General features: G+C 40.3%; 2 long non-coding RNA genes across 2 annotated transcripts; both read left to right on the top strand.

Annotated features, from left to right (window-relative positions):
- Positions 1-41,120: 41,120 nt before the first annotated feature.
- LOC120881953 lies at positions 41,121-52,998 on the top strand. The gene is made up of 3 exons (XR_005725365.1): positions 41,121-41,131; positions 41,566-41,569; positions 52,915-52,998. It is a non-coding gene; the product is annotated as an uncharacterized LOC120881953 (long non-coding RNA).
- A 100-nt stretch (positions 52,999-53,098) lies between these two features.
- LOC120881951 lies at positions 53,099-61,126 on the top strand. The gene is made up of 2 exons (XR_005725363.1): positions 53,099-53,293; positions 61,113-61,126. It is a non-coding gene; the product is annotated as an uncharacterized LOC120881951 (long non-coding RNA).
- The last annotated feature ends 10,963 nt before the right edge of the window (positions 61,127-72,089 follow it).

The raw sequence follows: 72,089 nt of genomic DNA, 5'->3' as shown, positions 1-72,089 counted from the left end.
GTTGGGGCATTCAACACATTTACATTTAAGGTAGTTATTGATAAGTATGATCCCATTGCCATTTACTTTATTGTTTTGGGTTCAGGTTTATACACTCTTTTTGTGTTTCCTGTCTAGAGAATATCCTTTAGCATTTGTTGGAGAGCTGGTTTGGTGGTGCTGAATTCTCTCAGCTTTTGCTTGTCTGTAAAGCTTTTGATTTCTCCTTCAGATTTGAATGAGATCCTTGCTGGGTACAGTAATCTGGGCTGTAGCTTATTTTCTTTCATCACTTTAAGTATGTCTTGCCATTCCCTCCTGGCCTGAAGCGTTTCTACTGAAAGATCTGCAGTTATCCTTATGGGAATCCCCTTGTGTGTTATCTGTTGTTTTTCCCTTGCTGCTTTTAATATTTGTTCTTTGTGTTTGATCTTTGTTAATTTGATTAATATGTGTCTGTGGGTGTTTCGCTTTGGGTTTATCCTGTTTGGAACTCTCTAGGTTTCTTGGATTTGGGTGATTACTTCCTTTCCCATTTTAGGGAAGTTTTCAACTATTATCTCCTCAAGTATTTTCTCATGGTCTCTCTTTTTGTCTTCTTCTTCTGGGAGCCCTATAATTCGAATGTTGGAGCGTTTCATATTGTCCTGGAGGTCTCTGAGATTGTCCTCATTTCTTTTAACTCGTTTTTCTTTTTTCCTCTCTGATTCATTTATTTCTACCATTCTATCTTCTAATTCACTAATCCTATCTTCTGCCTTCGATATTCTACTATTTGTTGCCTCCAGAGTGTTTCTGATCTCATTTATTGCATTATTCATTATATATTGACTCTTTTTTATTTCTTCTAGGTCCTTGTTAAACCTTTCTTGCATCTTCTCCATCCTTGTCTCCAGGCTATTTATCTGTGATTCCATTTTTATTTCAAGCTTTTGGATCATTTTCACTCTCATTATTCAGAATATTTTCTCAGGTAGATTCCCTATCTCTTCCTCTTTTGTTTGGTTTGGTGGGCATTTCTCCTGTTCCTTTACCTGCTGAGTATTCCTCTGTCTCTTCATCTTGGTTATATTGCTGCGTTTGGGGTGGCCTTTCTGTATTCTGGGAATTTGTGGAGTTCTCTTTATTGTGGAGCTTCCTCACTGTGGGTGGGGTTATATCAGTGGCTTGTCAAGGTTTCTTGGTTAGGGAAGCTTGTGTCAGAGTTCTGGTGGGTGGAGCTGGATTTCTTTTCTCTGGAGTGCAATGAAGTGTTCAGTAATGAGTTATGAGACGTCTATGGTTTTGGAGTAACTTGAGCTGCCTGTATATTGAAGCTCAGGGGTATGTTCCTGTGTTGCTGGAGAATTTGTGTGGTATGTCTTGCTCTGGAACTTGTTGGCCTTTGGGTTGTGCTTGGTTTCAGTGTAGGTATGGAGGCATTTGATGAGCTCCTATAGATTAATGTTCCCTGGATTCAGGAGCTCGCTAAGGTTCTCAGGATTTGGACTTAAGCCTCCTGCTTCTGGTTTTCAGTTTTATTTTTACAGTAGCCTCAAGACTTCTCCATCTATACAGCACCAATGATAAAACATCTAGGTTAGAGATGAAAAGTTTCTCCACATTGAGGGACACCCAGAGAGGTTAACTGAGTTACATGGAGAAGAGAAAAGGGAGGGGGTAGTTAGAAGTGACTGGAATGAGATGAGGTGGGATCAAAAGAGGAGAGAGCAAGCTAGCCAGTAATCACTTCCTTATGTGCGCTCCTCAGTCTGGACCACTCAGAGATGTTCACGGAGTTATACAGGGAAGAGGAGAGGGAGGAAGTAGACAGAGGTGGCCAGGAGGATAAAAGAGTGAAATGAAAAGGAGAGAGACAGATCCAGCCAGTAACCAGTTCCCTAAGTGTTCTCCATCGTCTGGAACAAACAGAGATTCACAGAGTTGGGTAGAGAAGAGAAGGGGGAAGGAGGAGACAGAGACAGCCTGGTGGAGAAAAAAGAGAGTCCAAAGGAGGAGAGAGTGGTCAAGCCAGTCATCGCGCTATCAGGTAACATTGGGTACTGAAGATTGGGTTCTTAAATGTATAAAATTGACAACAAATACCAAAAAGCAAAGATTAAAAATCTAGAGTAGAGTTTGGATTTTCAAAAATACAATATTAAAGAAAAGAAGAAGAACAAGAAGAAAAAAAAACAAAGTCAAGAGAATTATTAAAAAACAACAACAAAAACCACAAAAATATATAGGGTGTTTGCTTTAAAAATAGGGCTTTTTTTTAAAGTGATAGTAGGTTATAAAAATTAAAGTTAAAGGAGATATAGAGGACTTAAAAATTTTAAAAAGTTTTTAAAAAGGAGAAGAAAAAGAAAAGAAGAAAAAACAATCAAACAACAACATCAAAAAAAAAAGAGAGAATGGTCATAAAGATAGTAAAGATATATCTGGGACTTTCTCTGGTGTTGTGGGCAGTGTGGGGTCACTTCCAAGGCGGTTTCCTCTGTTTAGCTTCTTCTGTTTGCTGGTCTCTTCAGTGTCTGCTTTCTGCCCTGACACAAGGGGGTCGGTGGTGGACACTTTTTTTTTTTTTTTTTAGGCTCACTTGTTCAGTCGCGCTGTGGGGAGGGAGGGATGCTGCAAACTAATAACACTGGCAGGTGCTTGCAGTGTCTCAGCCACACTGGGCATGCCCCTGCACACAGCGCACACAGCTCAGGCTCTACGTTGTTCTGCCAGGAACCGTCTGAGGCCGGCCCTAGGCTACATGCACCTCCCTGGTCTAAGCCGCTCAGGCTCGGCTCTCAGGTAGCCCTCCTAGGTGCAGATTCGGTTAGGTCTGTGTTTTGTGCCCTTCCCAGGACCGAGTAGCTCAGGTGTTTGGCGAGCGCGGTCACTACGACTTATCACCTTTCCCTGCTGCTCAGTTTTCTGGGTGTACCGCTGGCACCCCTTGTCAGGCAGATGGTGACTATCCAGAACCCCAAGAAGTCTTAGTTAGCAAAAAAGCCTGCTTGCAGTTTGGTAGGTAAAGTCTCTCTGGGGCTGCAATTGCCCCCTTCCAGCCCTTATGGCTCTGGCTGCCTGTCACTGGAGGGGGATGGTCTGCAACTGGCTTATTTCTGTTCCATCCTTTGTTCTGTGCGTGGTCCTGGCAGTGTCTTATGTTAGAGCTTTTCGCATAGTAGCTATCCCACAGTCTGGTATGCTAGCCCAAGTTAGTTCACTCTGGTTACATTCGGGGCATTCCAGCCCGATTTTTAAAAAGCACTGCAGCCCGAGCCTCTGTGCCCAGCCCCCACTTGCTAGTGGCGGATTCAGGCGTCTGCACTGCTTCTCCACTGGGGGAGTTACCGTTGGGCTCGTAATCTGTTGGTTTTAATTATTTATTTATTTTTCTTCCCTGTTATGTTGCCATCTGTGCTTCCAAGGCTCACCACAGACTCGGCAGTGAGAGTGTCTCCTGGTGTTTGGAAACTTCTCTCTTTTTAAGACTTCCTTCCCGGGATGGGACTTCCTTCCCAGGATGGAGCTCCCTCCCTATCTCCTTTGTCTCTTTTCTCGTCATTTATATTTTTCCTACCTGTTTTTGAAGACAATGATCTGCTTTTCTGGATGCCTGATGTCCTCTGCCACCATTCAGAAGTTGTTTTGTAGAATTTACACAGCATTGAAATGTTCTTTTGATGAATTTGTGGGGGAGAAAGTGGTCTTCCCATCCTATTCCTCCGCTATCTTAGGACCGCCCTCAAAAAATATAATATATATTTTAAATTATGTTGTATATAATATAATTTTATATTATATTCCACATATATTATACATATATGTGGAACGATATGTATTATACATATATGTGGGACTATATGTAGCTTTCTTCTTTATTTTCCAAGTCTCATGTAAATGTTATCATATTTTCATAATTTAAAAAAGAAAAAAGAAATCTATCAGCCCTTGAAAAACTGTTGCCTTAATGAGCCATTTATAACATCATTATTTAATAGGGTTAATCAGCTCTTGAGTACTCTATAATATGGAAGAAAGAGAGCAGGTCCTGTTCTCAAGTAACCGTTGTCTCAGTTCAGTTCAGTCACTCAGTCGTGTCCGACTCTCAGCGACCCCATGAACTGCAGCACGCCAGGCCTCCCTGGCCATCACCAACTTCCAGAGTTCACCCAAACTCATGTCCATTGAGTTGGTGATGCCATCCAGCCATCTCATCCTCTGTCATCCCCTTCTCCTCCTGCCCCCGATCCTTCCCAGCATCAGAGTCTTTTCCAGTGAGTCAACTCTTTGCATGAGGTGGCCAAGGTATTGGAGTTTCAGCTTTAGCATCAGTCCTTCCAATGAACACCCAGGACTGATCTTCAGGATGGACTGGTTGGATCTCCTTGCAGTCCAAGGGACTCTCAAGAGTCTTCTCTAACACCACAGTTCAAATGCATCAATTCTTTGGCACTCAATTTTCTTCACAGTCCAGCTTTCACATCCATACATGACCACAGGAAAAACCACAGCTTTGACTAGATGGACCTTTGTTGGCAAAGTAGTGTCTCTGCTTTTCAATATACTACCTAGGTTGGTCATAATTTTCCTTCTTTTAAGCGTCTTTTAATTTCATGGCTGCAGTCACCATCTGCAGTGATTTTGAAGCCCCCCCAAAAATAAAGTGTGACACTGTTTCCCCATTTATTTCCCATGAAGTGATGGGACCAGATGCCATGATCTTCATTTTCTGAAGGTTGAGGTTTAAGCCAAGTTTTTCACTCTCCTCTTTCACTTTCATCAAGAGGCTCTTTAGTTCCTCTTCACTTTCTGCCATAAGGGTGGTGTCATCTGCATATCTGAGGTGATTGATATTTCCCTCGGCAATCTTGATTCCAGCTTGTGCTTCTTCCAGCCCAGCGTTTCTCATGATATACTCTGCATATAAGTTAAATAAGCAGGGTGACAATAGACAGCCTTGACGTACTCCTTTTCCTATTTAGAACCAGTCTGTTGTTCCATGTCCAGTTCTAACTGTTGCTTCCTGACCTGCATACAGATTTCTAAAGAGGCAGGTCAGGTGGTCTGGTATTCCCATCTCTTGAAGAATGTTCCACAGTTTATTGTGATCCACACAGTCAAAGGCTTTGGCATAGTCAATAAAGCAGAACAATTGTCTGGGTCAGTATAATATAGAAAGTATCTTTTAGAGTCATACAGGCTTAGTTTCAAATCCCATTTCACCACTTGGAGCTGTGTAGTCTTGAACAAGTAAGCCTCTTCCATCTTTAGTTTCCTAAACAGTAAAATGAGGACAATAATAGCTTCTACTGTTATAAGGTATACTCAAGATATAACTGATGAAGTAATGAATGAATACATTGAATTTAAATCATTTAAAAATATGCCTGGAACACAGCAGATGTTTGGCTTTTTGCTCCAAGATTAAAGTCCTATGATTAGTAAACGTCCTAAATATTCACTGAAAATGGTGGTCTGAAGGTTAAATGACTATCTTTGTATGCAAATAAGTTACTTTCAACTAGAAAGAACACAGGGTAGCAAGGTGAATTACCTGAGATTCATCATTCCTCCATTCATTAATTCATTCAATTAATCAAGAAATAACTATAAGCACCCATCCCATGCCAGGCCCTGTGCTACATTCCAGGGACATGGTAGAGAGTTAAAATTGACATGAACTTGCTCTTATGGCACTCACAATCTACCAGAAGACACAGACAGCTAATATATTATTATAATATATAATTATAATTATTGTGAAAGTTAATCAGTCGTGTCTGACTCTTTGTGACCCCATGGACTATACAGTCCATGGAATTCTCCAGGCCAGAATACTGGAGTGGGTAGCTGGTCCCTTCTTCGGGTGATCTTCCCAACCCAGGGATCCAACCCAGGTCTTCTGCTTGGCAGGCAGATTCTTTACCACTGAGCCACCTGGGAAGCCCCTATAATTATTATAGTAAAGAATAATAACAGCATATTAATAAGCAAGTCTTGGGTGACATGGGAGTGCAAAGAGGCTACTAACCCATTCTGAGTAGGGAGGCAGGCAAGAGGAAGTTCTTAGAGGACACAAAGTTGAAGTTAGAGCTTGAAGAACGTGAGTTCTTGGAGATTACCAAGTGAAAAGGATTGGGGGAACAGAGTGTGGAAAGCAGAGGGAATAGCATGTACACAGACATGAGGCAGAATTTTTAAAAAACCTGAAAATTTTCAAACTTATTGGAGGAAAGAATGCAAAGGAGTGGGAAGAGCTAAAGATAGTGACTCTCTACCATTCACAGCTAAGTAGCCCAGATTCAAGATGTTTGCTTTTTTTTTTTTAATTGAAGGATAATTGCTTTGCAATGTTGTTTTGGTCTTTGCCATACAACAGTGCAAATCAGCCATAACTATCGATATATCCAATGGGCTTCCCTGGTGGCTCAGTTGTCTGGTAAAGAATTTGCCTTCAAGGCAGGAGATCCAGGTTCGATCCCTGGATTGGGAAGATCCTCTGGAGAAGGGAAAGGCAACTCACACCAGTATTCTTGCCTGGAGAATTCTGTGGACAGAGGAGCCTAGTGGGCTACTGTCCGTGGGGTCACAAAGAGTCAGACACAACTGAGCCAATAACACTTTCACTTTCAGGGGCTTCCCTGGTGGCTCAGACAGTAATGAACCTGCCTGCAATGCAGGAGATCCAGGTTTGATCCCTGTATTAAGAAGATCTCCTAGAGAAGGCAACCCACTCCAGTATTCTTGCCTGGAGAATTCCGTAGACAGAAGATCCTGGTGGAATACAGTCCAAAGACTTGGACACAACTGAGCGACTGACACTTTCACTTTCTTTTAACCCAGTGTCCATTCCAACACTATTTACAATAGCCAGGACTTAGAAGCAACCTAGATGTTCATTGGCAGATGAAGAGGTAAAAAAAAAATGTGGTTCATATATACAAGTGTGTAGTGAAAGTGTTAGTCACTCAGTGTACTTGCCTCTGTCATATTAGGGAGACTCAAATGAAACATATGGCTGTGAATGCTTTTTTCTAAGGTACAAAGAGCTATGAAACAGGAAGACTGAGGATAACTCATGGGTTTAGACTCACTGCAAGCACAAATGAGTGATCAACAGGTGATAAGATGCCTAGTCCAATACTATTTTTCAGGTTTCTTTCTTTCTTTTTAAAAATGCTCCATGTAAGGGCCCTTGTAAAGAAAAAACATCTTACTTACTCTCAGGAGGATATGAACCCTGAGGTCTCATAGCAGTACTGGACTGCTTGTCCCTAAACCATCTGTACTGTTCTCCAGGCCTTCTCATAAGCAATGCAGGGCTGTTCATATGGCTAGTGGCTACCATTCTGGATAGCACCTATGTAGATCTCAGGAGGCCAGTAATTCAGAGATAAGAGCACCAGAGCACAGGTAGACCCAAAGCAAACCCTGATGCTAGGGTGGGAGCTGTTTGTTCTCTACTCTTTTTTTTTTTTTTTTTTACTTTAGAATACTGTATTGTTTTTGCCATACATCAACATGAATCTGCCACGGGTGTACATAAGTTCCCACTCCTGAACCCCCCTCCCACCTCCCTCCCCATACCATCCCTCTGGGTTATCCCAGTGTACCAGCCCCAAGCATCCTGTATCCTGCATCGAACCTAGACTGGTGATTCATTTCTTATATGATATTATACATGTTTCAATGCCATTCTCCCAAATCTTCCTGCCCTCTCCCTCTCCCTCTCCCACAGAGTCAAAAAGTCTTCTCTACATCTGCGTCTATTTTGCTGTCTCATATACAGGGTTATCGTTACCATCTTCTCTTTGACACCCACTCCTAAGGTATATGCAACCGAATACTACTCTGGTCCAAAGGAAATAATAGACTTGAAAGACATCAAAGCTAAGCCTAGGTTCTGACAATCCAGGTGGCCAATGAAGGCAACTTCTAGAGTAGCATTAGTGCAAGTCCATGGCATAATGATAAGAGGCAATAAAGTTTGTCTTTGTCACTCTCTACCTTTTGGGGAAACATTGAAGGCAAAGGAGGAGGGAGTGGCAGAGGATGAGATGGTTAGATAGGGTCACTGACTTAATGGACATGAATTTGAGCAAACCACAGGAGATAGTGAAAGACAGAGAAACCTGGTCCATGAGGTCGCAAAGAGTCAGACATGACTTAGCTACTAAATAACAACAACTCTCTATCTTCCTGGCATCCTGTGTGTTACCCCTGATCCCAACATTTTGTTTCCCATTATCATAGGACTTTGTTTCTAAATGACTGCCAACGTCTCCTTGATAAGATTTTAGGATATCCCCACTTTCATATTGGGTTATGCCACTGCTTATAACACCATTCTTCCCTTTGCCTTATGACTATCTAAATCCTTGGAGATGTTCCCATAACCTGCCATTCTACCAACACTGTGGGAGATGGGGAAAGAAAAGAAGAGCAACTAGTTTAGTTCCATGGGTCTGGAGGAGGTATGAACAAATTCTTAGCATTCCTTCATCTCCCCTAGCACATTCATCTCTTGTTCTTTTTCCATATATTTAGAATTTGTATTGGTAGCTCCACTTTAAATGGAAGAAGCTAAAACACAAAGAGGTGATGATTGATTGCATAAAGTCACAAGGCAAGTTGATGGCAGACCCTAGAACTAAACCCAGGTCTGTTGCCCCCAAGCCAACTAGAGTTTCTATCCAAGGAAATCTGCCTCTCCATCAGAAAATGACTTCTTCCTGTTGGAAGCCAATGAGTTAAAGAAATGCAGCAAGCTGCAAGTAGAGATCCACTCCGTAGGAGGCTGTTCCATGAACCTCTCTACCTCACCCCCAACCCCAAACACAACCACCAAATTTCAGGCCTGAAAAATGCATGCACTATCCAGGCTGGGGGAATAGGTATACAGAATCTGGCTCCCTCTTCTTCCCCTACAGATCTCTGGAGTTTGAGCCTTGGAAAAGCCACACTTTACAGGGAGGGTGCCGCCCCATGACAGCTGCAAGCAGGTTATTCCAGAGAATGTTGAGATGGCAGGAATATTTTCCAGTTGAAATCAACCCATTTCTCTTTGCATCTGAGTCTTGGGAACATTCATGATGAAAATCTAGACAGCATGACATTGTATGAACTCTGAAAGTCAGGCTGATGCTACTCTGGTTGGTGTTGCCTTTGGCTCGCACTGAGGGCCAAGTCAGACTCCCAGAAAGATCAGGCCAAAGCAAGTTCAGCCAAAGACCCTGTGGCATCCATATTTTAAAAACTGTCTACATTTAGTGGTGACCAGGTCTCTCAGACAGTGATTGGCTTTTTGTACTGTGCAAGGAAGATCTGGGGCTGTGAGCCTCACCACTTGCAGTAGGCCAGAGAAGAGGAGTCCCTTGGCCATACCTTTGTTGCAGCGACCCATGGTGAGGAGAGATAATGGCAGAAAGGAAACATGGCAGGCTGAAGACAAATGTAATACATTCTAACCCAGAGCACTATTGGCATCAAACTGAGGTGGATACAGGGCTATGAGCAGGTATAGCCATGGATTTTCCCACAAGGTCTTTCAGTATACTCAAAGGAGAGATTATGGTATTGAGGGAAGGGCTCACAACTGGAAATGAGAAATTTGTTTTCCTGACTTTCTGTTTCCTTCTATACCACAGCTTGGGCCCTGATTGACTTTTTAGGGTTTTTTACTAAAAGTGCTCATAAAAATGATCACCACAATCCCAACAGCACAAGTGGAAGCACAAAGTATTGCCTGGAAGGCAGAATAAGTGAGCTGTGCTACTTACTGGCTGCATGACAAGTTACTTCCCCTACTCGGGTCTTCAGTTTCATCCCATTAAACTATAAGTTGAATAAGTTCAGCCCACATCACAAGGCTTTATAAGAACCAAATGAGATAATGGGTATGAGTGAGCTTTGAAAGCTGTAAATTGTGAAACTTAGAGCTAGTATCTCTGAAGCTGACTGGGTGATGCAACTAGCACAGTAATATGTATAAGTACGGCTGCAACCCGGTGCACTAAGCATGGGCGGCTGTGACGTGGCGCACTAAGTGTGGCTGAGAGGAGTTACCCCACGTCCAAGGTCAGGGGCAGTGGCCAAGAGTGCCAGGAAGCAACAGCGCAGGAACGGCCAAGAGGAGCTACCCAAGTCTGAGGTCAGGGGTGGTGGCCGGGAGGAGCTAACCTGAGTCCGAGGTCAGGGGCAGTGGCCGAGAGGAGCTACCTTATGTCCAAGGCCAGGGGCGGCCAGGAGAAGCCACTTCATGCCCGAGGCCAGGGGCGGTGGCCCTGAGGAGCCATGCTGCGCCCGAGGCCAGCGCAGTGGCCAGGAGGAGCAACCCAAGGAGCAGTGGCTGCACAGGCATAGGAGGGCCTAGAGGAGCCATCCCATGTTGAAGGTCAGGAAGGGCAGCAGTAAGGAGATACCCCTCATCCAAGGTAAGGAGCAGCGGCTATGCTTTGCTGGTGCAGACATGAAGAGATACCCCATGCCCAAGGTAAAAGAAACCCAACTAAGATGGTAGGTGCTGCAAGAGGGCATCAGAGGGCAGACACACTGAAACCATACTCACAAAAAACTAGTCAATCTAATCACACTAGGACCACTGCTGCTGCTAAGTCGCTTCAGTCGTGTCCGACTGTGTGACCCCATAGATGGCAGCACACCAGGCTCCCCCGTCCCTGGGATTCTCCAGGCAAGAACACTGGAGTGGGTTGCCATTTCCTTCTCCAATGCATGAAAGTGAAAAGTGAAAGTGAAGTCCCTCAGCCGTGTCCGAATCTTAGCGACCCCATGGACTGCAGCCCACCAGGCTTCTCCGTCCATGGGATGTTCCAGGCAAGAGTACTGGAGTGGGGTGCCATTGCCTTCTCCTCACTAGGACCAGAGCCTTGTCTAACTCAGTAAAACCAAGCCATACCTGCAGGGCAACCCAAGACGGGCAGGTCATGGTGGAGAGGTCTGACAGAATGTGGTCCACTGGAGAAGGGAATGGCAAACTACTTCAGTATTCTTGCCTTCAGAACCCCATGAACACTATGAAAAGGCAAAATGATAGGATACTGAAAGAGGAACTCCCCAGGTCACTAGGTATCCAATATGCTACTGGAGATCAGTGGAGAAATAACTCCAGAAAGAAAGAAGGGATGGAGCCAAAGCAAAAACAATACCCAGCTGTAGATATGACTGGTGAGAGAAGCAAGGTCCAATGCTGTAAAGAGCAATATTGCATAGAAACCTGGAATGTCAGGTCCATGAATCAAGGCATATTGGAAGTGGTCAAACAAGAGATGGCAAGAGTGAACATAAACATTCTAGGAATCAGCAAACTAAAATGGACTGGAATGGGTGAATTTAATTCAGATGACTATTATATCTACTACTGTGGGCAGGAATCCCTCAGAAGAAGTGGAGTAGCCATCATGGTCAACAAAAGAGTCTGAAATGCAGTACTTGGATGCAATCTCAAAAACGACAGAATGATCTCTGTTCATCTCCAAGGCAAACCATTCAATATCACAGTTATCCAAGTCTCTGCCCCAAACAGTAATGCTGAAGAAGCTGAAGTTGAATGGTTCTATGAAGACCTACAAGACCTTTTAGAACTAACACCCAAAAAAGATGTCCTTTTCATTATAGGGGACTGGAATGAAAAAGTAGAAAGTCAAGCAACACCTGGAGTAACAGGCAAATTTGACCTTGGAATGCAGAATGAAGCAGGGCAAAGAGTAATAGAGTTTTGCCAAGAAAATGCACTGGTCATACCAAACATCCTCTTCCAACAATACAAGAGAAGACTCTACACATGGACATCACCAGATGGTCAACACCAAAATCAGACTGATTATATTCTTTGCAGCCAAAGATGGAGAAGCTCTATACAGTCAACAAAAACAAGTCCAGGAGCTGACTGTGGCTCAGATCATGAACTCCTTATTACCAAATTCAGACTCAAATTGAAGAGTGTAGGGGAAACTGCTAGACACTTCAGGTATGAACTAAATCAAATCCCTTATGATTATACAGTGGAAGTGAGAAATAGATTAAGGGCCTAGATCTGATAGATAGAGTGCCTGATGAACTATGGAATGAGGTTCATGACATTGTACAGGAGACAGGGATCAAGACCATCCCCATGGAAAACAAATGCAAAAAAGCAAACTGGCTATTTGGGGAGGCCTTACAAATAGCTGTGAAAAGAAGAGAGGTGAAAAGCAAAGGAGAAAAGGAAAGATATAAGCATCTGAAAGCAGAGTTCCAGAGAATAGCAAGAAACGATAAGAAAGCCTTCTTCAGCAATCAGTGCAAAGAAATAGAGGAAAAGAACAGAATGGGAAAGACTAGAGATCTCTTCAAGAAAATTAGAGATACCAAGGGAACATTTCATGCAAAGATGGGCTTGATAAAGGACAGAAATGGTCTGGACCTAACAGAAACAGAAGATATTAAGAAGAGGTGGCAAGAATACACAGAAGAACTTTACAAAAAAGATCTTCACGACCCAGAAAATCATGATGGTGTGATCATTAATCTAGAGCCAGACATCTTGGAATGTGAAGTCAAGTGGGCCTTAGAAAGCATCACTACGAACAAAACTAGTGGAGGTGATGGAATTCCAATTGAGCTATTTCAAATCCTGAAAGATGATGCTGTGAAAGTGCTGCACTCAATATACCAGCAAATTTGGAAAACTCAGCAGTGGCCACAGCACTGGAAAAAGTCAGTTTTCATTCCAATCCCAAAGAAAGGCAATGCCAAAGAATGCTCAAACTACCACACAACTACACTCATCTCACATGCTAGTAATGTTTAAAATTATCCAAGCCAGGTTTCAGCAATACGTGAACCATGAACTTCCTGATGTTCAAGCTGGTTTTAGAAAAGGCAGGGGAACCAGAGATCAAATTGCCAACATCTGCTGGATCATGGAAAAAGCAAGAGAGTTCCAGGAAAACAACTATTTCTGCTTTATTGACTATGCCAAAGCCTTTGACTGTGTGGATCACAATAAACTGTGGAACATTCTTCAAGAGATGGGAATACCAGACCACCTGACCTGCCTCTTGAGAAATCTGTATGCAGGCCAGGAAGTAACAGTTAGAACTGGACATGGAACAACAGACTTTTTCCAAATAGGAAAAGGAGTACATCTAAGCTATATATTGTCACCCTGCTTATTTAACTTATACGCAAAGTACATCATGAGAAATGCTGGACTGGAAGAAACACAAGCTGGAATCAGAATGCTGGGAGAAATATCAATCACATCAGATATGCAGATAACACCACCCTTATCGCAGAAAGTGAAGAGGAACTAAAGAGCCTCTTGATGAAAGTGAAAGAGGAGAGTGAAAAACTTGGCTTAAAGCTCAACATTCAGAAAACGAAGATCATGGCATCTGGTCCCATCACTTCATGGGAAATAGATGGGGAAACAGGGGAAACAGTGTCAGACTTTATTTTTTTTGGCTCCAAAATCACTGCCGATGGTGACTGCAGCCATGAAATTAAAAGATGCTTGCTCCTTGGAAGAAAAGTTGTGACCAACCTAGATAGCATATTCAAAAGCAGAGACATTACTTTGCCAACTAAGGTCCATCTAGTCAAGGCTATGGTTTTTGCAGTAGTCATGTATGGATGTGAGAGTTGGACTGTGAAGAAGGCTGAGTGCCGAGGAATTGATGGTTTTGAACTGTGGTGTTGGAGAAGACTCTTGAGAGTCCCTTGGACTGCAAGATCCAACCAGTCCATTCTAAAGGAGATCAGCCCTGGGACTTCTTTGGAAGGAATGATGCTAAAGCTGAAAGTCCAGTACTTTGGCCACCTCATGTGAAGAGTTGACTCATTGGAAAAGACTCTGATGCTGGGAGGGATTGGGGGCAGGAGGAGAAGGAGACGACAGAGGATGAGATGGCTGGATGGCGTCACTGACTAGATGGACATGAGTCTGAGTGAACTCCGGGAGTTGGTGATGGACAGGGAGGCCTGGCGTGCTGCGATTCATGGGGTCGCAAAGAGTTGGACACGACTGACTGAACTGAACTGAACTTCTCTCAGCTTACATCATTGTAAGAGAAATGAAAGAAAGCCTGAAGTATACCCTAAACTCTTGAACCCTGACTTATAATACATAGAAATCTGAGTGCAAAATGAAACCAGAGTGCAGAGAACAGCACTGAGCTTTAGTAAGGGCTGGTGTGGTGCAATTTAGGGAGGAGGTCTCCCCAGCATTATGTTCCACGACCAGGAAAGCTCAGCTCCTAAATATTCCCATTGCTAATGGCTGAAATACCAGAAGAAAATCCATGTTTTGCAGCACATTGTTTCTTCTGTTAAAAATAAAAATATACTGATGGAATGGGAAGGACAGTGGGTTTCTAGCCTACTTTGGGGACTACAAGTTGCATTGTTCCCCTCAAGTACTCTCCCACTGCAGTCCAGCAGGTACTGCTGTACCACATCATTTGAGTAATATCCCTAAATTGTAGGTTATGCCACACCACAGATCCGGAACCTTTACTGATATCCCATTAGCTATGGGAGAAAATTTAAGAAGCCTCAGCCTGGTATTCCAGGTTCTCCATAGCACTTCCCTAGCTCCCTCCAACTGTACTTCATACATATGCCTTCTAAACTCTGGATTTTGGGCAAACTGCTCCATTCCAGAAATTTCAGACCAAATACAGATTACAAGGGCAACACACTGGACTAGAAATTAAGAGAAATGGCTTCCAGTCCCATTAACTTTCTGAGTGATATTGTGTGTCATTTATTCAACCAGAATGTCTGAATTTTTGAATCACTTGGAAAGTGTGTTAAAATAAATTTGTTACTAAATTAACATATAAATGTTTGTGAGTGACTTAATTTTTATATTCTAGAATAGAGTTTAGGTCCTCCATATTACATTACCCATATTCACTGTTTTTTCAATATGTTTTCCAGAATGATAAGGAAATGCCTGGTGTTACATCCAGCACCTAGGGAATCACCTTGAATCCTGAATAAATATAAGGATCCTTCTAGTTCTAATGCTATAAGAAGCTGAGGCCACATGCTCCCCCCACCCCCTGCTTTGGTGTGCCTCACCTTCATGTTCATCCCTTATAAAGTCCCCCCACCTTTGTGGAAAGTGTTTAAATCTTCCCCATTCTTTAAGACCTCACTACTCATTATTCTAGTTCTCTCCAATGTCACAGCTCCCCAGAATGCAGTGAATTTCTCCCCCAGCTACACACACACTACCTCTATTACTGGCTGTGCCTATTCTCTGGCTCTTCAAAATAGTTGTCTTGTGACTTCATCTCTGTCAACCATCTGAAGCAGTTTGCCTTGTCTAATTTACCTACTCACACAGTGTATAAGCTCTTTAGGGCATCTCTGTCTTACAGGACTTGAGAGAAACTCCATAGGGGATGAGGTGTTGGGTAATAGAGTTCTGCCTTAGGGAATAAACTTGGCTGCTGAAGTATAAAGTCAACAGAAATATCACCCTTATCATCGTCACTACCATCATCCCTAAAAGGTATGGGGCACAGTTTAAAATGTATGTTTACATCCATTGTCTTACACAATTAGATAATCTAAGCTGGAATGTCTTTAGATGATTCCAGTCCAGTGGTTCTTGCCTGGAGGGATGGTGCTTGTTAAAACAAACATTTCTTGGCCCCACCCAGAGAGTGTCTGATTTTCTGGTCTTGGATGGAGCCTGAGAATTGGCATTTCTAACAAGTTCCCAGGTGATACAGCTGCTGCTCATCCAGGGATCACATTTCAAGAATCACTGACTTGGTCCAATCTCACCACTTCACAAATGAGGAAAATGAGGCCCACGGAAAAAAAGAGACTTGTCCAAGGTTACCTCACAGGTCGTTGACCAAGCTGTGGCTCCTGATTCTTAAGCCAGAATTCTTTCTTCATCACCACAGCTAAACCACCTTCCCTTTTTTCTCCTTCCCAAGAGTGCAGTGAAGATAAAATTAAATACTGTCTGGAAAAGTCCTTTGGGTTCTGCAAAGCTAAGATGCTCATAACCAGGTGGCAGCGTTATTGCTCTACAGAGACATCTGATCTCAATTAGGCCTCTCCTCCTCTCAGCCTGGACTTTGATATTTGGATGTTCCCCTTTGCCCCACACCCTCCCAGCTGTGTCTGCAACAAATAGCCAAACTTCTTGGCCCCAAGCCAACTTGGGCCACTATTACTAGCTCTGCCTTCCCCGAGGCTGTGTGCACATGGAAGGGCCCAGCTCAGGGAAGGGGATTGTAGGGGAGGGGAGCTGGTTTGCTTTAAGTAGGGCCCCAGATGGGCCTGAGGTTCAGGTTCCACCTGTGACCTACACCTTCCACCACCTTCTCCAGGTCCAACCAAGAACAGTCTGAAAATTACAAGGCAATCCACTCCAGTATTCTTGCCTGGAGAATCCCATGGACGGAGAAGCCTAGTAGGTTACAGTCCATGGGGTCGCAAAGAGTCAGACACGACTGAGCGACTTCACCTCACCTCACCTCACCTCACCTATATATATATAGGATATATATATATATCCTATTGGGGATGGAGGATAGTTTACAGTCTTACCATTGTACATCTGGTCACTGGGGCTCAGTGCTGCAGTCACATCATAGATTATCCAGGGGTTGTCAACCGTGGCCCACATGCTAAATTTTGTCTGTGGCTTGTTTTTGTAGTGTCCATGAGCTAAGAATGGCTTTTATATTTTAAATGGATTTGAAGAAGAAAGAAAAGGAGAAGAGGGAGGAGGAGGAAGGGGAGGGGAAATAGGAGATGGAGGGGAGAGGGAGGAAAAGAAAGGAGAAGGTAGAAGAGGAGAAGACAGACTGTAGTGGTTCACAAAGCCTAAAATACTATCTGACACTTTATCGAAAAAGTTCACTAACCTCTGAACCTTATACTAATGACAAGGGTACCTTCAAACTACAGAATGTCAGAATTTTCAATTCAACTAGGGCTTTGAGAACTCAGTCGAATATAAAACTACACTCCTTTGTGTTCTGGGATTCTAGAAGTGGCTCAAGAGATTCCTCTGAGGTGAACCTGAACCTTGACCCCCACTTGACCAACACTTCAATGAGAGAAATTATGTCAATTTCATTTGAAAAATGTTTCTCTGTTTTTTAAAATATTAAAAATCACTGGCAGAAAACAAAACCTTCACTTTATAGATGTGAAAACTGAAGACCGACCGGAGAAGGAAAGGATCATATTCAAGATCACATAATGACTTAGAGTCAGAGCTGGAAGAAAAATTTCAGGTGTGCAGACACTCTAGGTCAGTGATCTTTAGAGATTGTGCGTGCTCCATCCTTTCCATTGTGTCTGACTTTTGGCGACCACATGGTTGCCCTGAGGAGCCCTCCAGGCTACTGGAGTGAATCGTCATGCCCTCCTCCAGGGGATCTTCCTGAACCAGGGATCGAACCTGCATCTCTTGCATCTCTTGCATTGGCAAGTGGGTTCTTTACCACTAACGCCACTTGAGAAGCCCCTTTACATATCAACACCTCACAGATGAGAGAGAACATAACAGACTTCCTTGATGGTCCAGTGGTTAAGGATCTGCCTGCCAATGCAAGGGTCATAGATTTGATTCCTAGTCTGGAAAGATTCCACATGCCATGGGGAAACTAAGCCCATGCACCACAACACAGACCACACTCTAGAGCCCAGGAGCCACACTACTAAGCCCATGTGTTCCAACTACTGAAGAGCATGCATTGCAACTACTGAGCCCAAGAAGCCTAGAGCCCTTACTCCACTGCAAAAGAAGCCACCACCACAAGAAACCCCTGGACCGCAACTAGAGAGTAGCCCCTTCTCACCACAACTAGAGGAAGCCTGTGCACAGCAATGAAGACCTACAATGGCAGTCATCATTTGCATAGAATTTGTCATTTTACACAGTTCCTTCACATGCTTGTCACCTCAACAACACATGTTGAGAGTCCTTTGCCAATTCCATTACTAGAAATGATAAACCATTCTAGAACATCAGATCATCACATTTAGCCCTCTCATTATACAGGTGAGAAAACTGAGATCCAGAACATGTGGGTTACTTACCCAAGGTATACATTAAACCAGTGGCCTCACTCTTTCTATGGCACCACACTTAGAAATCAAATATTACCAATCTGGGGAAAATAAAAACTACTTCCTCCAAGAGGATTAGCTTCCACTGCTTCCCAGTTCCTTGATAAATGATGGGATGAGAACGTTCATGGAACTCTTTTTCTCTCTACATTTCTCTCCCTGGTTTATCTCATCAGTTCTGATGGCTTAAAATGTCACCTGTTTGCCAATGACTCCTAAATTATATCTCCAACCAAAAGTGTTTATCAAATTCCAGACTCATAAATCCATTTGCTTATTCAACATATCTACTCAGATGTCAAAATAGACCTCTTAAACTCAACATGTTCAGAACTAAACTCCTGATCTCCCCCATCTTCCAAAAAAAAAAAAAAGCAAAAGCAGATGCACGTGCTTCACCTACCAGAAAAAAGTACTAATGGCTTGGAGACCACTTGAAACAATCCAAAGAATAAAAGTACGGGGAAGTATTGTGATGAATGAGACATTACCTATACAATATAAGCCAAGTTCTTTTCCAAAAAGGAAGAAGCCTCAGTTTGTTTCCTTTTTCTACCAGAGCATTCTGGGAAAGCACAAAATCAATTAATCTTAAGCAACATGAAATTAAAAGCAAAAGCAAAAGTGGTTTGTGGGATATTCTGTTCCTTTGAGGGATAGTGGGAAAATAGAGGTAAACTAACCCAGTGATTGATAATTTCTGTTTATGACTAGAAGAGTGTAGTCATATGGAAACTAAAGGAGATGAGAGGAGAGACAGTGTGAATGGGAAGTGATTAGAAGAGAAGGGAAAAAGGATAACCAAGCCCTGAGCCCCATGCATCTTGGGGTTTAAGTCAAATGAAGTCTTCAAAACCCCCAAATGGGGTCTGAAGAGGTAAGTACACCATTCCCCACCCTCAAACTCTGGACTATCTCCCTTCACAATGGCCAGCTGCAAACAATCTGTACACATTGAAACTAAACTCTGTAACAGACGCCTGAGTTCTTGTTAGTTGATCAGTCATGTCCGACTCTTTACAACCCCATGAACTGTATAGCCTGCCAGGCTCCTCTGTCCATGGAATTCTCTAGGCAAGAATACTGGAGTAGATTGCCATTCCTTTCTCCATGGGATCTTCCTGACCCTGGGATTGAACCTGGGTCTCCCGTATTGCAGGCAGATTCTTTACTGTTTAAGCCACCAGGGAAACCCTTCACTGGACAGGACATAATCAGGTCAATGGGGCAGTATGGGCTGGTAGAAAGTATTGTATCTGGAGTCAGAAGACCTGGATCCAGGCCCATATCCTCATTAATTCCTATGAGAACTTCCCCTACTCCAACTTGGGCCTCATGTTTACCACATTAAAAATAAGAGAACTGCACTTGGATTATGTATCTGTTTTTAAGCCAGTGGGAAGTCTTCAGTGTCTCAGTCCCCACTACATTTTTTCATTCCTTTCATTCAGCTCCATTCAGATCCCTATACTCCACTCCAGCAAATACACACAAAAAAGTCAAGCTCCTGTAGAAATTACTGGCTCTGTGCTGCTCTAAATAAGACCTAGCTATAAAAATCTATTAGTTAACCATCATTCATGTTTAGACGAGGAAACTAAAGACTAAGGTCAAAAGAAGGAATATAGTTTTCCTAAAGTTATATAAGGAGTTAGTGGCAACAAACATTTCTGTCTGGTCTTGAAGGGGAACCAGCCTTGAGTGAACTGAGGCTGATGGGAGCTCTCAGAGGGGGAGATCAAAGGCACAACTGGGACATGCTAACACCACAAAGCAATCTAGTGGGAAGAGCCCTGTAATGAGAGTCCAGGAGTCCTTCTACCTCTAGTTCTACCTCTGCCACTAACTAGTTGTGTGTTAAAAGGTAACTAACCTTTCCCTTTTTTGTTTTTAGATTCCTCATCAGTAAAATAAATTAATTGAGCTAGACATTACCTAAGAACCTATACCCTACTGTTGATACTCTATAAGATATGATTCCTTGGCTCCAAGGAAGCTTATAGCAGGGTGCAAGGATAAGGCTGTGAGAAAAACTCTAGCTACCACTTCCAAGAAAAGGATCAGGGCCCCATAGACTCCTAGAAAACTTTTCTTACTTCTCACTGAAGTATATTTTCTTGGTGGGCTCTTTCTGAATGTTAGAGACCCAGCTTTAAGCATCATCTCATCTGTGAGACTTTCTTTCTGACTTTCTGGAACAGAACTGATCTCAGCTGTTTAGGGGCTAACCCTGTGCTTTGTTTTAATGCCTCCATTAGGGCATTAATTTTTCTTAATTAGCTTTTCATTTGTGAAAGGAATAAATGGCTACAAATATTGTAAAGAATGAGTGCTGGGGAACAGGAAATAAAAGTTGGAGTTAAATGTTAGAGGACCTTAAGAGCTAAGCAGAAGGGCCTGAACCAGATGAGACTACAAAAGTGAGCCAGGTATGAGTAGTTTTGTGCAAGGTATATAGTAAAACAGGTTTTCATAAGGTAAGAACATAGGTAAGAAGATGGGAATGATCCTGAAGTTCAAATGTCTGCCTATGTGCTAAGGGGGTGATAGAGATAGTAAGAACTGAGGTCTGACCTTGTGGGGCTCACAATAAACTCCTAGCCAATTTTGTAAGGCAAAAATCTTTCTTTGATGATAGATGGACCCAAGTAAAGTCTTCTAGACCATGACAAGTAGTTTCTAAAGGGTCTCTGGGTAGCTTCATATCAGACGATGAAGATCAGGTTCAGCAAGGAAGGAAGGGGTAGTAAACCCCTTCTGTAAACCCATCTTGCTTTGAGGCCATTTAGGAGGTAAGAGGGAATGAAAACAGCTGGGTTCAAGTCCCAAGCCAACACACCACCTGCAGCATTGTGATCTACCTCAGGAGTCAGCTCAGGGATGGCCCTTAAATACACACAACACCCCTGGCAGCCCTTAGTGCTTTCACACAGCAGGGGAAAATCAACCTTACCAGCAGCCTGAACAAAGGCCAAACAGCTAAGAGGCCCCTAAAGAGAATAGTCAGAAGGTATAAGAAGGTTCAGGGAGTGGCTGGGCACAGTGACCAGCAAAGATTTTGGACTCTTGTTTCAAAGTGGGCCTGCCTTGGTACTGCCAAACATGGCAGAAAAAGGCCTAACTTGGTTTTCATCTGACTTCAGAGAGGACAATAAGTGCCCACAAACAGCCTTCTATGAAAAGAATATCTGCTCCCTCTGGAAAATTATGGCCTTTAGCACATTCCCCAGAATGACATCAACCAAGGAACAGTGCCAAAAATGTGACTTTCACGTTTCTGCAGCAACAGATGATTTCCTCTCCCCACTTGGCTTTTTTTCTTATATGTATAAATAAAGGAGCCAGTCGATCGTTCAAAAAATATGAACATCTTAAGCACTTCCAGGCTTTGCAAGTAGTGATTATTAATAAAAGCAAGTGACCATGCCGCTTAGAAATGTTATTTCATATATCCCTTTTCTGGTTCCTTAAAGGAGATTTATATATGTGGTCATGCTGAACTGAAATACTATGAGTTGACATGATGACCACACCAAAACGAATTTTTTCCCCCCTACTTGATTTATATCAGCAACCTTGTACATGAATGTTCCATTTGGAACTTGAGAGTCTGCCCAAAGACTCTCAAGCCTGGAGACAAGGGAATGGAGGTCACCCAGCTCACAGTGGCTGAGGATAGAATCAACCAGGGCAAAAGAAGAGACACAGATGTAAAGAACAGACTTTTGGGGGAAGTGCAGAAGATGGCGGAGGAATAGGACAGGGAGACCACTTTCTCCCCCACAAAATCATTGAAATATCATTTCAGCACTGAGAAAATTCCACAAAACAACTTCTGAATGCTGGCAGAGGACACCAGGCACCCAGAAAGGCAGCCCATTCTCTTCAAAAGGAAGTAGGACAAAATGTAAAAGATATAAAGAGAGACAAAAGAGTTAGGGACAGACTTGTCCTGGGGAGGGAGTCATGAAGGAGAAGTTTCCAAACACCAGGAAACCCTCTCACAAGCAGCTCTGTGGGAAGTTTTGGAATCTTGGAAATCAACATAACTGGGAGGAATTAAAAAAAAAAAAAAAAAAAGAACCCACAGATTATGCACCTAGCCACGACTTCCAGTGGAGAGGTAGCCTGGACACTTCAGTCTGCGAGCAGCAAGCAGGGTTTGAACAGGGAGGTGCTGAATGCAGGCTTAGGGTGGGGACCGGGCCTGCATGCCCTGAGGACAATCTGAAGGAGCTAACCTGAGTTAGCAACACAGTTCAGTTCAGTCGCTCAGTCATGTCTGACTCTTTGTGACCCCATGAATCTCAGCACACCAGGCCTCCCTGTAAATCACCAACTCCCAGAGTTCACTCAGACTCACGTCCATCGAGTCAGTGATGCCATCCAGCCATCTCATCCTCTGTTGTCCCCTTCTCCTCCTGCCCTCAATCCCTCCCAGCATCAGAGTCTTTTCCAATGAGTCAGCTCTTCACATCAAGTGGCCAGAGTATTGGAGTTTCAGCTTCAGCATCAGTCCCTCCAATGAACACCCAGGACTGATCTCTTTCAGAATGGACTGGTTGGATCTCTTTGCAGTCCAAGGGACTCTCAAGAGTCTTCTCCAACACCACAGTTCAAAAGCATCAATTCTTCAGTGCTCAGCTTTCTTCACAGTCCAACTCTCACATCCATACATGACCATTGGAAAAATCATAGCCTTGACTAGACGGACCTTTGTTGGCAAAGTAATGTCTCTGCTTTTGAATATGCTATCTAGGTTGGTCATAACTTTCCTTCCAAGGAGTAAGCGTCTTTTAATTTCATGGCTGCAGTCACCATCGGCAGTGATTTTTGAGCCCAGGAAAATAAAGTCAGCCACTGTTTTCACTGTTTCCCCATCTATTTGCCATGAAGTGGTGGGACCCGATGCCATGATCTTCGTTTTCTAAATGTTGAGCTTTAAGCCAACCTTTTCACTCTCCTCTTTCACTTTCATCAAGAGGCTTTTTAGCTCCTCTTCACTTTCTGCCATAAGGGTGGTGTCATCTGCATATCTGAGGTTATTGATATTTCTCCCGGCAATCTTGATTCCAGCTTGTGTTTCTTCCAGCCCAGTGTTTCTCATGATGTGCTCTGCATAGAAGTTAAATTATCAGGGTGACGATATACAGCCTTGACATACTCCTTTCCCTATTTGGAACCAGTCTGTTGTTCCATATTCAGAAATGCAAATTAAGACCATCATGAGATATCACTATATATTTATCAGAATGGCTAAACTAAAAAATAATGATGACACCAAATGCTGGCAAGGATATAGAGAAACTGGATCATGTATTCAGTGCTGATGTGAATATAAAATAGTACAGTATGGAAAAATTTGATAGTTTCTTTTAAAACTAAATGTGCAAGTACCATACAACCTAGCAATTGCACTCTTGGTGTTTTATCCCAGAGAAATGAAAATTATATCCACAGAAAAACTCATAGCATTTTATTCCTAATCATAGCATCTTTGTTTATAATAGCTAACTGGAAGCAACCATAATACCTTTTAATAAGTGAGTGGTTAAATAAATTGTATTACATCCAAATCTTGGAATACTGTTCACCAATAAGAAGGAATAAGCTATTGACACATGTAACAACTCAGATGTGTTTCAAGAGTACTGTGCTAGATGGAAAAACAATTTTAAAAGAGTACATACTATATGAATCCATTTATATAATATTCTTGAAATGGCAAACTTTTAGAGTGGGAGAACAGATTAGTGATTGTCAAGGTTTAGGGACAGCAGGGAAAAGGGAGTATATGACTAAAAGGGTAACACAAGGGAGATCTTTGTGGTGATGGAACAGTTCTCTGTGTTGACTGGAATGGTGGTCATAGGAATCTACTATGACAAAATGACACAGAACTGTATATACACATTGTACCATGTCAATTTCTTGGTTTTGATGTTGTACTGTAGTTATGAAAGAAGTAATCATTAGGGGAAACTGGGTGAAGTGGTACACAGTGCCTCTCTGTACTATACCTCCAATTTCCTGTAAGCCTATAACTAGTTCAAAATGTACATTAGTGAAATGAAGTGAAAGTTGCTCAGTCGTGTCTGACTCTTTGCGACCCCATGGACTATACAGTCCATGGAGTTCTCTAGGCCAGAATACTTGAGTGGGTAGCCTTTACCTTCTCCAAGGGATCTTCCCAACTCACTGATTGAACCTAGGTCTCCCACATTGGTAAAAAAAAACCTAGGCAGATTCTTTACCAGCTAAGCCACAATATGTAAAATAGATGGCCAGTGCAAGTTCAATACATGAAACAAGGCACCCAAAGCCAGTGCTCTGGGACAACCCAGAGGGATAGGTTGGGGAGGGAGGTGGGTGGGGGTTTAAGAATGAGGGTAGGGACACATGTATACCTGTGGCCGATTCATGTTGACATATGGCAAAAGTCATCACAATTTTGTAAAGTAATTACCTTCCAATTAAAATAAATTAATTTGAATAAAAACAAAAAGCCAGTATCAAGGTAACCAAGAAACTTGAGATTATTAAACACTACACTACTTCCTGGCCACACCAGAAGATATTAGATATGTCATTATCTTAAAGTTAATGGAGGGTACTCATGTAAAAGGAGCATACTTATTCTTTGATGTCTAAAGGATAGAACTAGGACCAATAGCTAGAAGTATAAATGATAGATTTCAGCACAGAAAAACAAAGAACATTCTAACCTTCAGAACCATTTGTGCAGATGAAAGTTGAACAAAATTGCTTCTATCATGGAAATACTTGCAAACTCTCCTTAGCTTTTCCATAGTGGCTCTCCATCCCAGTGTTACTGTTTCACTGGATTCCTTAACCCCCTCTCTTTCCTCTACTACAACCAGCCTTCAAAATAGTACATCTGCCTCCAGTTTTTCCCCTATAATGTGTTATCTGTTTCCTACACTGCCACCAGAATGATCCTACTGAACACAAACCAGACCCATTTTCCTCCTTTACTTATAGCATTCCGATAGTTTTCTATTGCTCTGGTGGCTCAGATGGTAAAGAATCCACGTGCTATGCTGGAGACTGGGGTTCGATCCCTTCCCCTCCGGGGAACATCCCCTGGAGGAGGGCATGTCAACCCACTCTAGTATTCTTGCCTGGAGAATCCCCATGGACCAAGGAGCCTGGCAAGCTCCAGTCCATGGGGTTGCAAAGAGTAGAACATGATTGAGCAGCTAACCATAGCCTAAAAACTGAGGTTTGAACACCTTAAACTCACATGATCCTCAGTAACCTGGCCCCTGCCAACTTTTCTAGCATTCATCTCCCACTTTATCCTCCATGTATATACCCTCCAGACTATTCTTCTGGCATTCCTAGTACTTGTCAGCAATCATGCATACTTTTCTTCCTGTTCTCTCACCTGGAATACTTTCCCATCTCAATCCCTACCATCTCCTTTTCTCAGTCTCTTAAAATCCTGTTCATATTTTCACACTGAATTACTGATTTCTAATACTGCCTAATTTTATCTTCCTTCATTCAGATTTAATTAGTCCTTCACTATTATGCTGGCTATTTATTTATTTCTCTCAGCTTCAACCCCACTCTTCTATAAACTGATCTGTAATAGATTCTACAAACCACACTTCCTAGACACCCTTGCCAAATGATCTCTAGTTAGGCTGTGCCGATAGAAGGCAACTAGAGTGATACCTGGAAATAGAAATGAGGAAAAGGAACATCCTTCCCCTCTTTTCCATTTCCTATCAACACATCCAGCAGCTTCTCTCTGAACTGCCAGCACCCAGTCTCACTGTGTACCTTCAAAGCAGCAACTAAGTCATTTTCCCTTGACAATCAGAGTCAATTTCTCATCAATTAGGCTGCAACCTTTGGACCAAAACCCACTGAGCCACATCCCCATCAGGAGTCCTGGGACCCCTTAAGTTGCACTTACTCTTCAAAGGTCCAGTCTGCCATGTTTCTTTCTCAAAGATTCAAAAAACAGTTGTTCATAACTTCCCTCCATAGATCTTTTATTTCCCCAGCCCTAGTGACTTTGTGGTTATCATTCTCTGGATTCTCTGGTTTTCTCATTTTGTTCTTTCATATTTCCAACATCAGTATAACTAAGCATCTTTATGAATTCACTTTTTCTTAAAACACATAATATCTTCTGTTTTCCTAACTGGATCATACAGTTACCATAGTGATTTGCTTGCCTTTCCATTATAACACTCCTAACATCCTTGAGGTGAGGCTGTATATTGTCACCCTGCTTATTTAACTTATATGCAGAGTACATCATGAGAAACACTGGACTGGAAGAAACACAAGCTGGAATCAAGATTACCAGGAGAAATATCAATCACCTCAGATATGCAGATGACACCACCCTTATGGCAGAAAGTGAAGAGGAGCTAAAAAGCCTCTTGATGAAAGTGAAAGAGGAGAGTGAAGAAGTGGGCTTAAAGCTCAACATTCAGAAAACGAAGATCATGGCATCCAGTCCCATCACTTCATGGGAAATAGATGGGGAACCAGTGGAAACAGTGTCAGACTTTATTTTTTTTGGCTCCAAATCACTGCCGATGTTGACTTCAGCCATGAAATTAAAAGACACTTACTCCTTGGAAGAAAGGTTATGACCAACCTAGATAGTATATTCAAAAGCAGAGACATTACTTTGCCAACAAAGGTCCGTCTAGTCAAGGCTATGGTTTTTCCAGTAGTCATGTATGGATATGATAGTTGGACTGTGAAGAAAGCTGAGCACTGAAGAATTGATGCTTTTGAACTGTGGTGTTGGAGAAGACTCTTGAGAGTCCCTTGGACTGCAAGGAGATCCAACCAGTACATTCTGAAGGAGATCAGCCCTGGGATTTCTTTGGAAGGAATGATGCTAAAGCTGAAGCTCCAGCACTTTGGCCACCTCATGCAAAGAGTTGACTCATTGGAAAAGAGTCTGATGCTGGGAGGGGTTGGGGGCATGAGGAGAAGGGGACGACAGAGGATGAGATGGCTGGATGGCATCACTGACTCGATGGATGTGAGTCTGAGTGAACTCCGGGAGTTGGTGATGGACAGGGAGGCCTGGCGTGCTGCATTTCATGGGGTTGCAAAGAGTCAGACACGACTGAGCGACTGAACTGAACTGAACTGAACATCCTTGTATTGTGTATTTGTATCTCTCTCTTCCATACACAACATGTCATTGGGACCTATGTATTGAATTAGTGTGTGAATAAATTAATGAACAAATGGTATTTTGCAACTGTCTTTTCTAGAATAATCTATGTTAAGAAAAAATATTTTGGTCATAGATATAAAGAGAGAAGACATACTAAAGACAGAATGAAAGGACGAGTACAAATATTAATTCCCTAATATTGCTTTTTATGAAATGCAATATCACTTATCTTTAAGCCTATTGGCTATAGTTTTAATTCATAAGCAAAAAAAATTAGAGAAAGAAAGACATGGCTAATTTCTTGAAGGGCAAAAAAATATTCACAATATGGCCCACTGCATACCATACGGTAGCCAATAAATACTTAAGGATCTATTGTTGTTGTTTAGTCGCTAAGTTGGGTCCAATTCTTTGTGATCCCATGGACTGTAGCCATCAGGCTACTCTGTCCATGGGATTTCCCAAGCAAGAATACTGAAGTGGTTTGCCATTTCCTTCTCCAGGGGATACTCCTGGCCCAAGGATCAAACCTGAGTCTCCTGCATTGGCAGGTGGATTCTTTTCCACAGAATCACCAGGGAAGGCCACATAAAAGTCTACTGTGTACCTAACACTCTGCACTCGGGAAAATAAAATATAGAAATAGTAACTTTCCTTAAAGAGCTTATAATGTAGTTGGCTTGGTAGTCAACAGACATGGATTTGGCCAAATCACTTTTCTTCCTTGGATCTCAGTTTCTTCATCAATAACACAAAAGGGGGTGCACTAGGAACTCCATAAATAGCCCTACTAGCTGAAATACATTGTGGCTTTAACTTTCTATGCAGAGAAGAGGATGTGGGGTCCTTATTTAGTTTTGAAATGGGTATCCCAAGCAGTTTTAAACACAACAATAATCATACTCATTTTCTACTTCCAAACGAGGCAGAATCAGATACAAGTTGGAAACACAAGACAAAAATGAGTGTGTCAACAATCAAGCAGAGAGAGAAAGTCTCTATTTCCCTAGACAGTCATATAAGTGAGTGTCAAAACTTTCCATGGAGATGATACCCTGTTTGAGACCTGAAAACTTTTCATTATTCTCTCCTATCCTGAACATAATTTCACAGAAGAATCAGGCAAAACTTATGCCCTCTGTGAGCTACTTACTGAGCCATTTGATGATGTCTTAGTCACCCACTCCATCTGCAAGACAATTGGTTTCCCAGAAGCTGTCTCCTTCCTTCTTTACTATCTCACATATTGCCTGGGACAATTTTTTTACTGCTTGTATTCTAAAGCAGGAAGTGAAGCTAAGACATGCAAATTAAAATAACTAGTAAACAAGCCTGATGTAATATGTTGTACTAATTCATTCAAAAAATATTTATTGAGCACCTGCTGTAAGAATAGGGAGGACAAGAAAGTCACAGTCTCTGCTCTCATGAAGCTTACTTCAGGTGACTAGGGTTCAGGATGGGGAACAAGTGCATACCCATGGCGGATTCATGTTGATGTATGGCAAAATCAATATAATATTGTAAAGTAATTAACCTCCAATTAAAATAAATAAATTTATATTTTTAAAAAATTAAATTAAAAAGAGCAAAGCAACATATGAGGAAAATATTTATAAATAAAAGTAAATATTTGTAAATAATATTTATAAATAATAATAGTAAGTTCTACAAATTAAATATAGTACCAGGAGAATAATGTGGGAGTTACATTAAAAAGTGTGATCAGAGAGAGATTGAGGGAGGTGACTGTTGTACTGAGACCCAAAGTATAAGAGTCAAGAGTATAAGACTCAAAAGTATAAGAGTCAGGCATGGGTAAATGGAAGGTTGATTATTCCAGGCAGAGAGAAGATTATGTGCAGAGGCTCTTTAGTAAGAAATATCTTGATGGTTTAAGAGAAGACTGCAGTAGCTAGAGCATAGTGGATCTCAAGGAGAGTGGTGGGACATGAAGCTAGTAAGATAGACAGAGACCAAATTACATAAAAGCTATTTGGATTTTATTCCAAGTGATATAGAAAGCCATTGGAGGATTTTAAGAAGGAAATGACATGAACTGGCTTACATTTTTAAAAGATAATTGTGGATGCTGTGTGGTAGATGGACAGTTGATAATGTGCATGTGTATTTCTATATACATGTAAGTAGATAAGTGTGGAAGCAGGATACAGTTTAGGAAACTGTTGAAATAGTGCAGGAGAGAAATGATGGTGTCTTGGACCAGAGTGCTGGTAGAGGAGGTAGAAAAAAAGTTAGTGGATTCAGGATGTTTTAGAGGTAAAATCCAGAAAACTTAATGAGAAATTAGATATAGGATTTAAGGGAAGGTAAAGAAGTCAAGGATCACTCCTAGGTTTTTGGTTTGAGAAATTTTAGCACTGAATCCTCCCTGAGGCAGCCAATCTAACCAAGATAAAAAGCAAGAAGTTACTGTAGGCTTCAATAAGAGGCCACAATCTGTTGGTCTTTTTGTTTGTTTGTTTGTTTTTTTACTCTCCCAGTTTCTTTTGAGCTGATTGGTGACTTCTTACTCCTAGGTCACTCCATTGGTACATATTTTTGATCTCTAACTTGAGTTTCTCTCAGTCTCACCTGATTACAGATACTAGTATGGGTCACCTGATATAATAAAAACCCAAGTTTCATCAGCTCTTTCTACACCTGCATAATGCAAGACTGCAGGTCTGTGAACATTTCTCCCAAGTACTTCTGAGAGTCCTTGGTAGTGTCTCACATGTGTTCACCACCGGTGCCCACACAACTTAGGTATCTAGTTCCATAATAGGGTCATCTTATTCTTACTGGCTCTGAAATATGAAAAAAACTGCAATGTGGAAATAAACACTTAATATATGCAAACTTCAATCACTGTTACTTTTAATATTCATAAAAACTTGCATTACATTTGAAAATAATTTGTGGGTTATATTTTCTCACTTTATAAGAATTATCAAGTATACATCATGTTTACTGAGAAATCTTGCTCTTTAGTCGCTAAGTCATGTCTGACTCTTTTGTGACCCCATGGACTGCAGCCTGCCAGGCTCCTCTGTCTATGGGATTTTCCCAGGCAAGAATACTGGAGTGGGTTGCCACTTCTTTCTCCAGGGGAACTTCCTGACCCAGGGATTGAACCTAGATCTGCATTTCCTGCATTGGCAGGCGGATTCTTTACCATTGAGCCACAAGGGAAGTCCTCATGCATCATGTTTACTTAGAAATCTTAGCCAATTGTAAGTTAAAGGAGTTCATTGTAGCCAAATAACTTTAAAAGTAACATTTAAAATATCATTCATAATTTTTTGAAGCAATAAAATTCTCTTTCATGTGTACTGTGGGTATATTTTATTATATTTGATGTAATGGTGGTTGGGAACTCCACAGCCTAGGGCCTATGATGATTTGTAAGCGCCCTTACCCACAAGTAAAGCCCACTGCTCTTAAAGCTATTTGCAAGCAACACCTCCCCACTGCCACTACTGCCAGGACTCAGTATAAGTAAATGAGTTATTTGCAGGTACCACAAGACACTTTCTTTCTCCCAAAGCATTTCTGGATTCCTTAGCACTCTCAGAGCAGCAAAATTACACTTTGTTCTACAAAGGGAGAATATCTCCCCTCACTCTCATGCAGAATTCAGCTGTAAAACAACTCTGCCTTGTGCCTCAGTGCCTCTCAGACTCTCATGATTAATCTGCTCTTTTGCCTGTAACTGCCTATGGGGCTATACATAGTACATGGGGCTAACTGTTTTTTTCTCAAATGCTAGGTGCTGGCATAAAGCTGTTTCCTTATTCTTCTCTAAACAGCAAAAATAAAAAATCTCCTGAAGGCCTGGCCCACCAGTGAAAACCAGCCCTATGTGAATAAAGTTTAGACTCAAGATGACTACCACTATGAATATTTCAAAGGAAAACACTTCAACTCACACCAGTCTTTTTATCCTATGCTCAAAGCTACTGGATTTCTGAAGAGATATTAGAAATTTTAAGATGTGGTGTAAGCCACTCTTACTCTATGAAGATAAGGTCACTTTGCATTGAGATCAGTTTCATAGAGGTAGTGGGCCTCAAGCTGAGAAAATTAATGTAAAATGTTTGTACAGTCTACTATGTGGTCTACAAATAAATTTCACATGCATTGTCTCATCTGATCATCACAATATATGAAGTAAGTAATAACCTTAGTCCCTTTTAACATATGAAGAAATAGAAACTCAAAGAGATGAATGATAATAGAAGGCTTCTCAGATGAAATGTTTTTTAATTGATGAAAATTTTATTTTTAATCTTTGAAAAGTTTGAAAAACAAAGAAATGCTGCTCTCCCTGGCTCTCTACCTGTGTCCCCAAAAGTACTATCTCCTTGCATTTGCAAAGCATGTCTTCCTTTTTCCAGTGGGTAAATTAGTTGCAATTTTTGCCTATCCTACTTCTGGTGCTCAAATGAGTTGTGTAATCAACATTTGGAGCCATTCAGGAGAAAGGGAATTCTGACCTCATCAAGACATGAGATCAAATCCCCACAAATACATCAATAAATCATTTAGAATAACCAAGGGTACAAAATGTCAATGATCAAGACCAAAACAAAGACCTTTTACCAAGTCCAAACAAGCTTTGGAAATCACACACAAAATAACCTAGCATAGCAATGCAGTTGACTTCTCTGCCCAGAACTTAATATTTTGAAAGATTTCTTCAGGAACTAAGGACTGCAAGCTTTTATATAAAGCTATGGCAAACCTAGACAGAGTACTAAAAAGCAGAGACATCGCTTTGCCAACAAAGGTCCTATAGTCAAAACTATGGTTTTTCCAGTAGTCATGTAGAGATGTGAGAGATGGACCATAAAGAAGGCTGAGCACCAAAGAATTGATACTTTCAAACTGTGGTGTTGGAGAAGACTCTTGAGAGTCCCTTGGACTGCAAGGAGATCAAACCAGTCAATCCTAAAGGAAATAAGACCTAAATGTTCATTGGAAGGACTGATGCTGAAGCTGAAGCTCCAATACTTTGGCCACTTGATATGAAGAACTGACTCATTGGAAAAAAAAAAAAAAAACTGATGCTGGGAAAGACAGAAGGCAGAAGGAGAAGGGGACGACAGAGGATGAGATGGTTGGATGGCATCACCGACTCTATGGACATGAGTTTGAGCAAGCTCCAGGAGTTGGTGATGGACAGGGATGTCTGGTGTGCTGCAGTCCATGTGGTCACAAAGAGTTGGAACTGACTGACATCATTGAGCCACTGAATGAAGCATAGAACCACCTTCTCCAAACTTCTTGATAAGTAAACAAAAATGTCCTATGATTTTTATAATTAATAAAGTTTTTGTTACTTGCAGATGAATATATTGCTAATACCACAATTCATATTTATTGAGCATCTACTATCTGCCAGGAAGAACATGGTGCTTAACATATTTCATCATATTTAATTTAATCCTCACAGCAATACCACAGCCTAGATATTATCATCATTACTTACCATAAAGCTTAAGAGATGTTCAGGGTCTTGTTCAAGTCCACCAAATTATCAAGCTATATAACCGAGTCAAATGTATATATGTCCAACTCTAAAACTCTTTCCATTAAAAATATATTTATAACTGTAATACATGATGGAAATTGAAAAGCACTTTAAGAACTTAAACATAAATTGAGTTTGATAATTAAGGCAAATAATAGATTATTTACAGATAAAGGGGGAGGTCTTATGAAGAAGGTAGCATTTAAACTGGGCAATAAAAACGAATAGGATTTGTTTATTTAAAGGGAGAGAGGAAAGCAGAGATACTTAGCAAGTAATTGCTACCTTTTGTTGTTTTTTTAGTCACAGGCTCTTTTGAGAACCTAAGGACCCTCTCCTCCAGAAAAAAAAAGAATGTCACATATTCCCAGATTCACAGAGTTTTGTGTATAATTTTTATATGTTCATAGTCCACTTGAAACTCTTCCATTAATGTACAGATTCTTTTGATTGACAGATTCTAAACAAAAGAAGCAATATGAAGCAAATCACTAAGATGAGAAAGTATAGGGCATATAGATGAAACAGTAAATAGAGTTTGGCTGAAGTATAGGTTGCTTAAATGAAAGCTGCTGCTTAAATAAAACTGGTAGAAATAGATCAAGATGGCAGAGGAGTAGGAAGCAGAGTTCACCTCGCTCCAAGAAACATTGAAAACATATCTACAAGTGGAATGGTTCACACAGAACTGCTACTGAGTAACAACAGGACCTCAGAGGTCCAAAAAGACAAGAAAACCTTCACATAACCAGATAGAATAAAGGAAAAAAGAAAAAGAAGGTATCGGGACAGGGCCTGAGCCCTGGAGAAGGAGCTGTGAAGAAGGAAAGATTCCCACATCTTTGGGAAGGCTTGTTATCAGTAGAGAAATTAGACTGGATGGAAGGGGGAGTTTTGGAGTGTCAGAGTAGAGAGCAGGATCCAGTTTGCGTAAGGCAAATGGAGAGTAACCTGCACAGAAGATTGGCACCACCACATCTGTGCTGCCCAACCTGAGACACTCCCCTGTTAGTGAGAGTGGGGGTTGGGTGCTGAAGCTCAGGCTCCAAAGTTCAGTGCCAGGAAGAGGACAAGGATTAGGTGCAGAAACTGCCTGGGGAGGTTGAGCCGTGGCAACTGAAAGTGTACTAGAAAGAAGCTTGGGCACACCAGAGAAGCAAGGCACCATTACTGGGAGGCGCACTAAAAGAGGGGTGGGACCAACATAATAACTACTTTCCCTATCTGTGCTCTTAAGCAACAGGACACTACCTATGGGAATTCCAGGGGCAGAAACAAGTCACTGTCTCCATCTTGGATTCCATAGGCAGGCACTGGCCACCTCTTCAAGACCTATGGGCAGAGGCCAGGCCCTGCCCCTGCTGACCTAGAAGGGCACAGACAGTTCCTCACACGAAGAATTCCACCAGTCACTCACAGGACCCACCCCTGCTGATGTGGAAGAATACAGACAGATCCAGCCACTAAGAATTGCACCAGCAGCCCACAGGACCTGCCCACACTGTTCTGGGAGGGTGTGAATAGCTTCTGCATATAGGAACTCCACCTGTGGGTGCCAGGATGAGCCCTGCCGTCCTAAAAAGGGTGCAAATTGCTTCAGCGACTAGAAAATCCACCAGTGGGTTCTAAAACCCATCCTTCTGTCCCAGAATGATGCAGATAACTCCACTAGGAAATTTCCCACTTGGCATGTGGCAGACTTATCCCCCTGCCCCAGGAAGGACTAGAAAATACACCCAGAGGAGGGGCTGAAACCGTGGCTGAGCCCCAGAGGCTGTGAGACTAAGAAACCTAAGCTGAAATCACTCTTCACAGCTGCACAACTGCAGAATGACACCTCTGCTAGTGGCTTCCTAAATCCAGCACCTGTGAAACATCCAAAAGGACAAGTGCTCTTACAGCTAGGACAGGTCTGACTTCAGCAGCTGTGGGCTCTGTGGGCACTTACATGCAGGGATTGGGCCAGATCAGAGTCCAAACTGCCTCCATAGATCCTGCCTTGGGTCCAGATGCATGACTACTGCAGTACTGGGATTTGCTTTCAGTGGATCTGCACCAGTAGCCAGATGAAATCTATGTGTGACAGTCAACAGGGCCAATTTCCAGCATATCCACAGTTACGGCAGGACCAAGAGAAGTGCCAACAAGAGTATACTTTGTGAGTCCACACAAAGGGTGAAAAGGGACACAACAGAGCACATTCACAGGTGAACAGCTCCAAAGGAGAAGAGAGGTTTCTCTCCCAATGGGAGTGCTTCAATCCCTTCTACCTCACAATGAAAATAGGAATCACAGCTAAGAAACAGATCTGGGTAGAAAACCCAGAGATAAGTTCATGCACTTGTGGTCAACTAATCTGTTACAAAAGAGGTAAGACTATACAATGTTGGAAATACAGTCTCGTCAACAAATGGTGCTGGGAAAACTGAACAGTTATGTGTAAAAAAAATGAAATTAGATCATTTTTCAATATTATACACAAAATAAACTCCAAATAGATTAAAGAACTAAATGTGACACTGAACAGTATAAAACTCCTAGAGGAAAACATAGGCAGAATACACTCTGATACAAATGGCAGCAATATCTTTTTACACTCACTTGTAAATAAAAAAAATAAACAAATGGGACCTACTTAAATTCAAAAGCTTTTGCACAGCAAAGGAAATAACAAATAAACAAAATGAAGAAACAATCCACAGATTGGGAGAAAATATTTGCAAATTAATTGACCAACAAGAGATTAGTCTCCAAATTTTACAAACAGCTCGTGATGCTTAACAGCATCAAAACAACCCAAAGCCAGGCAAAGACAACACACAAAAAGAAAATGACAGGCCAGTATCACTGATGAACATAGATGCAAAAATCCTCAACAAAATTCTAGCAAACAGAATTCAACAACACATTAAAAAGCTCATACACCATGATCAAATTGGGTTTAATCCAGGGATGCAAGGATTCTTCAGTATAAGCAAATCAATTAATGTGATATACCATATTAACAAATTGAAAACTAAAACCCATATGACAATCTCAATAGATGCAGAAAAAGCCTTTGACAAAATTCAGCATCCATTTATGATAAAAGCTCTTTTAAAAATGGGCAAAGAAGGAGCCTACCTCAACATAGTAAAGGTCACATATGGTAAACCCACAGCAATCATTATTTTCAATGGTGAAAAACTGCAAGCATTCCCTCTAAGATCAGGAATAAGACAAGGGTTCCCACTCTCATCCCTATTATTCAACATAGTTCTGGAAGTCTTAGCTATGCCAATCAGAGAAGAAAAAGAAATAAAAGAAATCCAGATCAGAAAAGAAGTAAAATTGTCACTGTTTGCAGATGACATGATACTATACATAGAAAACCCTAAAGATACTATCAGAAATTTAATAGAGCTAATCAGTGAATTTAGCAAAGTCATAGAATGCAAAATCAATACATAGAAATCACTTGCATTCCTATATACTGACAATGAAAAATCAGAGAGAGAAATTAAGGAATCAATCCCATTCAACATTGCAACAAAAGAATAAAATACCTAGGAATAAACCTACATAAGGAGACAAAATAACTGTATCCAGAAAATTACAAGACGCTAATGAAAGAAATTAAAGATGACATAAACAGATGGAGAGATATTTCATGTTCCTAGGTTGGAAGAATCAATATTGTGAAAATGACTATACTACCAAATGCAATCTACAGATTCAATGTGACCCCTATCAAATTACCAATGGCATTTGGCACAGAACTAGAACAAAAAATTTCACAACTCATATGGAAACAAAAAAGACCCTGAATAACCAAAGCAATCTTGAGGAAGAAGAATGGATCTGGAGGAATCAAGCTTTCTGACTTCAGACTATACTAAAAAGCTACAATCATCAAGACAGTATGGTACAGGCACAAAAACAGAAATGTGAACAAATGGAACAAGATAGAAAGTCCAGACATAAACCCACATAGCTATGGGCACCTTATTTTTGACAAAGGAGGCAAGAATATACAATTGGGCAAAGAGAGCCTCTTCAATAAGTGGTTCTGGGAAAACTGGACACCTACATATAAAAGAGTGAAATTAGAACACTTCCTAACACCATTCACAAAGATAAAATGGATTAAAGACCTAAATGTAAGACCAGAATCTATAAAACTCTTAGAGGAAAACATAGGCAGAACACCCAATGACATAAATCAAAGCAAGATCCTCTATAACTCACCTCCCAGAGTAATGGAAATAAAAGCAAAAATAAACAAGTGGGGTCTAATTAAATTTAAAAGTTTTTGCACAGCAAAGGAAACTATATTCAAGGTGAAATGACAACCCTTAGAATGGGAGAAAATAATAGCAAATGAAACAGCTGACACAGGGTTAATTTCCAAAATATACGAGCAGCTCATACAAGTCAATATCAGAAAAACAAACAACCCAATCAAAAAGTGGGGAAAGGACCTAAACAGACATTTCTCCAAAGAAGACATACAGATGTCTAAAAAACACATTAAAAATGCTCAACATCACTCATTATTAGAGAAATGCAAATCAAAATTACAATGAGATATCACCTCACAGCAGTCAGAATGACCATCCTCAAAAAGTTTACAAATAATAAATGCTGGAGAGGGTGTGGAGAAAAGGAAATCCTCTTGCACTATTGGTGGGAATGTAAATTGATACAGCCACTATGGAAGACACTGTAGAGATTCCTTTAAAAACTAGGAATAAAACTACCATATGATCCAGCAATCCCACTACTAGGCATATACCCTGAGGAAACCAAAATTGGAAAAGACACATGTACCCCAATGTTCACAGCAGCACTATTTACAATAGCTAGAACATGGAAGCAACCTAGATGTCCACTGACAGATGAATGGATAAAGAAGCTGTGGTACATATATACAATGGAATATTACTCAGCCTAAAAAGGAATGTATTTGAGTCATTTCCAATTATGTGGATGAACCTAGAGCCTATTATACAGAATGGAGCAAGTCAGAAAGAGAAAGATAAGTAGCGTATATTAACACATATATATGGAATCTAGAAGGATGGTACTGGTGACCCCATGGACTATAGCCCACCAGGCTTCTCTGTCCATGGAATTCTCCAGGCAAGAATACTGGAGTGGGTTGCCATTCCCTTCTCCAGGGGATCTTCCTGACCAAGAGTCAAACCTGGATCTCCTTGTCTGAGCCCCCAGGCAAGCCCCCATATATGGAATCTAGAAAGATGGTACTGATGAAATTTTCTTCAGGACAGCAATAGAGACACAGACATAGAAAAAGACTTATGGACACAGGATAAGGGGAAGGAGAGGATGAGATATATGGAGAGAATAACATGGAAACTTAAATTACCATATGTACAATAGAGAACCAACATTAATTTGCTGTATGACTCAGGGAACTCAAATAGGGGATCTATAACAACATAGAGGGGAGAGATAAGGAGGGAGATGTAAGGGAAGTTCAAGAAGGAAGGGACATATGTATATCTATGGCTGGTTCATGTTGATGTTTGGCAGAAACCAGCAAAATTCTGTAAAGCAATTATCCTTCAACTAATAAATAAATTAATTTTAAAAAACAAATAACCCAGTTGTCAAATGGTCAGAAGACCTAAATAGACATTTCTCCAAAGAAGACACATAGATGGCCAAGAAGCACATGAAAAGACGTTCAACATCACTAATTATTAGAGAAATGCATATCAAAACTACAATGAGATACCACCTCACACCTGCCAAAATGGCTATCATCAAAATATACACAAACAATAAATGCTGGAGAGGGGGTGAAGAGAAGAGAACTCTCCTACACTATTGGAGGGAATGTAAATTGGTACAGTCTCTAAGGAGAACAGTATGGAGGTTCCTTAAAAAACTAAAAATAAACCTACCGTATGACCTTGTAATCCCACTCCTAGGCATATATCTGGAGAGAAACATGATCCGACAGGATACATGCACCTCAATGTTCATTGCAGCAGTGTTTACAATAGCCAAGACATGGAAGCAACCTAAATGCCCATCAACAGAGGAATGGATAAAGAAGATGTCGTACATGTACACAATAGAATATTACTCAGCCATTAAAAAATGAAATAATGCCATTTATAGCAACATGGATGGAACTAGAGATTGTCATACTGACTGAAGTAAATCAGACTGAGAAGGAGAAATATCATATGCTATCCTTTATATTTGAAATCTAAAAAGTAATGATACAAATGAACTTACATTACAAAACAGAGACTCACAGATTTGAGACCAAACTTATGCTTACCAAGGGGAAGGATGGGGGGTAAGGGATAGTTAGGGAGTTTGGGATGAACACAGTGCAATATTTAAAATAAATAGCCAACAAAGACCTACTGTATAGCAAATGGAACTCTGTTCAATGTTATGTGGCAGCCTGGAAGAGAAGGGAGTTTGAGACAGAATGGATACATGTATATATATATATATCGCTGAGTTCCTTTGCTGTTCACCTGAAACCATCACAAAATTGTTAATAGGCTATACTCCAATACAAAATTAAAAGATTTTTTTTTTAAAAAAAAAGAAACATTTCTGGGGCCTCTACTCTAACAACTAGGGAGGAGGCCCAGCCCCCAATGGGACAGTGACAACCACAGAGCAAAGAGGAGGCCTTGCTGAATAGGGCAGGAGTTGATCACCACAATATTAACCAAATTTCCTCTCAAGGGGATAAAGATACAAGCCTCTGGACCAATCTCACCTACCATGGGGCAGACGCCAGAAGCAGGAGGAGCTATGATCATGTGGCCTGTGGAAAGGAGACCACAAATAGAGTAAGTTAGACAAAATGGGATGACAAAGAAATATGTAGCAGATGAAGGAGCAAGATGAAAAGTAATCTATCTGAAAAGTAATCTATTTGAAAAAGAATTCAGAGTAATAATAGAAAAGATGATCCAAGATATAAGAAAAAGAATGCAGGCACAGATCAAAAGATACAAAAAGATTTAGCAAAGATCTAGAAGAGCTAAAAAACAAACAAAAAAAAGAGCTGAAAAAGACAGTAACTGAAATGAAAAATACATTAGAAGGAATCAATAGCACATCACCTGAGCCAAAGAATGAGCAAGTGACCAGGAAGACAATGGCAGAAATCTCTGCCACAGAACAACAACAACAAAAAAAAAGAGTGACAAGAAATGAAGACAGTTTCAGAGATCTCAGGGACAACATGCAAGTGATACAGGTCCCAGAAGAAGAAAAATAAGAGAAAGGACTTGAAAAATATATTAAGAGATTATAGGCAAAAACATCCCTAACATGGGAAATAAAATACTTACCTAATTCCAGGAAGTGCAGAAAGAAATTACAGGATAAACCCAAAAGGAACACACTGAGACACATATTAATCAAACTAACAAAAATTAAAAAACAAAGAAAAAACACTAAAATCATCAAAGAAAAAGCAACAAATAACATACAAGGGAACATCCATAAAGTTATCAGCTGATATTTCAGCAGAAGCTATGAAGGCCAGAAGGGACTGGCAGGATATATTAAAAGTGATAAAGGGGAAAAATCTACAATCAAGACTGCTCTACCCAGCAAGGCTCTCATTCAGATTCAATGGAGAAATCAAAACCTTTACAGACAAGCAAATGCTAAAGGAATTCAGCACCACCAAACCAGCTTTACAATAAATATTAAAGCAACAATTTGAGGCAAGAAAATCAAGAGAAGGAAAAAAAAAAGGAAAGGAAGAAGTAAAAACTACAAAAACAAACACAAAACAATGAGAAAACAGCAATAGGAATATGCATACCATTAATTACCTAAAATGTAAATGATATAAATGCTCCAACCAAAACACATAGGCTGACTGAATGGATACAAAAACAAGACCTGTATATATGCTGTTTACAAAAGATCCACCTCAAACATAGAGATACATACAGACTGAAAGTAAGGCAATGGGAGAAGATATTCCATGCAAATGGAAATTAAAAGAAATCTGGAATCAGTTCAGTTCAGTTGCTCAGTCGTGTCTGACTCTGTGACCCCATTGACGGCAGCACGCCAGGCCTCCCTATCCATCACCAACTCCTGGAGCTTGCTCAAATTCATGTCCATCAAGTCAGTGATGCCATCCAACCATCTCATCCTCTGTCATCTCCTTCTCCACCTGCCGTCAATCTTCCCCTAACATCAGGGTCTTTTCCAATGAGTCAGTTCTTCGCATCAGGCGGCCGAGTATTGGAGTTTCAGCTTCAGCAATGGTCCTTCCAATGAACATCCAGGATTAATTTCCTTTGGGATTCACTGGTTTGATCCTCTTGCAGTCCAAGTTACTTTCAAGAGTCTTCCCCAACACCACAGTTCACAAGCTTCAATTCTTCAGCACTCAGCTTTCCTTATAGTCCAACTTTCACATACACGCATGACTACTGGAAAAACCATAGCTTTGACTAGACAGACCTTTGTTGGCAAAGTAATGTCTCTGCTTTTTAATATGCTGTCTAGGTTTGTCATAGCTTTCTTCCAAGGAGCAAGCGTCTTTTAATTTCATGGCTGCAGACACCATATGCAGTGATTTTGGAGCCCCAAAAATAAAGTCTGTCACTGTTTCCATTGTTTCCCCATCTATTTACCATGAATTACGATGGGACCAGATGCCATGATCTTCAGTTTTTGAATGTTGAATTTTAAGCCAGCTTTTTCACGCTCCTCTTTCACTTTCTCTTTAGTCCTTCTTTGCTTTCTGCCATAAGGTGGTGTCATCTGCAGGTCTGAGGTTAGTGATATTTCTCCCAGCAATCTTGATTCCAACTTGTGCTTCATCCAGCCCAGCATTTCACATGATGTACTCTGCATATAATTTAAATAAGCAGGGTGACAATATATACTCATATCAGATAAGATAGACGTCAAAATAAAGACTATTGTAAACAGAGCTGTGATGAACATTGGGGTACACGTGTCTCTTTCAGCAGATGAATGGATAACAAAGCTGTGGTACATATACACAATGGAGTATTACTCAGCCATTCAAAAGAATACATTTGAATCAGTTCTAATGAGGTGGATGAAACTGGAGCCTATTATACAGAGTGAAGTAAGCCAGAAAGAAAAACACCAATACAGTATACTAACGCATATACATGGAATTCAGAAAGATTGTAATGATAACCCTGTATGCAAGACAGCAAAAGAGACACAGATGTATAGAACAGAGTCCCTGGACTCTGTGGGAGAGGGCGAGGGTGGGTTGATTTGGGAGAATGGCATTGAAACATGTATATTATCATATGCCAAACTAATCACCAGTCCAGGTTCGATGCATGATACAGGATGCTCGGGGCTGGTGCACTGGGATGACCCAGAGGGATGGTATGGGGAGGGAAGTGGGAGGGGGGTTCAGGATGGGGAACACATGTACACCTGTGGTGGACTCATGTCATTGTATGGCAAAACCAATACAATATCTTAAAGTAATTAGCCTCCAAATAAATAAATTTATATTTTAAAAAAGATTATTATAAGAGATAGTGAAGGACACTGCATAATGATGAGATCAATCCAAGAAGAAAATATAACAATTGTAAATATATATGCATCCAACATAGGAGAATCTCAATACATAAGGCAAATACTAACAGCCACAAAAGGGGAATTTGACAGTAACACAATAATACTGGTGGACTTTAACACCCCATTTACACCACTGGGCAGATCATTCAGAGAGAAAATTAATAAGAAAACACAAGCCTTAAATGACACATTAGAACAAATATACTCAATTGATATTTTTAGGACATTCCATCCAGAAGCAACAAAATACATTTCCTTCCCAAATGCACATGGAACATTCTCCAGGATAGAACACATCATGGGTCACAAATCAAGTCTCAGTAAAGTTAAGAAAATTGAAATCATATCAAGCATCTTTTTTGACCAAAACACTATTGGATTAAACATCAGTTACAGGAATTTAAAAAAACTCTGAAAATCACAAACACATGTAAGCTAAAGAACATGTTGCTAACTAATGGATGGATCACTGAAGAAATCAAAGAGGAAATTAAACAATAGCTGCAGACAAGTGACAGTGAAAACATAATGATCCAAAACCTATGGGGTGCAGCAAGAAGGAAGTTTATAGCAATAAAATCTTACCTCACAAAACAAATTTATTTGGGAATGAACAACCTAAAAGAACTAGAGAAAGAGGAACAAACAAAACTCAAATTAACATAAGGAAAGAAATCATAAAAATTTGAGCAGAAATAAAAGAAATGGAGATGAAGAAAATAATAGCCAAGATATATGAAACTCAAAACTTGTTCTTTGAGAAGATAAACAAAACTGATAAACTTTTAGCCAGACCCAGCAAGTAAAAAACTGGAGAGAACTCAAATCAATAAAACTAGAAATAAAAAAGGAGAAGTTGCAACTGACAACACAGAAATACAAAAGATAATGCATGTGTGCTCAGTTGCTTCAGTCACGTCCGACGCTTTGCAACCCTATGGACTGTAGCCCACCAGTCTCCTCTGTCCATGGGATTCTCCAGACAAGAATTCCGGAGTGTATTGCCATTTCCTCCTCCAGAGGATCTTCCCGACCCAGGGATCAAACCAGTGTCTCCTGCATTTCAGTCACATTCTTTACCACTGAGCAACCAGGGAAGCCCACAAAGGACCATAAGAGACTACTATAAGCAACCATAGGGCAATAAAAATGGACAACACAGAAGAAATGGCCAAATTCTTAGAAAAGTGAAACCTTCCAACACTGAACCAGGAAGAAATAGAAAATATGAACAAACCAATCACAAATAATGAAAGTGTGATTTAAAATCTCCCAACAAAGAAAATTCTAGGACCAGATAGTTTCACAGGTGAGTTCTATCAAACAATAGGCAAAGAACTAACACCTATCCCTCTCAAATTCTTCCAAAATATTGTGGAGGAAGAAACACAACCAAGTTCATTCTACAAAGCCACCATCACCCTGATACCAAAATGAAACAAAGACATCACACACACACACACACACACAAATAATAATAAAATTACAAGCCAATATTTCTGACAAACATAAATGCAAAATTTGTAAACAAAATACAGCAAACCAAATCCAACAATACATTAAAAGGATCTTCCCCCAGGAGTAAGTAAGATTTATCCCAAGAATGCAAAGTTTCTTTAATATATGCAAATCAATCAATGTGATATACCACACTAACAGATTGAAGAATTAAAACCATATGATCATCTCAATAGATGCAGAAAAAGCTTTTGACAAGATTCAACACCCATTTATAATAAAACCTGTCCAGAAAGTCAGCATAAAGGGAACTTATACCAACATAGTAAAGATCATATATGACAAACCCAGAAAAAAAAAATATTATTCTTAGTAGTTAAAAGCTGAAAGTATTTCCTCTAAGATCAGGAGCAAGACAAGGATGTCCACTCTAGTCATTATTATTCAACATAATTTTGGAAGTGTTAGCCATGGCAATCAGAATAAAAAGAAATAAAAGGAACCTGAATTGGAAAAAAAGAAGTAAAATTGTCACTGTTTGCAGATGACATGTTACTATACATAGAAAATCCTAAAGCTTTTATCAGAATTCTACAAGAGCTCATCAATTAATTTGATAAAGTTGCAGAATGCAAAATTAATGCACAGAAATCTCTTGTATTGCTAGACACTAACAATGAAAGATCAGAAAGAAAGTGAGGAAACAATCCCATTTACCATTGCATCAAAAAGAATAAAATACTTAGGAATAAATCTACCTAAGGAGGCAAAAGACCTGTACTCAGAAAACCATAAGACATTGATTAAAGAAATCAAAGATGACACAAACTGATGGAGAGATATGCCATGTTCTTAAATTAGAAGAATCAATATTATGAAACTGACTATACTACCCAAAACAATCTACAGATTCAATGTAATCCCTATCAAATTACCAATGAGGTTTTCACAGAATTAGAAGAAAGCATTTTACAATTCAAATAGAAACACTAAAGACCCCAAGTACTCAAAGCAATCTTGAGAAAGAAAAATAGAGCTGGAGCAATCAGGTTCCCTGACTTCAGACTGCACTACAAAGTGACTAAGTCAAAATATTATGGTACTGGCCCAGAAACAGAAATATAAATCAATGAAACAAGATAGAGAACCAGAGATAAACTAACACACTTATGGTCTTCTAATCTATGATGAAGAATGCAGGAATATGCAATGGAGGAAAAAACAGCTTCTTCAATAAGTGGTGCTGGGAAATCTGGACATCTATATGTAAAAGAATGAAATTAGAACACTTCATAACATGATCACAGAAATAAACTCATAATGGATTAAAGATCTAAAGGTAAAACTGGATGTTATTAAACACTTAGAGGAAAACATAGGCAGAACACACTGACATAAATTGCAGCAATATCTTTTTTGATCCACCATCTAGAGTAATGAAAATAAAGACAAAGCTAAACAAATGGGACCTAATTAATCTTAAAAGCTTTTGCACAGCAAAGAAAATAATTTAAAAAATGAAAAGACAATCCTTGGAATGGGAGAAAATATTTGCAAGTGAAGCAACTGGCAAGGTTAATCTCCAAAATAAACAAACAGCTCACGCAGCTGAATATAAAAATAAAACAAATAGATCTAAATAAGCATTTCTCCAAAGAAGATGCAGGTGGCCAAAAAGCACGTGAAAAGATGCTCAACATCACTAATTACTAGAGAAATGCATATCAAAACTACAATGAGCTACCACCTCACACCACTCAGAATGGCCATCATAAAAAAAATCTACAAACATAGATAATGAAGAGAGTGTAGAGAAAAGAGAACCTTACACTGTTGGTGGGAATGTAAATTGGTACATTCACTATGAAGAACAGTATGGAGATTCCTTTAAAAACTAGGAATAAAATTACCATCAGTTCAGTTCAGTTCAGTTCAGTCACTTAGTCGTGTCTGACTCTTTGCGACCCCATGAATCGCAGCACGCCAGGCCTCCCTGTCCACCATCTCCTGGAGTTCATTCAAACTCACGTCCATCGAGTCAGTGATGCCATCCAGCCATCTCATCCTCTGTTGTCCCCTTCTCCTCCTGCCCCAATCCCTCCCAGCATCAGAGTCTTTTCCAGTGAGTCAACACTTTGTATGAGATGGCCAAAGTACTGGACTTTCAGCTTTAGCATCATTCTTTCCAATGAACACCTAGGACTGATCTCCTTTAGAATGGAATGGTTGGATCTCCTTGCAGCCCAAGGGACTCTCAAGAGTCTTCTCCAACACCACAGTTCAAAAGCACCATCAGTTCTTCGGCACTCAGCCTTCTTCACAGTCCAACTCTCACATCCATACATGACTACCGGAAAAACCATAGCCTTGACTAGATGGACGTTAGTCGGCAAAGTAATGTCTCTGCTTTTGAATATGCTATCTAGGCTGGCCATAGCTTTTCTTCCAAGGAGTAAGTGTCTTTTAATTTCATGGCTGCAATCACCACTGCAGTGATATTGGAGCCCCAAAACATAAAAGTCTGACACTGTTTCCACTGTTTCCCCGTCTATTTCCCATGAAGTGATGGGACCGGGTGCCATGATCTTTATTTTCTGAATGTTGAGCTTTAAGCCAACTTCTTCACTCTCCTCTTTCACTTTCATCAAGAGGCTTTTTAGCTCCTCTTCACTTTCTGCCATAAGGGTGGTGTCATCTGCATATCTGAGGTGATTGATATTTCTCCCGGCAATCTTGATTCCAGCTTGTGTTTCTTCCAGTCCAGCATTTCTCATGATGTACTCTGCATAGAAGTTAAATAAGCAGGGTCAAAATACACATCCTTGACATACTCCTTTTCCTATTTGGAACCAGTCTGTTGTTCTATGTCCAGTTCTAACTGCTGCTTCCTGACCTGCATATAGGTTTCTCAAGAGGCAGGTCAGGTGGTCTGGTATTCCCATCTTTTTCAGAATCTTCCACAGTTTATTGTGATCCACACAGTCAAAGGCTTTGGCATAGTCAATAAAGCAGAAATAGATGTTTTTCTGGAACTCTCTTGCTTTTTCGATGATCCAGTGGATGTTAGCAATATGACCCAGCAATTCCACTACTAGGCATATAATCTGAGAAAACCACAATTCAAAAAGACACATGTACCCCAATGTTCATTCCAGCACTGTTTACAATATCCAGGATATGGAAGCAACCTAGATGTCTATCAACAGATGAATGGATAAAGAAATTGTGGTACATATACACAATGGAATATTACTCAACTGTAAAAAGAAACAAATGTAAATCAATTAAACCGATGTGCATGAACCTAGAGCCTGTTATACAGAGTAAAGTAAGTAAGAAAGAGAAAAGCAAGTATCATATATTAATGCATAGACATGCAATCTAGAAAAATGGTACTGATGAACCTATTTGCAGAGAAGGAATAGAGATGCAAAGGTAGATAATGGACTTGTGGACACAGTGAGGGAAGGAGAGGATGGGACAAGTTGAGGGAGTGACATTGATGTGTGTACACTACCATGTGTGCAGTGGAAAGCTGGTGGGAAGTTGCTGTATGGCACAGGGAACACAACCTGGTGCTCTGTGACAACATAGAAGGGTGGGATGGTGGGGAAGTGGAAAGGAGAATCAAGAGGAAGGGTGTATATATAGTTATGACTGATTCACCTTGTTGTATGGCAGAAACCAACACAATATTGTAAAGCAACTCTCCTCCGATTTAAAAAAGATATATACACCCCAATGCTTACGGTAGCACTCTTTACAGTAGCCAGAACATGGAAGCAACCTTAATGTCCATCAACAGAGGAATGGATAAAGAAAATGTGGTATATATATGCAATGGAATATTACTTAGTCATAATAACAAAATAAAGCCATTTGCAGTAACATGAACAGACCTAGAGATTGTCATTATAAGTGAAGTAAGTCAGACACAGAAAGATAAATATCATATGACATTGCTTATATATGGAGTTTTTAAAAGAAGCAAATGAACTTATTTATAAAAACAGAAGTAGAATCATGGATGTAGTAAACAAATATGTTTACCAGGGACACAGGAGGGAAGACTAAATTGGGAGATTAGAATTGACATATACACACTACTATGTATAAAATAGATAACTAATAAGAACCTGCCATATAGCACAGGGAAGTCTACTCAATATTCTGCAATGGCCTATATGGCAAAAGACTCTTTTTAAAAAAGAGCAGATATATGTATACGAGTAACTGATCCACCTTGCCATACACCTGAAATTAACACAACGTTGTAAGTGATAGAAATAAGAAATTATAGTCAATGTTTGAGGGTCTTGAATGCTGTAAGTAAAAATGCATCAGAAGAGGTGACATTAGTGAAAATGTCAGAGAAGGGGGTTCCAAGGTCCCAACGCTTCACAGAAACAAAAAATTACAAATACTTAGTATCAACTTGGTCAGAACTCTGGAAAATATTTAGAGGCTTGAAGCAAATAAATGAATGCTGAATCAAGGGAAAGTTGACTGGAATAAGGTATGAGAGCTCTGAGGCAATTTAACTTAAATTTGCTTCACATTACTTTCCAGCACAGTGGCTGTGTTGAAGACACCATCTGCATTCAGTTGTAGACACCTGGTTTCTAGCAGGACATAGTAGACTTTGTTCATAAAGAATTGTGTTTGTCAATTTTGACCTCTTTATGAATAGCACTGTTGTATGTTGAAGGTCAGATAATAGTTTTATGCCTTGCCAATATTAAGTAGCTATATAATTTGTAAAAAAAAAAAATACAGAATCACTACACTGTATACCTGAAACTAACATAATATTATAAATCAACTATACTTCAATTGTTAAAAAGGATCAACCAAATGAAAAAAACAACCTATGGAATGGGAAGAAATATTTGTAAACCACATATATGATAGAGGTTAATGTTCAAATCTTATTTTAAAACCCATGAAAAATAGTAAAAATATATATATATACACATATTCTAGGATTTGCCCACTGTGAAATCTGGCCAAAAGACCTGTATAGATATTTTCCCAAAGATATGCAAATGTCTAAAAGTAGATGAAAAGATACTCATTGTCATTAATCATAAAAGAAATGTAAGTCAAAACCACAATCCAATACTACCTAACACCTGTCAGAATGATGATTTTTTTACTTAAAATAAAGAAAACAATTATTGAGGAGAATGTGAAGAAAACACTTGTGCATTACTGGTAGAACTGATACAGCCAATATGGAAAATAGTGTGGAGGTTCTTTTAAAAAAATTAAAAATGGAATTATCATATGATCCAGAAACTCCACTTCTGTTAATACAGTAAAAGGAAATGAAAACACTTTTTCTAAAAGACATCTGGGAAACCCCAAACTGCCAAGATAGCTCAACTCAAGAGAACCTACCAGAATGAAGCAAGAACAGCCTTGAATCAAATAATACCATACCAGGAATGACACTGAAAACTTGGAGAGGAAATTCGGAGCCAGAATACTGAATGTCCCTGTGGTTTGTGCAATTACATTGAATGCCCTACCCCTGCCACTCCTATCAGTGCCTGGATAGGTATTTGATGTTGGAAAGATGTCATAGGACTGGAGAAAATGTGCTGGAGAGGCTGTGAGGAGATACCCTACGTCCAAGGGCAGAGAAGCTCCAACAAGATGGTAGGCGCTGGAGCAGTGGCTGTGAGGTGCTGAAGAGACTTTGAGGAGATACCCAAAGTTTAAGGGCAAAGGAGGAGCCCTAGCAAGATGGTAGAGGGGCAAAATCACATTTAGAATCAAACCCCATAACCACCAGAGATGCTCAGAGGACTCAAACAAACCTGTGTGCACCAGGACCCAGAGACCCCACAGAGAATGAGACAGAACTGTGTTTAGCTGTCTCCTGCAGAGGTTTAGGTGAGCAGTGGACTGCCTCAGGGGCAGGGGCTCTGGGTGCAGCAGACCTGGATACAGCATAAGCCCTCTAGAAGGAGGTCTCCATTAACCCCACCATAGAGCCACCAGACAGAGAAGGCAATGGCACCCCACTCCAGTACTCTTGCCTGGAAAATCCCATGGATGGAGGAGCCTGGTGGGCTACAGTCCATGGTGTCGCGAAGAGTCGGACATGACTGAGACTTCACTTTCACTTTTCACTTCCATGCACTGGAGAAGGAAATGGCAACCCACTCCAGTGTTCTTGCCTGGAGAATCCCAGGGATGGGGGGAGCCTGGTGGGCTGCCATCTATGGGGTCGCACAGAGTTGGACACGACTGAAGCAACTTAGCAGCAGCAGCAGAGCCACCAGAACTTACACAGCACAGGGACCCTTGTGTGCACCAGGACCCAGGAGAAAGGAGCAGTGACCCCACAAAAGAGTGACCCAGACTTGCCCAAGAATGTCCAGGAGTCTCCAGCAGAGGTGTGGGTCAGTGGTGGCATGCTGCAGGGTTGGGGGCACACAGCAGAGCATACATGAGACCTTTAGAAGGAGGTTGCAAATATCTTTATCACCTCCACTATAGTTTGAAGTGAAGTTGCTCAGTCGTGTCCAACTCTTTGCAACCCCATGGACTGCAGTCTATCAGGCTCCTCAGTCCATGGAATTTTCCAGGCATGAGTACTGGAGTGGGTTGCCATTTCCTTCTCCAGGGGATCTTCCTGACCCAGGGATTGAACACGGGTCTCCTGCATTGCAGGCAGAGGCTTTACTATCTGAGCCACCAGGGAAGGATCCACAAGTTTGGTCCCAGGTAAATAACAGGGAGGGAGCACAGCCCCACCCATCAAAAGAAAATTGGATTGAAGATTTACTGAGCACAGACTTGTCCATCAGAACCAGACCCAGTTTTCCCCTCAAGTCAGTCTCTCCCATCAGGAAGCTTCCATAAGCCTCTTATCCTTCTCCATCAGAGGGCAGACAGACTGAAAATCACAATCACAGAAAACTTATCCTTCTCCATCAGAGGGCAGACAGACCGAAAACCACAATCACAGAAAACTAGCCAATCTGATCACATGGACCATAGCCTTGTCTAAATCAATGAAATTATGAGCCATGCCGTGTAGCACAACCCAAGACAGACGGGACATGGTAGAGAGTTCTGACAAAATGTGGTCCACTGGAGAAGGGAATGGCAAACCACTTCAGTATTCTTGCACTGAGAAGCCCATGAACAGTATGAAAAGGCAAAAAGATATGACACTGAAAGATGAACTCACCAGGTCAGTAGGTGCTCAATGTATTACTGGAGATGAATGGAGAAATAACTCCAGAAAGAATGAAGAGATGGAGCCAAAGCAAAAACAACACCCAGTTATGGATGCGCCTGGTGATGGAAACAAGATCCAATGCTGTAAAGAGCAATATTGCATAGGAACCTGGAATGTGAAGTGGTCAAACAGCAAATGGAAAGAGTGAACTTCTACATTCTAGGAATCAGCAAACTAAAGTGGACTGGAATGGGTGAATTTAACTCAGATGACCATTATATCTACCACTGTGGGCAAGAATCCTTTAGAAGAAATGGAGTGGCCACCATAATTAACAAAAGAGTCCAAAATGCAGTACTTGGATGCAATGTCATAAACGACAGAATAAGCTCTGTTCCTTTCCAAGGCAAACCATTCAATATTACAGTAATCCAAGTCTATGCCCTGACCAATAATGCTGAAGAAGCTGAAGTTAAATGGCTCTATGAAGACCTACAAGACCTTCTAGAACTAACACCCCCCAAAAGATGTCCCTTTCATTATAGGCTACTGGAATGCAAATGTAGGAAGTCAAGAGATACCTGGAGTAACAGACAAATTTGGCCTTGGAGTACGTAATGAAGCAGGGCAAAGCTTAATAGAGTTTTGCCAAGAGAACGCACTGGTCATATCAAACACCTTCTTCCAAAAACACAAGAGAAGCCTCTGCACATGGACATCACCAGACGGTCAATATCAAAATCAGATTGATTATATTCTTTGCAGCCAAAGATGGAGAAGCTCAGTACAGTCAGCAAAATAAGACCAGGAACTGACTGTGGCTCAGATAATGAACTCTTATTGCCAAATTCAGACTTAAATTGAAGAAAGTAGGGAAAACCACTAGACCATTCAGGTATGACCTAAATCAAATCCCTTATGATTATACAGTGGAAGTGACAGATTCCAGGGATCTGATACACGGAGTACCTGAAGAATTATGGATGGAGGTCTGTGATATTGTACAGGAGGCAGGTATCAAGACTATCCCCAAGAAAAATAAATGCAAAAAGGCAAAATGGTTGTCTGAGGAGCCCTAACAAATAGCTGTGAAAAGAAGAGAAGCAAAAGGCAAAGGAGAAAAGCAAAGATATACCCATTTGAATGCAGAATTTTAAAGAATAGCAAGGAGAGATAAGAGAGCCTTCCTTAGTGATCAATGCAAAGAAATAGAGAAAAACAATAGAATAGGAAAGACTAGAGATCTCTTGAAGAAAATTAGAGATACCAAGGGAACATTTCATGCAAAGATGGGCACAATAAAGGACAGAAATGGTATGGACCTAAAAGAAGCAGGAGACATTAAGAAGAGATGGCAAGAATACACAGAAGAACTATACAAAAAAGATCATGACCCAGATAATCACAATGGTATGATCACTCACCAAGAGCCAGACATCCTGGAATGCAAAGAAGTGGGCCTTAGGAAGCATCATTACAAACAAAGTCCAGCTACAATATATCCCCCAGGTCAGGGCCTCAGACAGCCATAGCTTAGTCCAAGCATCCCCTAAAATTAAAAAATACCAAATGCATGACATCAGTTATGTGTGAGCATGGGCTGATTAGCCATTAGTCCATTGAGATGTCTTATTTAAGGGGAAAGAATGGGCGATTCTAGGTGAGATGGCCCTGAAGAAAGAACCAGATGTCTGATAAAGTTCATTAAACAGTGACCCCCACAGTTCATGGGCCCAGAGTGAGAAGAGGGATCCCTGCCAAGCGGGTTGCTGGTTTCACATGACGTGGTGACCAAGCTCGTGATCTAGGGGGCAGGATGCGCATGTTGACAAGGACGGATTTGACTTAATGTGCTATGTATGATCAATGACTATATGTACCATGTGCTATTAATAATAGAATGTACTGGCTTATACACATGGGGCATATAATATAATGTACTATATACATAGTTATGTGCTATTACATTAATATTATGTACATGCTCATGTGCAAAGTGGCATTTCATTCGCTAACATGCATGAAAATATGTATGTACTATTAATGGTAGCAGGACTATAACGTGTGGCTGGGAAGTGTGAAATTTGTGTTGGGTTGTTGAGGGTTTTGGAAATTTTAATACTAATGAGATTCTTGGTATTTGTGGGGCTATATTAATAGTGTTTCAGGGAATAGTTTAAATAGAACTTCAGCTTTGGGTGTTGATAGTGGGGCTATAGCTTCTTCCTTGAGTCTTAGGGAGGTTAGTTGTTCTCCTTTTCTGGTTTACAAGACCAGCGTATCTAGTATACTGCAAAGACTTGTCTTCATTTTAAGAGATTGTTTTCAATTATGTTAGCTACTGGTATTAGTACTAGGATAAGGAGGAAATATATAATAGATGATAGTTGTCCAATAATGATGTATGGGTGTTCGACTGGCTGTCCTCCAATTCATGTGAGTGTTAGTAGGCCTGTCACTAAAATTCAGAATAAACATTGAATAAGTGGTCAGAATATCATACTTCATTGTTTAGATATGTGGAGTAGGGGTATAAAGATTAGGATTAGGATGGAGAGAACTAGGGCTAAGACCCCTCCTAGTTTGTTATGGATTGATCATAGAACTGCATATGTGAATAGGAAGTATCATTCAGGTTTGATGTGAGGGGGTGTGTTAAGTGGATTTGCTGGGGTGTAGCTGTCTGGGTCTCCAAGTAGGTCGGGTGCGAATACTAATATTATTATGGCTAAGATTAGTAGTAAGGCACCTCAGTTCAGTAGTAAGGCACCTAGGATATCTTTAATGGTATAGTAGGGGTGGAATGGGATTTTGTCTGCATCTGATGAAATTCCTATTGGGTTGTTAGATCCTGTTTCATGGAGAAAGAGTAGGTGGACTATGGTGAGTGCTGCAATGATGAATGGGAGGATGAAGTGGAAGGCAAAGAATCAGGTAAGGGTTGCTTTGTCTACTGAAAATCCCCCGCAGATTCATTCAACTAAGCTTGTACCAATATATGAAATTGCTGAGAGGAGGTTGGTGATGACTGTTGCTCCTCAAAATGATATTTGTCCTCACGATAGGATGTATCCTATAAATGCTGTGGCTATCACTGCTAATAGGAGAATTACTCCGATATTTCATGTTTCTAGGAAGGTATATGATCCATAGTATAGGCCTCGTCCTAAATGTATAAATAGGCAGATAAAAAACACTGATGCTCCATTTGCATGTATATATCAGATAATTCAGCCATAGTTGATGTCTCAGAAAATGTGAGTGACAGAAGAAAATGCTGTTTTTGTATAAGATGTGTAGTGCGTTGCTAGGAATAAGCCTGTTAGGATTTCTAGGACTAGGCAGATACCTAGCAGGGAGCCAAAGTTTCATCATGATGAGATGTTTGATGGGGCTGGGAGATCAACAAATGTATTGTTTACAATTTTTATTAATGGGTGGGATTTTCGAATGTTGGTCATTAGTGTTCTTGTAGTTGAATGACAATGATGGTTTTTCATATCATTAGTCGTGGTCAGTTTCCATGCAAGAATAATGATAACATACATTTTATTTATTTGAGTATTGTTTTTGTAATTGGTTTTGTAAGGTTTTCTTCAAAACCTTCACCTATTTATGGGGGGCTAGGGTTGATTGTGAGTGGTGGAGTTGGTTGTGGTATCATATTAAATTTTGGTGGGACTTTCTTGGGTTTAATGGTTTTCTTAATTTATTTGGGGGTCCAAGGTAAGGAGCAGCGGCTATGCTTTGCTGGAGCAGCCGTGAAGAGATACCCCACGCCCAAGGTAAGAGAAACACAAGTAAGATGGTAGGTGTTTCAAGAGGGCATCAGAGGGCAGACACACTGAAATCATACTCACAGAAAACTAGTCAATCTAATCACACTAGGATCACAGACTTGTCTAACTCAATGAAACCAACCCATGCCTGTGGGGCAACCCAAGACGGGCGGGTCATGGTGGAGAGGTCTGACAGAATGTGGTCCACTGGAGAAGGGAATGGCAAGCCACTTCAGTATTCTTGCCTTCAGAACCCCATGAACACTATGAAAAGGCAAAATGATAGGATATCAAAAGAGGAACTCCCCAGGTCATTAGGTGCCCAATATGCTACTGGATATCAGTGGAGAAGTAACTCCAGAAAGAATGAAGGGATGGAGCCAAAACAAAAACAATACCCAGTTGTGCATGTGACTGGTGATAGAAGCAAGATCTGATGCTGTAAAGAGCAATATTGCATAGGAACCTGGAATGTCAGGTCCATGAATCAAGGCAAATTGGAAGTGATCAAACAAGAGAAGGCAAGGGTGAATGTTGAGATCCTAGGAATCAGTGAACTAAAATGGACTGGAATGGGTGAATTTAACTCAGATGACCATTATATTTACTAGTGTGGGTAGGAATCCCTCAGAAATGGAGTAGCCATCATGGTCAAGAAAAGAGTCCAAAATGCAGTACTTGGATGCACTCTCAAAAACGACAGAATGATCTCTGTTCGTCTCCAAGGCAAACCATTCAATATCACAGTTATCCAAGTCTATGCCCCAACCAGTAATAATGAAGAAGCTGAAGTTGAATGGTTTTATGAAGACCTACAAGACCTTTTAGAACTAACACCACAAAAAGATGTCCTTTTCATTATAGGGGACTGGAATGCAAAAGTAGGAAGTCAAGAAATACCTGGAGTAACAGGCAAATTTGGCCTTGGAATGCAGAATGAAGCAGGGCAAAGGCTAATAGAGTTTTGCCAAGAAAACGCACTAGTCATAGCAAACACCCTCTTCCAACAACATGAGAAGACTCTACACATGGACATCACCAGATGGTCAACACTAAAATCAGATTGATTATATTCTTTGCAGCCAAAGATGGAGAAGCTCTATACAGTCAACAAAAACAAGACCAGGAGCTGACTGTGGCTCAGATCATGAACTCCTTATTACCAAATTCAGCCTCAAACTGAAGAAAGTAGGGAAAACCGCTAGACCATTCAGGTATGAACTAAATCAAATCCCTTATGATTACACAGTGGAAGTGAGAAATAGATTTAAGGGCCTAGATCTGATAGAGTGCCTGGTGAACTATGGAATGAGGTTCGTGACATTGTACAGGAGACAGGGGTCAAGACCATCTCCATGGAAAAGAAATGCAAAAAGGCAAAATGGCTGTCTGGGGAGGCCTTACAAATAGCTGTGAAAAGAGAGGTGAAAAGCAAAGGAGAAAAGGAAAGATATAAGCATCTGAATGCAGAGTTCCAAAGAATAGCAAGAAGCGATAAGAAAGCCTTCCTCAGCCATCAATGCAAGGAAATAGAGGAAAAGAACAGAATGGGAAAGACTAGAGATCTCTTCAAGAAAATGAGCGATACCAAGGGAACATTTCATGCAAAGATGGGCTCCATATAGGACAGAAATGGTCTGGACCTAACAGAAGCAGAAGATATTAAGAAGAGGTGGCAAGAATACACAGAAGAACTGTACAAAAAAGATCTTCATGACCCAGATAATCATGATGATGTGATCACTAATCTAGAGCCAGACATCTTGGAATGTGAAGTCAAGTGGGCCTTAGAAAGTATCACTACGAACAAAGCTAGTGGAGGTGCTGCAATTCCAGTTGAGCTGTTTCAAGTCCTGAGGGATGATTCTGTGAAAGTGCTGCACTCAATATGCCAGCAAGTTGGGAAAACTCAGCAGTGGCCACAGGACTGGAAAAGGTCAGTTTTCATTCCAATTCCAAAGAAAGGCAATGCCAAAGAATGCTCAAACTACCACACAATTGCACTCATCTCATATGCTAGTAAAGTAATGCTCAAAATTCTCCAAGCCAGGCTTCAGCAATACAAGAACCATGAACTCCCTGATGTTCAAGCTGGTTTTAGAAAAGGCAGAGGAACCAGAGATCAAATTGCCAACATCTGCTGGATCATGGAAAAAGCAAGAGAGTTCCAGAAAAATATCTATTTCTCCTTTATTGACTATGCCAAAGCCTTTGACTGTGTGGATCACAATAAACTGTGGACAATTCTGAGAGAGATGGGAATATCTGACCACCTAAACTGCCTCTTGAGAAATCTGTATGCAGACCAGGAAGCAACAGTTAGAACTGGACATGGAACAACAGACTTTTTCCAAATAGGAAAAGGAGTACATCAAGGCTGTATATTGCCACCCTGCTTATTTAACATCTATGCAAAGTACATCATGAGAAACGCTGGACTGGAAGAAACACAAGCTGGAATCAAGATTGCTGGGAGAAATATCAATAACCTCAGATATGCAGATGACACCACCCTTATGGTAGAAAGTGAAGAGGAACTAAAAAGCCTCTTGATGGAAGTGAAAGAGGAGAGTGAAAAATTTGGATTAAAGCTCAACATTCAGAAAACGAAGATCATGGCATCCGGTCCCATCACTTCTTGGGAAATAGATGGGGAAACAGTGGAAACGGTGTCAGACTTTATTTTGGGGGGCTCCAAAATCACTGCAGATGGTGATTGCAGCCATGAAATTAAAAGACGCTTACTCCTTGGAAGAAAAGTTCCGACCAACCTAGAGAGCATATTCAAAAGCAGAGACATTACTTTGCCGACTAAGGTTCGTCTAGTCAAGGCTATGGTTTTTCCTGTGGTCATGTATGGAGGTGAGAGTTGGACTGTGAAGAAGGCTGAGCACCGATGATTTGATGCATTTGAACTGTGGTGTTGGAGAAGACTCTTGAGAGTCCCTTGGACTGCAAGGAGATCCAACCAGTCCATTCTGAAGGAGATCAACCCTGAGATTTCTTTGGAAGGAATGATGCTGAAGCTGAAACTCCAATACTTTGGCCACCTCATGAGAAGAGTTGACTCATTGGAAAAGACTCTGATGCTGGGAGGGATTGGGGGCAGGAGGATAAATGGACGACAGAGGATGAGATGGCTGGATGGCATCACGGACTCGATGGATATGAGTCTGAGTGAACTCCGGGAGATGGTGATGAACAGGGAGGCCTGGCATGCTGCGATTCATGGGGTCGCAAAGAGTCAGACACGACTGAGCGACTGAACTGAAATGCACTGAACTGAATAGTGGGTTTTGGTTATACAACAGCTATGGCTACCGAAAAGTATCCTGAGATTTGGGTCTCTAATAAGACTGTTTCCGGGGCATTTATTACTGGTTTGTTAATGGAATTTTTGATAGTTTGTTATGTGTTGAAAGATGGAGAGGTGGAAATTGTATTCAAATTTAATGGTTTAGGGGATTGAATAATTTATGATACAGGGGATTCTGGGTTTTTTAGTGAGGAGGCCATGGGAATTGTGGCCTTATATAGTTATGGTACTTGGCTAGTATTGCAACTGGTTGATCTTTGTTAATTGGTGTTGTGGTTATTATGGAAATTACTCATGGAAATTAAGTAAGATTATGCTGGTGAAGATTGTCACTAGGAAGGAGAGGGAATATAGTTTGATTAGGCCCTTTTGGCTTGTAACCATGGTGGATGTTTTTATTTGAATTAGCGAGGTAGTTTTTGGTAAAATATTTTCTAATCAGAACTTGATGGATAATTAAATTTTAGGTTTTGGGTTGTGTTGCTAATTTTTAGTGCTAGAATAAAGCCTAGGATTGTTACTGCTAGAGCTATTATTTTTAGATAGTAAGGTATCGTTATTTGGGGGACTGTTGTTGGAGGAATATTGTTAGAGATAATAAATCCTGTGAAAAGGCTTCCAATTAGTAGGCATTTGATAGAGTCAATTAAAAGGGGATTGTTTTCATTGATAATGACTAGGGTTGTGAATCGGGGTTGTCCTAGAAGTGCAAAGAAGATAATACAAGTACTGTAGATGGCTGTGAAAGAGGTGGCAATTAGTGTTATTAAAAGGGCTCAGGCATTGGTATGTGACGTGTTGGCAGCCTCAATGATTAGATCTTTGGAGTAAAATCCAGTAAGGAAAGGTATTCCTATTAGTGTGAGACTGCCATTGATGAGGGCTGTTGTGGTGAATGGTATAGCTTTGAATAGGCCTCCTATTTTTTGGATATCTTGTGTGTCATTTAGACTGTGAATAATAGGACCAGAGCATATGAATAACATGGCTTTGAAGAAGGCATGGGTACAAATATGGAGAAATGTTAGGTAGGGCTGGTTAATGCCAATCGTTAACTATTATAAGGCCTAGTTGGCTGGATGTAGAGAAAACAACAATTTTCTTGATGTCATTTTGGGTGCAGGCACATATTTCTGTGAATAGCGTGGTGATAGCCCCTAAGCATAGTATAATGGACTGGGCAAATTTGTTGTTCTCTGTTAGTGGGTAAAAGTGGATTAGTAAGAAAATGCTTGCTACTACTATTGTGCTTGAGTGGAGTAGTGCTGAGATGGGGGTGAGGCCTTCTATTGTGGAAGATAGTCATGGATGTAAGCCAAATTGGGCGGATTTTCCAGTTGCAGTCAGTACAAGGCCTGTTAGAGGCAGGTTGAAGTTGTCTGGGTTTAATATGAAAATTTGTTGGAGGTCCCAAAGTGTTAAGTTTAGTTAGGAATCATGCTATTGCTAGAATAAATCCGATGTCACCAATGTGGTTATACAGGATTGCTTATAGGGCTGCTGTGTTTGCATCTGCTTATCTGTATCATCATCCGATGAGCAAGAATGATATAATTCTGAAGCCTTCTCAGCCAATGAATAATTGAAATAGGTTGTTTGCGGTAACAAGGATAAGTATGGTGATGAGGAATAAGAGTAGGTATTTAAAGAATTGGTTAATGTTGGGGTCTGAGTGTATATATCATATTGAGAACTCTATAATAGATCATGTAACAATGCTACTGGAACAAATATTATTGAGAAAAAATCTGTTTTGAAGCTAAGTGATAGTTTAAGGGTTTGGATAGTTAGTGTCAGTTTGAAATGATTATCTCTTGGCCTGTGTGGATAAATATTATTGTGGGAATTATACTAGTAATGAAGGCGCATGAGATGGTTGTTTTTACATAAAGTGGGTAATTGGAGGTTTTGTAGGTGTTGGAGCTTGTTATTATAATGGGTATGGTTAGTAAAAATAGGGTGGTCAATGTAAAGGAAGAGAATAGGTTTATTACTTTTATCTGGAGCTGCACAAATTTTTTGGTTCCTAAGACCAATGGATAACTACCATCCTTTAAAAGTTCGTAAAAGCCATGTTGTTAGACATGGGGGCATAGAATTAGCAGTTCTTGCATACTTTTTTGGTAAATAAGAAAGTATTCTTATTTTACTTCTTAACACAATCTAATGTTTTTTTAAACTATATTTACAGTACAAGGGCTCTAGAATAATTTTGGTGTTTAGGGATAGTAGTGATAGGGGTAAAATGTGTAATGACATGAGAGCATTTTCTCGCGTGAAGGACAGTGTAATATTGTTGATATGGTGGGTGTATTTGCCTGGTTGTGTTGTGATTAGCATGTACAGGGAGTATAGGGCAATAATTACTGTATTTGCTCCTATTAAAATAATTGTGATGTTGGATCATGAAAAAGTTGATATCACTACAAATAGTTCCCAGTCAGGTTAATTGTTGGGAGTAGAGCCAGATTAGTTAAGCTTGCTAAGAGTCATCAAGTGGCCATTAGTGGGAGGAATGTCTGTAGGCTTTGGGCTAGGATTATTGTTCGGCTGTAAATTCGTTGGTAGTTGCTAGGCAGAAAACTATGGAGGATGTAAGACCTTGGGCAATTATTAGGGCTGTAGTTCCTATATAGCTTCAAGGTGTTTGGATAAGAATGGCTACAATAACAAGTGCTATGTGGCTGACAGAGGATTATGCAATGAATGACTTTAGGTCCATTTGGCAAAGACAAATTGAGCTAGTTATGATTATACCCCATAGGGATAGTATGATAAATATGGTATGCTATAAAGTCGGTTACTGGGTTTAGGAGTAATGTAATTCACAGTATGCCATATCCCCCCTAGTTTTAGTAGGACTGCTGCAAGAACTATAGAGTGTACAATGGGGGCTTCTACATGGGCTTTGGGTAGTCAAAGGTGGAGGCCATATAGTGGTATTTTTACTATGAAAGCTATTATGCATGCTAATCACATAAAGACATTTGACCAGGAATTAGATATTGGTTGTACTCAGTATTGAAGTATTAAGAGGTTTAGGGATCCTACCGTGTTTTGGATGTAAACTAATGTAACCAGTGGGAGGGAACCTGCTAGTGTATAAAATAGGAAGTAGAGGCCAGCATTTAGGGGGTCTGTTTGTTTTCCTCATCGGGTGATAATAATAAGTGTTGGGACTAGCATTGCTTTGAATAAAATATAAAAGAGGATCTAAAGGTCATGATTAGGAATAGTTGTAGTAAGATTAGTACAGTGATAAATAGTTTTTTTTTTTTCGGGCTAAATTTTCTTTTGATAGGTGATGTTGGCTAACTATTAATATTAGGGGAAGAAGTCACATGGTTAGGATTAATAGTGATGTTGATAAAGAATCGGAAAAGAAAATTAGTGAAAAGTTGAAGCTGTTATCGCTAAACTGATTTATGAGGAGTAGGCTTGTGAGGCTGATTAGCAGGCTATGGGTTGTAGAATTAATCCAGATTATATTGCCTTTTGATGATCAGGTTAGGGATATGAGTATTACTGTGGGAATAATATATTTTAACATTGGAGTAGATTAAGGTTTTGTACATAATCAGTACCATATGTGTTTGATACTATTACTAGTAGGGATAAGCCTAGTGATGCTTCACAGGCCACGAAGACTAGCAAGATAATAGGTATTATACTGCTGCTGCTGCTAAGTCACTTCAGTCGTGTCCGACTCTGTGTGACCCCAGAGATGGCAGCCTACCAGGCTCCTCCGTCCCTGGGATTCTCCAGGCAAGAACACTGGAGTGGGTTGCCATTTCCTTCTCCAATGCATGAAAGTGAAAAGTGAAAGGGAAGTCGTTCAGCTGTGTCCGACTCTTCGCAACCCCATGGACTGCAGGATCAGGAAGAGGGTTATGGTGAGTATTGTGTTTAGGCTGGTTGTTTGTAAGGCTCAGGGTAGTGGTAGAAGGAGTGCAGTCTCTAGGTCAAAGAGTAAAAATGTGATGGCTACTAGGAAAAATTGTAGTGGAGGTGAAGGAATTCCAGTTCAGCTATTACAAATCTGTAAAGATGATGCTGTGAAAATGCTGCACTCAATATGCCAGCAAATTTGGAAAACTCAGCAGTGGCCACAGGACTGGAAAAGGTCAGTTTTCATTCCAATCCCAAAGAAAGACAATGCCAAAGAATGCTCAAACTACTGCAAACTGCACTCATCTCACATGCTAGTAAGGTAATGCTCAAACTTTTCCAAGCCAGACTTCAATAGTACATGAACCATGAACTTCCAGATGTTCAAGCTGGTCTTAGAAAAGGCAGAGAACCAGAGATCAAATTGCCAACATCCGCTGGATCATGGAAAAAGCAAGAGAATTCCAGGAAAACATCTATTTCTGCTTTATTGACTATGCCAAAGCCTTTGACTGTGTGGATCAAAATAAAACTGTGGAAAATTCCGAAAGAGATAGGAATATCTGACCACCTGACCTGCCTCTTGAGAAATCTGTATGCAGGTTAGAAAGCAACAGTTAGAACTGGACATGGAACAACAGACTGGTTCCAAACAGGAAAAGGAGTACATCAAGGTTGTATATTGTCACCCTGCTTATTTAACTTATATGAAGATTACATCATGAGAAATGCTGGACTGGATGAAGCACAAGCTGGAATCAATATTGCCAGGAGAAATATCAATAACTTCAGATACGCAGATGACACCACCCTTATGTCAGAAAGCAAGAACTAGAGTGTCTTGATGAAATTGAAAAAAGAGTGTGAAAATTTTGGCTTAAAGCTCAACATTCAGAAAATTGAGATCATGGCATCTAGTCCCATCACTTCATGACAAATAGATGGAAACAATGGAAACAGTGACAGACTTTATTTTTCTGGGCTCCAAAATCACTGCAGATAGTGATTGCAGCCAGGAAATTAAAAGACCATTGTTCCTTGGAAGAAAAGTTATGACCAATGTAGACAGCATATTAAAAAGCAAAGACACTACTTTGCCTACAAAGGCCCATCTAGTCAAAGCTATGAGTTTTCCAGTAGTCATGTACGGATATGAGAGTTGGACTATAAAGAAAGCTGAACGTTGAAGAACTGATGCTTTTGATCTGTGCTGTTGGAGATGACTCTTGAGAGTTCCTTGGACTGCAAGGAGATCCAACCAGTCCATCTTAAAGAAATCAGTCCTGAATATTCATTGGAAGGACTGATGCTGAAGCTAAAACTCCAATACTTTGGCCACCTGATGTGAAGAACTGACTCATGTGAAAAGAATCTGATGCTGGGAAAGATTAGGGGCGAGAGGAGAAGGGGACAACAGAGGATGAGATGGTTGGATGGCATCACTGACTCAATGGGTATGAGTTAGATTAAACTCCAGGAGTTTGTATGGACAGGGAGGCCTGCCCTTTTGTAGTCCATGAGGTTGCAAAGAGTTGAACATTACTGAGTGACTGAACTGAACTGAACTAAAAAGATATCTAGACTCCCATAGTAGTAGCAGCATTGCTTATAATAGCAAGGATATGAAAGCAACCTAAGTGTTCACTGATGAACGAAGATATAAACAAGTTTTGGTGTATCTATATATAATGGAATTATATTTAGCCATCAAAAGGAAAGACATCTTACTATTGATGGCAACATGGATGGACATTGAGGGGATTCTGCTAAGTAAAACAATTAGGAAAAGAGAAATACAAATACTTTATGATCTCTATTATACATAGAATTTAAGAAAAAAAACTCATAGAAAGAAGTTAGATTTGTGGTTATCAGAGATGAAAATTGGCAGAGTGGAAGAATTGGGTTAAGGAGGCCCCAAAGTTACAAACTTATAGTTAATAAATGAGTACTGGGCATGCAATCTACAACATGATGACTAAAGGTAATAGTGATATATAGTATATTTTAAAACTGCTTGCAGATTAGACACTAAGACTTTTCATCCCAAGGAAAAAATATTGTATTTTTCATATTTTTGTTTCTACATGAAATGTTGGACATTAACTTAACCTATTGTGGTAATCATTTCACAATATATAAAAGTCAAGTCATTATGCTATATACCTTAAAACTGCACAGTGTGTTATATCTCTTATATCTCAATAAAATTGGAATAAATTTTTAAAAGAAATAAAACTTGAAAATTCACAAGTATGTGGAATTTAACCAACATAGTCTTGAAGAAAAATTAAGTCAAAGAAAAAGTCAAAGAATAAATTAAAACATAAGACAAAAGAAAATGAAACATACTGATACTTTTGAGGTGCAGTAAAGACAGCACCAGAAGTGAAATTCATAATGATAAGCACCTACATTAAAAAAGAGACATCCCAATACACAACCTAACTTTACATCTCAATGAGCTAGAAAAAGAACAAAGACCAAAATTAGCAGAAGGAAGGAAATAATAAATATTAGAGCAGAAATAAAATAGAAAATAGAAAAACAGCAAGAAAAAAATCAATGAAATTGAGTTAGTTTTTTAAAATATTAACAAATTGATAAAACTTTGGTCAATTAAGAAAAAAAGAAGACTCAAATAAACAAGAAATAAAATAAGAGACATTACAACTAGTACCACAAAAAACACATAGTTTCAAAAAATTTTGAAACTGCTATAAACAGTTACATACCAACAAACTGAATAATCTAGAAAAATGAGGAAATTCCTAAAAACAATCTATCAATACTGAATCTTTTTTTTTCCACATCAATTTTTTATTTTTATTTTTTAATTAGTTTAGTTTTTAATGGAAGGATAATTGCTTTACAGAATTTTGTTGTTTTCTGCCAAATATCAACATGAATCAAGTCTGAATAAAAGACTAAGAAATAGAAAGTCTGAACACACATATAACTAAAAGCTCCCCAACAAAGAAAGGGCCAGGACCACATGACTTCATTGGTTAATTTTAATGCACAATACAGAGAAATCAACACCTACTTTCTCAAACTCTTTCTCAAAAAATTGAAGACGAAACACTTTCAAGCTCATTTTATGACAGCAGCATTATCCTGCTACCAAAGCACAGCAAAAATATTACATGAAAAAAATACAGGCCAATATCCCTGATGATTATAGATGCAAAATCCTCAACAAATGCAAATTAACTGATGCAATGCATCACATTTACAGAATAAAGGATAAATATCACATGATCATCTTGATGGATGCCAATAAAACTCTTGATAAAATTTAACACCATTTTGTGAAAAAACTCTCAAAAAACTAGAACTGGAAAGCATCCCAACATCAAAAAGCCCACAACTAACATCATACACAATGGTGAAAAGGTGAAAGGTTTGATTTTCTTCAAACATCAGGAACAAGGAAAAGATGACCAAACAAATGGGAAGACATGTTCACGGATTGAAAGACTTAATATCATTAAAATGTTCATACTGCCCTAAGCAACTTACAGATTATTGAATTCTTAACAAAATCCCAATGGAATATTTTTACAGAAATTGAAAAAAATAATTCTACAATTAACATGAACCCACATAATACCACAAACAGCCAAATCAATCTTGAAAAAGAATAAGGCTGGAGGCATCACATTTCCTGATTTCAAATTATATGACACTACAATAATTAAAATAGTATGCTGCTGGCATAAAGACAGATTTATACACCAGTGGAACAGGAAAGAGAGAGCAGAAATAAACTCACACATATACAGTCAATTGATCTTTGATGAGCGTTTTAAGAATACACAATGGGAAAAGAACAGTCACTTCCACAAATAGTATTAGAAAAATTGGATATCCACAGCCAAAAAAAAAAAATGAAATTGGATGGTCTCGTTGGCACCATATACAAAAGCCAACTCAAAATGTATTAAAGACTTAACATAAGATCAGAAACCATAAAACTCCTTGAAAAAAATCATAAAGGAAAACCTTCACAATGTTTTTGGCAATGAGTTCTTGCACATGAAACCAAAAGCACACAGAACAAAAACAAAAATAAACAAATGGGAGGGGGCGGTTCTAAGATGGTGGAGGAATAGGATGGGGAGACCACTTTCTCCCCAACAAATTAATCAAAAGAACATTTGAACGCTGAGCAAATTCCATAAAACAACTTCTGAATGCTGGCAGAGGACATCAGGCACCCAGAAAGGCAGCCTTCGAAAGGAGGTAGGACAAAGTATAAAAGATAAAAAGAGACAAAAAAGAGGTAGGGATGGAGATCCATCCAGGGAAGGGAGTCTTAACAAAGAGAGAAGTTTCCAAACAACAGGAAATACCCTTTCCAGCGGGTCTGTGGTGAGCCTTGGAATTTCAGAGGGCAAAATAACCGGGGGGAAATTAAATAAATAATTAAACCCCACAGATTACATGCCTAATAGCAACTCCCAGTGGAGCAGCAGCCCAGACACTCGCATCCCCCACTAGCAAGCGGGGGCTGGATATGGAGGCGCAGGCTGCATTGCTTAGGGTAAGGACCAGACCTGAATGCCCTGAGGGCCATCTGAGGGAACTAGCTTGAGATAGCAACCCAGACTGTGGGATAGCTATCCCACAAAAAGCCCAAACCTAAGACACCACCAGGCCCGCTCACAGAACAAAGGACTGAGCAGAGCTAGCCGGCTGTGGACTGGCCCATCCCCCACTGAAGACAGGCAGGCGAGGACAGCCAGAGCCAGAAGGGGGCAATCGCGGCCCCAGAGAGACACCCTATGCCAAACTGCAAGCAGACTTCATTGCTAACCAAGACTTCTGGGATTCTGGATGGTCAGCACCCACCGGGAGGGTCGCAGCCAGAGATCAGCTCCCCAGAAGAGATACATGGCACACCTGAGAAGGTGCGCCAGTTGTATACCCAGAAAACCCAGCAGCTGGGACAGGGGAGGTGATAAGTCACAGCCTTCAACTGGGGGCAACAGCGCTAGCCAAGAACCTGGTAATCTGAGCTGCTCAGACCAGGGACAGGCACAAAATGCAGGCCCAACCAAGTCTGCGCCTTTGTGGAGTACCCGAGAACCAGAACCTGAGTGGCTTAGACCTGGGAAGTGCATGCAAACCAGGGCCTGCATCAGACAGTTCCCGGCAGAACAACCTAGAGTCTAAGCAGTGCAGACTGGGAAAGCACACACGCCATGAGCAGGGGCAAACCCAGTGTGGTTGAAACACTGTAATCACATGCCAGTGATATTTGTTTGCAGTGTTCCTACCTCACCACAACATGACTGAACAAGTGAACCTAAAAAAAGTGACCACCACAGCCCCCCTTGTGTCAGGGCAGAAATTAGACACTGAAGAGACCAGCAAACAGAAGAAGCTAAAATAAACAGAGGGAACCGCTTTGGAAGTGACAGGTGCAATGGATTAAAACCCTGAAGTTAGCACCAACTACATAGAAAGGGGTGTATAGACCTTGAGAAGTAAAAGTTGGACCAAGGAACTACCTGAAAATGAACTACCTGAAAATGAACTGACCCCACACTGTCCACAACAGCTCCAGAGAAAGTTCTAGATATATTTTTAGTATTATCATTTTTTTAATTAAATTTTTTTATTTTTAAGTCCCCTATTACTCCTTTAATTTTTATTTTTATAACCTACTATTACCTTGCAAAAAAAAAAGATGCCATTTTAAAGCAAACTTCATATATATATATATAATTTTTTATGACTTTGTTTTTTTTTTAATATTGTATTTTTTAGAATCTAACCTCTATTCTAGATTTTTAATCTTTGCTTTTTGGTATTTGTTATCAACTTTGTACCTTTAAGAACCCAATCTTCAGTACCCATTTTACTTGGGAGTGAGATCACTGGCCCGATTGCTCTCTTCCCCTTTGGACCTCCCTTTTTCTCCACCAGGTCACCTCTATCTCCCCCCACCCCCTTTTCTTCTCTACCCAACTCTGTGAATCTCTTTGTGTGTTCCGGGCTGTGGAGAACACATAGGGAACTGATCACTGGCTGGATCTGTCTCTCTCCTTTTGATTTCCCCTCTTCTCCTGGCCACCTCTGTCTCCTTCCTCCCTCTTCTCTGTGTAACTCCGTAAACATCTCTGAGGGACTCAGAATGTGGAGTGCACCTAGGGAAGTGATTACTGGCTAGCTTGCTCTCGCCCCTTTTGATTCCCCCTCTTCTCATCCTGGTCACCTCTCTCTCCCTCCTCCCTCTTCTCTTCTCTTCTCTTCTCCATGTAACTGTGTGCACCTCTCCGGGTGTCCCTCACTGTGGAGAAACTTTTCATCTTTAACCTAGATGTTTTATCATCAGTGCTGTATAGATGGAGAAGTCTTGAGGCTACTGTAAGAATAAGATCAAAAAACAGAGGCAGGAGGCTTAAGTCCAAATAATGAGAACACCTGAGAACTCCTGAATCCAGGGAACATTAATTCATAGGAGCTCATCAAACACCTCTATACCTACACTGAAACCAAAGCACCACCCAAGGGCCAACAAGGTCCAGAGCAAGACATATCATGCAAATTCTCCAGCAACACAGGAACATAGATCTGACCTTCAATATACAGGCTGCCCAAAGTCACACCAAACCCATTGGTATCTCATAACTCTTACTGGATACTCCATTGTACTCAAGAGAGAGGAAATCCAGTTCCACCCACCAGAGGACCGACACAAGCTTCCCTAACCAGGAAACCTTGACAAGCAATGTGTCCATCCCCACCCATAGTGAAGAACCTCCACAATAAAGAGGAACCACAAACTGCCAGAATACAGAAAGGCCACCCCAAATACAGCAATATAAACAAGATGAAAAGGCAGAGAAATAACCAGCAGGTAAAGGAACAGGATAAATGCCCACCAAACCAAACCAAACAAAAGAGGAAGACATAGGGAATCTACCTGGTAAAGAATTCCAAATAATGATAGTGAAAATGATCCAAAACCTTGAAAACAAATAGGAGTTACAGATGAATAGCCTGGAGACAAAAAATGAGAAGAAGCAAGTAAGGTTTAACAAAGATCTAGAAGAAATAAAAAAGAGTCAATACATAATGAATAATGCAATAAATGAGATCAAAAACACTCTGGAGGGAACCAACAGTAGAATAACAGAGGCAGAAGATAAGATAAGTGAGGTAGAAGATAGAATGTTAGAAATAAATGAAACAGAGAGGGAAAAAAAGAAAAAAAAATGAAAAGAAATGAGGACAATCTCAGAGACCTCTGGGACAATGTTAAACACCCCAACATTTGAACATAGGAGTCCCAGAAGAAGAAGACAAAAAGAAAGACCATGAGAAAATACTTGAGGAGATAATAGTTGAAAACTTCCCTAAAATGGGGAAGGAAATAGCCACCCAAGTCCAAGAAAACCAGAGAGTCCCAAACAGGATAAACCCAAGGTGAAACACCACAAGACACATGTTAATCAAATTAACAAAGATCAAACACAAAGAACAAATATTAAAAACAGCAAGGGAAAAACAACAAGTAACACACAAGGGGATTTCCATAAGGATAACAGCTGATTTTTCAATAGAAACTCTTCAGGCCAGGAGGGAATGACAGGACATACTTAAAGTGATGAAACAGAAAAACCTATGCCCCAGATTACTGTATGCAGCAAGGATCTCATTCAAATATGAAGGAGAAATCAAAAGCTTTATAGACAAGCAAAAGCTGAGAAAATTCAGCACCACCAAACCAGCTCTCCAACAAATGCTAAAGGATCTTCTCTAGACAGGAAACACAGAAAGGGTGTATAAACTCGAACCCAAAACAATAAAGTAAATGGCAACGGGATGATACTTATCAATAATTACCTTAAACATAAATGGGTTGAATGCCCCAACCAAAAGACAAAGACTGGCTGAATGGATACAAAAACAAGACCCCTATATCTGTTGTCTACAAGAGACCCACCTTGAAACAAGGGACACATACAGACTGAAAGTGAAGGGCTGGAAAAAGATATTCCATGCAAATAGAGAGCAAAAGAAAGCAGGAATAGCAATACTCATCTCAGACAAAATAGACTTTAAAACAAAGGCTGTGAAAAGAGACAAAGATGGACACTACATAATGATCAACAGAACAATCCAAGAAGAAGATATGACAATTATAAATATATATCCACCCAAAATAGAAGCACCACAATATGTAACACAAATACTAACAAGTATGAAAGGGGAAATTAACAATAAGACAATAATAGTGGGAAAATTTAATACCCCACTCACATCTATGGATAGATCAACTAAATCGAAAATTAAAAAGGAAACACAAATTTTAACTGATATAATAGACCAGCTAGACCTAATTGATATCTATAAGACATTTCACCTCAAAACAATGAATTTCACCTTTTTCTCAAGTGCACACGGAATCTTCTCCAGGGTAGATCACATCCTGGGCCATAAATCTAGCCTTGGTAAAATTCAAAAAAAATTGAAATCATTCCAATCATCTTTTCTGACCACAATGTAGTACGATTAGATCTCAATTACAGGAGAAAAACTATTAAAAATTCGAACATATAGAGGCTGAAAAACAAGCTGCTGAATAACCAACAAATCAAAGAAGAAATCAAAATATGCATACAAACGAATGAAACTGAAAACACAACAATCCAAAACCTATGGGACACTGTAAAAGCAGTGCTAAGGGGAAGGTTCATAGCAATACAGGCTTACTTCAAGAAACAAGAAAAAAGTCAAATAAATAACCTAACTCTACACCTAAAGCAACTAGAAAAGGAAGAAATTAAGAACCCCAGAGTTAGTAGAAGGAAAGAAATCTTAAAAATTAGGGCAGAAATAAATGCAAAAGAAACAAAAGAGACTGTAGCAAAAATCAACAAAGCCAAAAGCTGTTTCTTTGAGAAGATAAATAAAATGACAAACCATTAGCCAGACTCATCAAGAAACAAAGGGAGAAAAATCAAATCAACAAAATTAGAAATGAAAATGAGGAGATCACAACGGACAACACAGAAATACAAAGGATCTTAAGAGACTATTATCAGTAACTATGCAAATAAAATGGACAACTTGGAAGAAATGGACAAATTCTTAGAAAAGTACAACTTTCCAAAACTGAACAAGGAAGAAATAGAAAATCTTAACAGACCCATCACAAGCACAGAAATTGAAACTGTAATCAGAAATCTTCCAACAAACAAAAGCCCAACAACAGACGGCTTCACGGTTGAATTCTAACGAAAATTTAAAGGAGAGCTAACACCTAACCTACTCAAACTCTTCCAGAAAATTGCTGCTGCTGCTAAGTCGCTTCAGTCATGTCTGACCCTGTGCGACCCCACAGATGGCAGCCCACCAGGCTCCCCTGTCCCTGGGATTCTCCAGGCAAGAACACTGGAGTGGGTTGCCATTTCCTTCTCCAAAGCATGAAAGTGAAAAGTGAAAGTGAAGTCACTCTTCGCGACCCCATGGACTGCAGCCTTCCAGGTTCCTCCGCCCATGGGATTTTCGAGGCAAGAGTACTGGAGTGGGGTGCCATTGCCTTCTCCACCAGAAAATTGCAGAGGAAGGTAAACTTTCAAACTCATTCTATGAGGACACCATCACCTAATACCAAAACCTGACAAAGATGTCACAAAAAAAGAAACCTACAGGCCAAGATCACTGATGAACATAGATGCAAAAATCTTCAACAAAATTCCAGCAAATAGAATCCAACAACATATTAAAAAGATCATACATCATGACCAAGTGGGCTTCATCCCAGGAATGCAAGGATTCTTCAATATCCACAAATCAATCAATGTAATACACCACATTAACAAATTGAAAAATAAAAGCCATATGATTATCTCAATAGATGCAGAGAAAGCCTTTGACAAAATTCAACATCCATTTATGATAAAACCCTCCAGAAAGCAGGAATAGAAGGAACATACCTCAACATAATAAAACCTATATATGACAAATCCACAGCAAACATTATCCTCAGTGGTGAAAAACTGAAAGCATTTCCCCTAAAGTCAGGAACAAGACAAGGGTTCCCACTCTCACCACTACTATTCAACATAGTTTTG

Source organism: Oryx dammah, unplaced genomic scaffold, assembly GCF_014754425.2.
Source record: "Oryx dammah isolate SB20612 unplaced genomic scaffold, SCBI_Odam_1.1 HiC_scaffold_23, whole genome shotgun sequence".
Taxonomy (NCBI): Eukaryota; Metazoa; Chordata; class Mammalia; order Artiodactyla; family Bovidae; genus Oryx; species Oryx dammah.
This window is presented reverse-complemented; position numbering and strand designations above follow the sequence as displayed.